Source organism: Nicotiana sylvestris, chromosome 3 (genome assembly GCF_000393655.2).
Source record: "Nicotiana sylvestris chromosome 3, ASM39365v2, whole genome shotgun sequence".
Taxonomy (NCBI): domain Eukaryota; kingdom Viridiplantae; phylum Streptophyta; class Magnoliopsida; order Solanales; family Solanaceae; genus Nicotiana; species Nicotiana sylvestris.
Window position 1 is genome coordinate 150,341,685 of NC_091059.1, and position 72,089 is coordinate 150,413,773.

The 72,089-nt window shown below is 38.7% G+C and overlaps 1 protein-coding gene across 1 annotated transcript; it reads left to right on the top strand.

Moving 5' to 3' along the window:
- Positions 1-35,026: 35,026 nt before the first annotated feature.
- On the top strand, positions 35,027-36,319 carry LOC104211436 (uncharacterized). The gene is made up of 5 exons (XM_009760483.1): positions 35,027-35,078; positions 35,215-35,501; positions 35,589-35,591; positions 35,730-35,942; positions 36,032-36,319. Exons 1-5 carry the CDS (start codon positions 35,027-35,029, stop codon positions 36,317-36,319), a joined length of 843 nt encoding a protein of 280 aa, XP_009758785.1.
- The last annotated feature ends 35,770 nt before the right edge of the window (positions 36,320-72,089 follow it).

The following is a 72,089-nucleotide window of genomic DNA, read 5'->3' on the forward strand; positions in this document are numbered from 1 at the left end:
GTCCAACTTATTTTGCAAAAATAACCCAAAAATGTGAAGTGTTGTTGTTTTGTCATAAATAAATTTAGGTGGCGCCATTCTTAGCCAAAATGCCCCAAAAAGGGTGTCAGAAGTCTGTCTTTACAAGAATAGCCACCTAGGGTCCCTTTTCGAATTTTGGTTGATTAACAAACACCGCCTAAAAATTTTTCTTTCTTGAGGTGCTGAAGGGCTGTATTCGCAAGAATGTTTTCTTCTAAATTTTGTGAAAATGAGTGTTTTTCTCTTGATTCAAAGTAAATCACAATCTTTTAATCAATCACCTTAAATAAATGTGTCGGATGAGCACAATTGAAAATGAACCTTTCACAGTCCGTGAGGAAATCCCGTTAGAGCTACATATGTGGTGGCATGATTTGGGAGAAGTCAGTAGAAAAATTGTGATAAAAGCTTTGGGTGGTCTTGTTGGGCTTCTGAAGATTAATCCAAGGAAGGATATAATTGAGGCCTTGATACCCTTCTGGAATCCAGCACATAATGTGTTCTATTATGCTGATTTTGAGCTAACTCCTACGCTTGAGGAAATAGCGGGCTATGTTGACTTCAGTGAGAATCTCAGAAATCAATACCCGGTGGCACCTAGAACAGTGACTCCTCATAAGTTTCTGGACCTGTTAAGCATCAGTCGGGAAGTTCAAGACAAAAATTTGGCCAAAGGATTATGTACATTCTATTTCTTGTACCAACTTTATGGGAATTCCTGCGGTTTTGAGACGCCAGATACCGGTCTTGCTCACTTGGGGAACAAAGATAGGTGGGAAACTCGACGAGGATTGGCTTTTATAGTGGCATTCCTGGGTGTTTTGATTTGTCCCAGAAAAGATGGAAACATAGAGTTGGGGCTTGTGGGGATAGCCGACTTCATGAATAAAAGGGCAAATGGCACCATTGTACCGATGATCTTGGCAGAAATTTACCGAGCTCTAACCGTCTGCCGAGAAGGGGGAAAGTTTTTTAAAGGATGCAATATGCTTTTACAACTCTGGATGGAGGAACACCTTTGCCACCGTCCGGGGTACATGAACTGTGGCATGACTGGTCTTGAATGCATTGAAAAACATGAACAACGGGTGGAAGGCTATGAGTTTCCGAATGGTACGGAAGCATGGTATGCACACTTGGGCTCTCTGACTGCAAACAAGATTGAATGGACATTCGGGTGGCTCCCGGTCAGTGAAGTCATTTATATGTCGACCGAGGTGTGTTTTCTTCTATTGATGGGCCTTCGGAGCATTCAGCCTTATGCCCTGCACAGAACAAGCGGAAAGGGTTGACCCTCCGATGAAAGAGAGCGAAATGATGGATTATTTTCTGCAGGCCCTAGAGCCCACTTACTACGGCCATCTGGTATCAGCCATATGCAAGTCCTTCAACGAGGTAGTGAAGATGGGTGACATGGTGGAAGAAAGGCTTAAATCAAACAAAATCATGAGTTACTCGGCTATTAAGGCAACTACCCAAGCCATTCAGAACGGTACTGGGGGAGTAATTGGAAAGAAGAAGAAAGAAGATGTGGTAACAATTGACTCAGGATCATGGTTTGGACCTAGGGGCCTGTCACACCATTATACTCAGCCTCGTCCCCACCACCAAACCTACACCCAAACCCCGTATAATCCACCCCAGCATTACTTCCCATCACCAGACCCTCATTTTTCCATCCACCACGCCCAAACCTACACTCAAGCTCCTGCCCATGCACAATAGCATGCGCTAGCCCCACAAAACACCTACCCAGCTCCACAAAATGCTTACCCACCTCGTCGAGCCTACCAAAATCCTGCCGTCCCAGGTTTCCGGCCCAATCAAGCATTTAAATACAAGAGGTTGCAGCGGAAGAAAACCTTCACCCCGTTGGGGGAGTCCTATACCAATTTATTTCATAGATTGAGGCAGTTGGATATGCTGAGGCCAATTGAGTCAAAATTGCCAAACCCTCCTCCAAAGAATCTTGATTACTCTGTAAGCTGTGAATACAGTTCTGGTACTCCGGGGCATGACACAGAGAAGTGCTGGCACTTGAAAAATGTCATCCAAGAGTTCATTGACATAAACCGGATTGAAGTTCAAACTCCAGAGGCACCCAACATCAACTAGAACCCATTGCCAGCCTATCAGGAAACAAACATGATCGAGGGTATCCCAAGAAGCCTTCGCAAACCGTCATGATGATTCGGTCCTGTGAGGTCAAACCAGTCAAAAAACCCATAATTAAGGATCAGTAAACAAGTTGAGTGGGGCAAACGGTGAACCATCTGCAGTAGTCAAGAAAGGGTCCACAAGTGATGTTGCAGCAAAACAAGAAAAGTCAAAAATGGTTGTGCCAGGAGTGGCAAATAAGCCTATCATAATTGTAGAGGGTGCCCGTACGGATCTTGTCATCATCAAGCATGTAACCCAGTTGTCGATAGTCAACAGCAAGGCTGTCCTGTGGAACTATGAACGGGTGATAGTGACCTACAAGGGAAAGGAAGTGAAAGAAGAAGTCAATGAGGCCCATGGATTAACTCGTTCGGGGAGATGCTTTGCCCCGGAAGAGTTAAGGAAAGCTAAAACATCCGGAGATAACCCAGTTCTAGTGAAAAAAGCAGTGACTGAAGAAGAGGTGGAGGGGTTTCTGAGAAAAATAAAGGTACAAGACTATTCCATCGTGGAGCAGTTGAGAAATACGCCTGCTCAAATTTCATTGTTGTCATTGTTAATCCACTCATATGAGCATCGCCAGGCCTTGATGAAAATTCTGAACGAGGCTCATGTTCCCGACAAAATTTCAGTAAACCATCTGGAAAAGATCGCCAACAAAATATTTGAGGTGAACAGGGTCACTTTCTCTGATGATGAATTGCCGGTGGAAGTTACTGAACACAACAAAGCTCTCTATCTTACGGTAAAATGTGAAGATTCTGTGGTTACCAGGGTATTAGTTGACAATGGTTGTAGTGCAAACATCTGCCCTCTCTCTACTCTGAACAAGTTGAAAGTGGGTGATGAGAGGATTCACAAGAACAACATCTGCGTTCAGGGTTTTGATGGTGGAGGGAAAGATTCAGTTGGTGATATAGTGCTTGAATTGACAATAGGACCGGTGGAATTCACCATGGAGTTCCAGGTGCTGGACGTGGTCGTATCCTACAATTTACTGTTAGGTCGCCCTTGGATTCATGCCGCTAAAGTAGTCCTGTCCACTCTACACCAGATGGTCAAGTTTGAATGGGATAGGTAGGAGATCGTCGTGCATGCCGAAGATAATTTGTGTGCTCACAATGATGCCTCTGTCCCGTTTATTGAGGTTGAAGATGACAAAGGGCCCTGGGTCTATCAGTTTTTTGAAACAGTGCTGGTCGAGATATTTCCAGAAGGAAATGTGTTCCAACTCCAAAGATAACCTCCGCATCAGTCATGGTGGCCTTTGAAATGCTGAAAAATGGCTTCGTGCCCGGTAAAGGTCTGGGTGCATCTCTACAGGGTATCATACAACCAGTGTCCCTCCCTGAAAATTTGGGTACGTTCGGTCTTGGATTCAAGCCCACAGCCGCAAATGTGAAAAGGGCTAGAAAGTTGAAACAGAGGGCGTAGGCACTTCCAAAGCCTATCCCACGTCTCTCCAGGTCATTTGTCAAGCCCGGTGCCAGCAAAATGCCCAGTGACAACAGTTCCCGGTTCTGTGGTTGACATTGATGAAGAGTTAATTGAAAGGTTCGAGAGGTTGTTCGACGATGTGAACATGGTGGAAGTTGGAGAAGGTTCTAGCAAAGGAGATGTGCAGTTTGTTGGGCCGAATGCAAAGCATAACAATTAGGAGGCTACTCCTCTCCTTACCCGGAAGGAGTTTTGGTAGTTTGCTTTGATTTTCTTTCAGTTTATCTGGATTATTCCAGGGTTGTAATTCGGATTTTGTTTTCCGTCCGTTTGGATGTACAAACCCTGTTATCTTTTATTTTCAATGAAATGAAATTTCCCTTTTCCATCATTCCTGATAGTTTTATTTGTTTTTCTTTTCTTCCCTGTACAGTTCTTTTTATGCTGGTTTCAATGACATGACATGCATGAGGAATCTCGGCCCAGTCTTAAAAGTAAATCTAATTATGACATAATAATTCAAGAAATAGAGTGTGATGATGAATCAGAATATGATGAGGATAAGGCCTTTGAAGAGATTAGTAAGGAATTAAATCATTTTGAAGAGAAACCCAAGCCTAACCTGAATGGTATGGAAGCAATCAATTTAGGGGACCCAGATAATGTTAGAGAAACTAAGATAAGTATCCATCTTGAACCGCAAATCAGGGAAGAGATAATTAAAGCATTGTTTGAATACAAAGATATTTTTGCATGGTCATATGACGATATGCCGGGTCTAAGCACTGACTTTGTGGTTCACAAATTGCCCACTGACCCGGTATTTCTTCCCGTTAAGCAGAAGTTGAGAAAGTTCAAAACCGACATGAGTGTGAAGATTAAAGAAGAGGTCACAAAGCAGTTTGATGCAAAGGTCATTCGAGTCACGCAATATCCCACTTGGTTAGCCAATGTTGTACCTGTGCCAAAAATGGATGGTAAGACCAGAGTGTGTGTTGATTACCATAATCTCAACAAGGCAAGTCCAAATAACAACTTTACACTGCCAAATATCCACATTTTGATTAATAATTGTGCCAAACATGACATTGGGTATTTTGTAGATTGTTATGCGGGTTATCATCAAATCTTAATGGATGAGGAAGATGCGGAAAAGACGGCATTCATCATGCCATGGGGAACATATTGCTACCGGGTCATGCCTTTTGGTTTGAAAAATACTGGGGCAACTTACATGAGGGTAATGACGACCATATTCCACGACATGATACACAAGGAGATCGAGGTTTACGCGAATGATGTGATCATAAAGTCCAGGAAGCAGTCTAACCATGTCAAAGATTTGAAGAAATTTTTCCATAAGTTTCGCAGGTACAATCTTAGGCTTAACCCCCCCAAGTGCGCATTTGGTGTTCCATCCGAAAAACTGTTGGGATTCATAGTCAGTCGTCGAGGCATTGAGTTGAACCCGTCAAAGATCAAAGCTATCCAAGAATTGCCACCTCCAAGGAACAAGACTGAGGTGATGAGTTTGTTAGGGAGGCTGAACTACATCAACAGGTTTATTGCTCAACTCACGACAACTTGTAAGCCTATCTTCAAGTTGCTGAAGAAGGATGATGCGGTCAAGTGTATTGATGAGTGTCAAGAAGCATTTGATAAGATAAAGGGGTACTTGTCAAACCCACATGTGCTGGTCCCACCGGAACCAGGGAGACCTTTGATTCTTTACTTGACAATCCTAGATAATTCATTTGGTTGCGTGTTGGGTCAACATGACATCACTGGTAGGAAGGAGCAAGCCATCTACTATCTCAGCAAGAAGTTCACATATTATGAGGTTAAGTACACTCACCTTGAAAGGACATGTTGCGCCCTAACTTGGGTAGCACAAAAGCTGAAACATTATTTGTCATCTTACACTACTTACCTCATTTCTCACTTGGATCCGTTAAAATATATCTTTCAGAAGCCTATGCCCACAGGGAGACTTACGAAGTGACAGATTTTGCTCACGGAGTTTGACATTATCTATGTGACTCAGACTACAATGAAAACCCAAGCATTGGCTGATCATTTGGCCGAGAACCCAGTCGATGAAGAGTATGAACCATTGAGAACTTACTTTCCTGATGAAGAGGTGATGCACATTGACGGGTTGGAATAGGTTGAAAAGCCAGGCTGGAAACTTTTCTTTGATGGAGCTGCTAACATGAAAGGCGTTGGGATAGGAGCTGTACTTATTTCTGAAACAGGGCATCACTACCCAATTACGGCTCAGTTTCGTTTCTACTGTACCAACAACATGGCTGAGTACGAGGCATGCATTTTGGGTTTGAGGTTAGCTGTAGAAATGGGTGTCCAGAAAGTTTTGATCTTGGGAGACTCGGACCTTCTGGTGCACCAGATTCAAGGAGAATGGGAAACACGAGATTTAAAGCTCATACCGTACCGACAATGTTTGCATGATCTTTGTCAACGGTTTCAATCAGTAGAGTTCAGGCATATTCCAAGGATCCATAATGAGGTTGTCGATGCTTTGGCTACCTTGGCGTCAATATTGCACCATCCAGACAAAGCTTATGTCGACCCCCTGCATATTCAAGTCCGCGATCAGCATGCTTACTGTAACATGGTGGAAGAAGAACTTAATGGTGAGCCGTGGTTCCACCACATCAGGGAGTACATCATAATGGGGGTATATCCAGTAGCCTTGTGATTTTTGACCCTCCCCAAGATTTTTCATATTTTAGCGCGTAAATATTTAATTTAGGCATAATATAGATATTTTAAGTAATCTTGACTCTTTTACTTTATTTTATTACAATAAAACAAAATTACAAAAAAATAGGTTCATTAATGTTTTGTAGTCATTTTTAATCCTAAAAAAATATATATATACAACAATAGTATCGTATTTTTATTTTAATATGATATTTGAAAATACCAAAAATAGATTTGTTTTAATGGTTAGTTTTATTTTAATAATTATATGAATAGTAGTAATAATTAATAAATGGGCTCGTATTTTTAATCTCGTTCGCAGTGAAAGAATAGAACTTGGGCTCGAGCAACCCATTTTTAGGCCTAATTTTGGACCTAGCCCACAATTGCCAAGCTCATAATTCCTAGGCTCATACCCCTTAACCTAAAAACCCTACCAAAAAACCTACAATATAAAAAAAGAAAAGCCTAAGAGAAAAGAACGGGAAAAAAGAAGGTTGAACGAGCAGCTGAAAACAGCTGCGCAAGAAACTACCCCCACCCCCAGGATCGTCTTCTCCAAACGACCCTAGCCCCGCAAAACAGACCCCCCCCCCCCTCTGAAACTTCATCTTCCCGATCGCACCCCATCTCCAAACACCCTTGCTCTCTTCATCAACCCCATATACCAATAGCCCCAAACCTGGAACAGCCCATGCACGCCGGAAAAGCGCCAATGACCCCTGAACGTTAACCATCAAGCGACCCCATATCTGCCTGAAACTCGCCGGGAAAAACGAGCTCCACCAGCTCGTCGGAGTAACGAGTTCCGAATGCGACAAGAAGAACCAAGCGACCTCACACCAGCAGCTTCCAACAAGCCCACCCTAGCGAAACGACCCAACACCCAGCTCCCCACCACCCACCTCGTTGACCTTGACCCGCCGGACCTTCTGCCAACGACACCATATCCGACGAGCTTTACCTTCACACACACACAGTCACGCACATGAACGGAGTGAGGGAACGAGCATAAGGCAGCTGAGGTATGGAGTCGTTTGAGAGTTTGAGTCGTGTGGAAGTTGTTGTACGTTGGTTCCGGTCTATGGTTATCGTTGTCCATTTGTTCCCGTCGAGCTCGAGCTGCTGAAACTCGACATTGCTGTAAACGTCACTACTCTTTCTGGCGTTTCGCCGGAGTTTCACCATCTCCGACCAGTTTGTTCTTACTATAAAACGTAGCAGCTTCAACTTCTTTAACTGATGCTGGTCTCTTAAGTCGAGCTCAGGTCGTCAAGGTTGTCGAAGTTTCCGGCGAGAATAGACCTATGATCCCGTTGCTCGTTTTCCTCCTTCGACACCACTGTTTCGACAATAACCACCATTGAAGTGGTGATTCCGTCTTCACTCGCTCCACCGGCGACTACACATACACAGTCGAGAAACACAAATCTTTTTCCACAAGAAATAAAAATAAAAAGGAAACTAAAATTACAGATCTGTTCACTTTTTTGACTCCGTTTGTTTGGGTTTCAAAGACGAATTTGGGTTAAGATTTGGGTTTGAATCTGAGTTTGGTTGAGTTTTCGGTGCTAATTTGGGTTCCGTCCGCGGTTCGTCACATTTTTGAGTGTTAAACATTGAAACACCAATTTTTCGGCTATATTGAGGTGCAATTCTATTATTCTCTATCTGCTTTATTCAAGTTTAATGTTAAATGTTTGTTTGGTGATATGGTCTCGTTGTTTGTGTAGTTGTTTTTTCGTAGTTTTGAATTTGCTCGCATGTTTGTTCGAATTGGTTATAGCTGAACATGATGTTGTCACAGTATAGAAACTGGGTGCTATTCATCAATTGAACTATGTCAATTAGATTAAAAGGGCTTGGAGTAATAATAATGAAATAAGCATGTTAAAAATCGGAGTATGCGTTCGTGCAACTTTGGCCAAACTTTTCTTAATAAAGTGTTATTAATTGTGGACACGTTCACGTGACATGATTTTGACACGCCATATAAATGGATACACGTACGCGTGACTCGTTTCAAGATAATTTTCTTATTTAAAAAACGGTAAAAAGTAGATGCACATATGTTCTAAAACGAGTAATTAGACAATTTAATAAGCCAAGTATGATCAAAGCAACCGTGCTAGAACCACAGAACTTGGAAATGCCTAACACCTTCTTCCGGGTTAACAGAATTCCTTACCCGGATTTCTGTGTTCGCAGATCGTGAATAGAGTCAACTTTCCTCGATTCGGGATTCAATCGGTGACTTAGGACACCATAAATTATCCCAAGTGGCGACTCTGAATCTTTAAACAAATCCCGTTTCAACTGTCCTTTAATTGAAAAAACTCCCTTATATTTATACCCTTTACGGGGTGTAGGTAAAAAGGAGGTGTGACAGCTCTGGTGACTCTTCTGGGGATCAAACCTAGAATCTCTGGTTCAGGGTTCAAGAATTCGAGCTTGTTAACATGATTTTTATTTGGCTTTATTTATTGTTGATATTACTGTATTATGTGAACCTTTTGTGCTAAATGCTATCTGTTTACTGCTTTGATATTGTTCGAGTTGTATATAACTGTCTTCTTACGCCACCCCTCTGAGTCTTCTGAAAATGGTGCACACATTTGCATGGCCCGCTTTTTCTGTAGAAATTATACCAAATAGAACGAGGCTGGGCAAGCGATAAGGCCGGATAGACTTCAGTGCTCCCGGTACGTCGCCCCCTCTTCGGCCCCAGTTGTCCGCTCGGGTACCCCAAGTCTAGAACAAAACCCCAGGATTCAAACCTAGAAAAACACAGCCTCATGTCGGATCCCTAGTAGGAAGTTTGCTTGCATCACGTGCATTTGACTTTGCGGACTCAACACAGGGGTTGAGTCCGTCTAGGACAGGTGCAACCAAAATAAAAGACCATCCTGATGCATCTTATATACTACATGTTGCATTTATTCAAGGGTAAAAGGGTCATTTGGCGGACCAATGATAGCTGAGGGTAAATGAAGAAATGAAAAAAAACAATAAAAAAGAAAAAAGAAAGAAAAAAAAAGAAAAAGTGGGTAAAGTGTGAAGATAAAGCGAGTGGGTCTTAATTATGCTTTCTGTTACGTTTTATTAAGAAAAAAAAGAGCTTGAAAAATTCAAAAGATTTTTGTACTTTTTCATCATTTTTCAAAAATCAAAAATCAAAAGGGGAAAAAGAAAAAGAAAAAAAAAGAGTTTACATATTTCATCATTTTTCAAAAAAAAAAGAGAAATAAAAGAAGAAGAAAAACATATTTTTTCTAAATTAGTTGTTATTTTTATTTCTCACCCGTATCCAATCTGCCCGAACTACGCAAACCTGATTCTCATCTCTCGGGGAGGGATACGTAGGCAACCCACATAGGGTCCGGTCTTCCTAGTAAATCTTAAGTTCTTGGCTTTGCGGGGTCTTAGCCAAATTTTACACTTCTAGCCACCTTTTGGCCAAATAAGTCATTTTGCAAAAATAGTCTCAATTATGAGTGTTATTATCTCACATAGTGCTGGTTAAAGTTTTCTCATACAAGTGTGAATTTATTTACCGAAGTTTGAGCATGGCAGACACCCCGTGACCATCCGGTCAGGATCGCTCAGTCAGGAGTTGCTTAAGGAGATTTGTTTTATTTTTATGTTTTGAGTCTGTTCCTCATTTTATGTCGTCTTTTACTTTCTACTTTTGTACAGTAATGTCAAGTCTCTTTTATTATTGTTATTTTCTATTTTATATTTGAAAAAATGTGCTGTAACTCAAAAATCCAAAAAAAGAGATGTTGCATTTTATATTTCGTTATAAATTTTCTTTAGAATGCTAATTCTAGAAATGAGAAAATTTTGAGGTTGTTTTTCCTTTAGGCAATTGATATCTAGGACTTAAAATGAATTATTTTTAAGTTTCCTTTAGTATATTAGGACCAAAATTCCAAAAAAAAAAGAGAATTTTCTTTTAATACTTCTTTAAAAGCTTTCTTTAGGGTGTTAATTCCAAAATCCAAAAAAAATTTCTTTTGAAGTGACTCTTTGGGAAATTAGTGAAAAATAAAAAAAAAATCTTTTATTTTCATTAGAACTTTAGGATATTGTATATAGAAAAAATACTGTATCTTTTGTTTATCATTAGAATTTTTTTTAGGTAATCAAAATTGAAATCCAAAAGCATTTTGTTTTATCTTGCTCGTTTCGAAATATCGCGTCAGGATATCAAATGAAAAATTCAAAATATGTTTCTATGGTTTATTGTTTAGATTTCCTCCTTAAAAAAAACAAATCAAAAAAATATTTGTTTTCTCTTCAAGGGTTTTCCTTAATAATTTCCCATGGAATGTTTGTTTAAAAAAAAAGCAAAAAAAAAAAAGCAAAATATATGCTCGTTAAACTTGAGTTTAGAATAGGTTATAGAACATTAAGTCTAGAAAATTTAAAAACAAAAAAAGAGATTTGTTTCTTTCCCTTTTCTCGGCAGAGCTATTAAGGTAGAAACAGAGAATGTCAGTTTGTTTCCTTTATTCCTGATCTTCCCGAACTACGCAAAGATCTGATTCATGTGGCGTCATGATACGTAGGCAACCTACATAGGGTTTGATCGAATTATTTTTTTATTTTTTTAAAAAAAAAGAGAGAGAGAGAGAGAGAGAGAGAGAAAGATGGTGAAATTATGGGAGGTGAGAATTGAGAAGGAAGAAAAGAGCGACAACCAGAAAGAAAAAGGGAAAGAAAATGAGCGAGCTAAGAAGTGCGAGGAAAGAAAAGAAAAGAGAAGATTCAAATGGACAAATTGGGATGATGCCAAGTGACCTTATGACCCTCGAAGTCATTTTAGAACCATTAATTGTTGCTAAGTGCATTACACGCAATGTGATATTTTTGTTGTTAAATGCCCTAACGCTAATGAGATGACCCCATTTTGTTCCTTTTGATATCTTCATAGCAGAAAGGTGGTTGGTTTGTGGTTCTCGAAGTAGTAACTCCTCTCCACAACATAAAGTCAAAAGGCAATGGTAGACAACAACAAAATTGAGTTGATTAATACAGGTGCCCAAAAACAATTAGTTGAACAGGACAATAGGTTGGTTGAAGAGGTGAGGATGTTAAGACAACACATGGCGGACATGTATCAGGCCTGGATGACTAGGAAGGCACCGCTCCCGCCACTACCTAGCTTCCTAAATGCTACCCTTACCCAAACACTGGTCACAGTGCCAGATGATCCCCCATACTATCCAGATTCACCCGCTTACCATGGCTTTCCCAACCACCTTAGTAGCTCTGTCACTCATTTTCCAATTACCTTCACCAAAAATTGCCCTCCTGTCTTATCCACCATCCCCAACAATGAACACCCACTCAAAGCTCACGATGCCCAATATTACCCGTCAGAGGTTGCCCACAAAGTTCCCAACTCATATAAACAGAGACCTCGGGATAAGTTGCATGTTGAAAATGAAAGGTTCACAGGAAAAGAAAGGAAAGATGGGATACCCAGAAGGCTGAAAGGCATAGAACAATCCTTGAAAAACAAACAAGAAAGGGAAGACCAAGGTAGCATGACTTAAAAAGAACTGTCTGTGTCCCCTGACGTTCGCCTGCCCACGGGGTTCAAAGTGCCAAAATTTAACTTGTATGATGGGTGTGGAGACCCGGTAGCCCATTTGAGGGATTATTGCAGTGAAATAAGAAGTGTTGGTAAGAAAGATGATTTGTTGATGGCGTACTTCAGTGAGTGCCTGACTGGGGCAGCTTTGGAATGGCATAATTGTCAAGATGTAATTGGCCTACATTGGGTGACATGGATCAAGATTTTGTTCGATACTTTCAATACAGATCAGGTGTTACCCCAGACCGCTCCTCCCTATCTAAAATGGAAATGAAGTCGGAGGAAAGTTTTAGGGAGTTTGGGCTCAGATGGAGGGAGCAAGCTTCTCGAGTCAATACCCCGATTGGTGAAGAAGAAATGGTCGAGCTTATCCTACAAGCCTAGGGGCCTACCTACTTCAGTCATTTGATCCCGGCCTTGGGAAAGCCTGTCAAAGATGTGTTAAAAATAGGGGAGCTAGTGGAAGAGGGAATCAATTCAGGCAAAATCATGAGTTGTTCGAAAGACATTCAGAACACCCCAGTAAGCTTGGGTGGAAAAAAGAGAAAAAGAAAAGATGATCCGATGGCCTTTCCCGATCAACACTTCCAGCCTCGACATCGTCCCCATGGATATCCTGATGCACTAGATGATCCTCCCCAATGCCACTTCTCTCCATGGAACTCCCAAAATCGTACATCACTCTCTCAGTACCCAACTCCACAAAATGCCTATCCACCCCCACGAGCCTATCAAAAATCCCCTGGATCGGGTTTCCGGCCCAATCAAGCATTTAAGAATGAGAGGTTGCTGAAAAAAGAAAATGTTGTCACCCCATTGGGAGTGTCATACGCTAGTTTGTTCCAAAAGTTGAAGCAATTGGACATGTTGAAGCCGATTCATATAAAAATGCCAAACCCTCTGTCAAAGAAGTTTGATTTTTCTCAAAGGTGCGCATATTGCTTAGATGCCCCGGGCATGGCATAGAGAAGTGTTGGAATCTAAAGAAAGGAATTCAGAAGCTTATTGATGCAGGTGACATTGTCGTGCAAAATTCAGATGCAGCAAACACTAGCCAAAGTCCATCGCCTGTTCGTAATGAGATGCATATGGTAAGTATGATTTGTTTTGAAAAGGACTATGGAAATTCTTCTGAGATCCTCGAAGGGCCATGCGCTATGAAGTTTTCAGTGCTATCAGAGGTTGATCTTAAGAACGAGCCAGCAAAGGGAACCCAAAAGCAATTGGTTAAGAACAATGTGATGGAAGTTTGTGAAGGTCCTAATAATTTTGATGCAAAATTCAGTGGCTAAGATGCCGAGCTTGGCAATTAGAAAGACGCTCCTTTCTTGGTTAGCCAGGGAGGAGTTTTGGTGGTTTATTTTGTTGTCAATTCTATTGTCAGGGTTATTTCAGGGTTGTAATCCGGATATTGTATGGTGACTCAAACCCTTCTATCCTTTTATTTTGCCTAGTTTGTTTAGTCACAGTAGCCCGTCTAGTGTTGTCTAGGTTTGTTCTAGGTTTGTAACCCCAGTTTAGTTTGCTTGTTTTGTTGTTAAAACCCTTTCACCATCTATCTAATGCCATTTTCTGTTTTCCGTGATTTCTAGTCATTTTCGTTTAGCTCTCTTTTCTTTTTATAGTTCTTTTCCTGTTGACTCTAGTGACGTGACATGCACCCGTAATTCTCAGCCTGGTTTTAAAAGTCAGTTTAATCACGAAGCAATGAAACAATGTTGAAGATGTAGGTACATTTGAGAGAAATAAGTAAAGGCATTTTGAGATCACTTCAAGCCCGAATTGTGTGAAACTAGGGCAGATAGAACATAAAAAAACCCTATTGAAATGCATCCTGCCGCATCAATTTGAAGATAAAAGCAAGTTTGCCCCGAATTTGTAGGGGGTCGTTCGTGGTAGTGAGAGTGAGAGCGTTGTCCAATGGTGCTTGGTATGTAACAAATATAGAAGGCGAATGTGTGGATATGGTCATCAAGTCTGGTGCAATCAAAAGATGTTACGAATGTTTTCCTTGGTTTGTTTAATTGTGTTGTTTGTACTTGGCATGTTTTGAAGATTGGAATGACGAAGGCATTTTGTTCTGCTATCTAAAAACTTTATCCTTTGTTACCCCTTTGAGACTCATTTATTTTTTTTCATACCCCTCTTTTGAAATCAGTAGCAAAGTTTAGAAACACAAGCGTGACAGATGAGTAAAGAAAAAAAAGAAAAGAAAAAGAATGAAAAGAGAGAGAAGAAAAGGAAAAAAGAAAAAAAGAGAAGAAAACAACAACAAAAAGAAAAAAAGGAAAGAAGAGAAAATAATTGATACGTAGGCATGATTCCTTTTTAAGGATACGTAGGCAGCCTCACGGTTCGGTACCATCAAAATAAAAATCCAAAAGTCCCCAAGCAAGAAACTGGGGCAGAAGTTATGGTTGTTGTAAGAAATCTGATTCCGAAAGTTGTAATTTTGAACCCATGTGAATTGTTTTAAGCCACTGATATCCTTTCTTTTTAACCCTATCCAAAAGCCCACGTTACGGTCCAAAGAAAGACCTTCCGATCAGTCTTCGAAAGATGTCAAATCAAGAAAGTGGAGGTGATTCATATCAAGGGCAACACTCTGATCCAAGCGGAAAAAATAATAAAAATGAGAGAGTCTTATTGGTGAAAACCCTCACGGGAATCGTAAGGCGACGGGAGATGAGAGAAGTTAAAAATGAGAGAGTCTTATTGATAAAACCCCTCACGGGCACCGCAAGGCGACGGTAAGTTGAGAGCAAGAACAAAATGAGAGAGGCTTGATAGTGAAAACCCTTCAGGCACTACAAGTCGAATAAGGATTGTGAATCAGATTGGATAATCTGAGCATTGAAGCCCAGTTTCATGGTTCAGAGGTATAACAAGAGCTGAACATCAGATTTGTTTGACAGAATAGGCCACAGGTGCATGTCATGGTCATTAGAGTTGGTATCCACATCTGATAGGTTTCTACTTTGTAGTTTTCTTGTTAGGAATCACCTCTTTCCCTTGTCCTTTACTCTATTCCTTGTGTCTTGTTTACTTCCTCTTCCTGAGTTTATTTGGTCAGAACAAGTGAGAAATGACTTCAAAATTTTCCACCAACTTTCCAATTGCACAAAACAAGATTTGGCTAGCACGACACAGTGTCATAAGTCAGGAAAGAGCAACAAGCGCACTGAGTTGGTAACGACCAACATGCTTTGGGGTCCATTAGAAATACAAAGACTTGGTATATTTCGATTCGTGAACAGTGCAACAGATAAAGGATGTTGGGTGAACGGGTCAAAGGTATTCCCTGTGATGAGACAAAGAAAGTGGTTAACCAGTGACAAGTGAGGTCTTTCAAGTAGAAATCAAAGTTGACGTGACAAGTGAGGGAACAGTAGACTTCAAGGCCAGGGCCAGTGATTTAAGTCAGGAAAAACAACATGTTCACTGAGTGGATGGAAATTAGTGTGCTTTGGAATTCATGAGAAACACAAAGGTGCAGTACACGTCAACACAAGAGCACGATGCAACAGATGAAGGGTGTTAGGTGGACAAATCAAAGGTATTGTCGGTAAAACGCAAAGGTTGGTAAATGTTAGTTCATGAGCAGTGCAACAAATAGAAGGAATTGGGTCTGAACGGAGAAGGGGCATATTCTGTGATAAGGATGGCAGAGAAAGTGGCTAGTCCATAAGCAAGCAAGGTCCTCGAGGGGAAATCAGTTATCATGAGAAGTGAAGGAGCAACCGCCCTCAAAGGCAAGGCCACAAACCAACCACCATATTTTTAAACTGATAAGATTTTTCTTTGATTTGAAACAGGGGCAGGAAATTTTGGGTGTTTCGGAGAAACCCTCCGTGGAGAAAGTTAGTCACCAAACAGGTTTGATTCTTGATTTTCAGGACCCTCCTGGAAAATGGGACCTAGTTTAAAGTTCAGAAATAGCATAATCTAGCATAAATGTATCCCAAGGGAATATAAGTTGGCTTAGAAGTTTGCATGTTCGAGATAGGATTCAATTAGGAGTTTCCAGGACCCTCCTAAATAATGGGACTTAGTTTTAAGATTTCGATTAGACAACAACATTTAGCGTAAACTCTACTGTAGGGTAGTATAATTCAGACATGAAAGTTGTCACCCTTAAGATAAAATTTGACCTTTGATTTTCAGGACCCTCCTGGATAATGGGGAGTAGTTTAAAGATTCTCTTAGATAGCAAGATTTGGCAGAAGTCACACCTTTAGAAGATATAACTTAGATTTAAAATTGTCGTTTAGTTAAGAGTTGTTAGGCCCCCCTGCATAATGGGACCTAGCTTTCAAATTCTTAGTAATATTTGGTAATATGATTCAGTTTAACACTCACATATGTGGCCAATTACCAAACTAGGGCAGAAAAATTTTCTTTGTTTTTGTCTATTTTGTTGAAATCAGGTACCCGCTTGGAGAGCAGGGAATACATTCAAGCGTAGCAGTCAGGAGCCCGCCTGGAGAACAAGGGAGTACAATTTAAATTTTAGCTTTCAAATTCTTTATTTTGTCTATGTTGAAGTCAGGAGCCCGCCTGGAGAGCAGGGAATACATTTCAAGTCAGCAGTCAGGAGCCCGCCTGGAGAGCAGGGAAGACTTTCAAGCGCAGCAGTCAGGAACCCGCCTGGAGAACAAGGGAGTACAATTTAAGTTTTAGCTTTCAAATTATTTGTTTTGTGTATGTTGAAGTCAGGAGCCCACCTGGAGAGCAGAGAATACGTTCAAGTTAGCAGTCAGGAGCCCGCTTGGAGAATAAGGGAGTACAATTTAAATTTTAGCTTTCAAATTCTTTGTTTTGTCTATCTTGAAGTCAGGAGCCCGCCTGGAGAGCAGGGAGCACGTTCAAGTTGAAGTCAGGAGCCTGCCTGGAAAGCAGGGAATACTTTCAAGTCAGCAATCAGGAACGCGCCTGGAGAACAAGAGAGTACAATTCAAGTTTTAGTTTTCAAGTTCTTATTGATATTTGGTAGTGTGATCCATTTTACACTTACATCTGTGCCCAGCCACCAAACCGTGACATAAAATTTTCTTTGTTTTATCTACATTTCAAGTTAGCAGTCAGGAGCCCGCTTGGAGAGCAGGGAATACATTCAAGTTTAGCAGTTAGGAGCCCGCCTGGAGAGCAGGGAATACATTTCAAGTTAGCAGTCAGGAGCCCGCCTGGAGAGCATAGAATACATTCAAGTTTAGCAGTTAGGAGCCCGCCTGGAGAGCAGAGAATACATTTCAGTTAGCAGTCAGGGGCCCCGCCTGGAGAATAGGGTCAGTTTTTACTTTGGTCAAGCTTAGTTTATAGTTTTCCTAGTCTATTCTTTAGTTTAATTTCATCATTGCATCAATAGTACAAGTGGTTTATAATTTTGCTAATAACTCACAAATCTTCCGAGTGCAAACTGGGGCAGAAAAATTTCTTTGTTTTGTCTATTTTGTTGTAATCAGGCGCCCACCTGGAGAACAAGAGGAAACAACTCAAGTTTCTAGGGAAAGCAGTTTCGAAAGAAGACAGTTCAAGTTTCAGGGGAAAATGGTTCAAGGTGCAAGGGAAAATAGTGTCAAGTAACAAGAGAAGACGGTTCGAGTTCAACAGTTAGGCGTCCACCTGAAGAAAAGGAAAAGCATCTCAGATTGCAATTCAAGTCAGCAACCAAAGAATCTCGCGGAAAGAATGCGAGTCAACAGTCCGAGGTGATCAACAGAAGTTAGTCACAATAAAGAAAAAAAGAAAGGCAAGAAGTGAATCCAAATGCAGAAGTTGATGAAAGATGTGGGTTGCTCAAGACATGGCTGAGGAAACAAGCATTGCATACCTGGTTTTGATCCGAAAAGTTGAAGAGGGATGAACTAGAACCTGCAACTAGCAAGCATCAAGGTTCAAATCTAAAGTCTGCATGAAGAACCATTCAAGACTCAAGATCAAGTTTCAGAAGACTTATAGATAGGAATCTTGTAACTTCGTAGTTGTTAGACTTAGCTAGTCTTTTTTTAATTTGATTCTTGATGTAATAATAGGGACCGCGGACCAGAACCTCGTCCAAACGGCACCCCGACCGGATCTCCACCTCGGCATACTTCATCATCTCACTCTTCTCTAAACTACACGTGGCCTGATTCCTTTATAGCCAAGGATATGTAGGCAGCCCAGATACCAGGGCTCGGTCACATTTCCCTTTTCTCTTAGTTTTAGTCTCTCCAAATAAGGGTTGGGTCAAAAACCTGTCTAATCAGTTTTTGTCTGAAAACTCTGTACATTTTCAGTCAAAAAGGGGCAGCTGTAGACATGTGATTTTTGACCCTCCCCAAGATTTTTCATATTTTAACGCGTAAATATTTAATTTTGGCATAATATAGATATTTTAAGTAATCTTGACTCTTTTACTTTATTTTATTACAAGAAAACAAAATTACAAAAAAATAGGTTCATTAATGTTTTTTAGTCATTTTTAAACCTAAAAAATATATATACAACAATAGTATCGTATTTTTATTTTAATATGATATTTGAAAATACCAAAAATATATTTGTATTAATGGTTAGTTTTATTTTAGTAATTATTTGAATAGTAGTAATAATTAATAAATGGGCCCATATTTTTAATCTCTTTCGCAGCAAAAGAATAGAACTTAGGCTCGAGCAACCCATTTTTAAGCCTAATTTTGGACCTAGCCCACAATTGTCAAACCCATAATTCCTAGGCCCATACCCCTTAACCTAAAAACCCTACCAAAAAACCTACAATATAAAAAAGGAAAAGCCTAAGAGAAAAGAACGGGAAAAAAGAAGGCTGAACGAGCAGCTGAAAATAGCTGCTCAAGAAACAACCCCCACCCCACCCCCACCCCCGGGATCGTCTTCTCCAAACGACCCTAGCCCCGCAAAACAGACCCCCCCCTGAAACTTCATCTTCCCGATCGCACCCCATATCCAAACACCCCTGCTCTCTTCATCAACCCCATATACCAACAGCCCCAAACCTAGAACAACCCATGCACGCCGGAAAAGCGCCAACGATCTCTGAATGTTAACCATCAAGCGACCCCATCTCTGCTTGAAACTCGCCGAGAAAAACGAGCTCCACCAGCTCGTCGGAGTAACGAGTTCTGAACACGACAAGTAGAACCAAACGACCTCACACCAGCAGCTTCCAACGAGCCCACCCTAGCGAAACGACCCAACACCCAACTCCCCACCACCCATCTTGTCGACCTTGACCCGCCAAACCTTCTGCCAGTAACACCATATTCGGCGAGCTTCACCTTCACACACACACAGTCACGCACATGAACGGAGTGAGGGAACGAGCGTAAGGCAACTGAGGTATGGAGTCGTTTGCGAGTTTGAGTCGTGTGGAAGTTGTCGTACATTGGTTCCGATCTATGTTATCGCTATCCATTTGTTCCCGTTGAGCTTGAGCTACTGAAACTCGACGTTGTTGTAAACGTCACTGCTCTTTCCGACGTTTCACCGGAGTTTCACCATCTTCGAGCAGTTTGTTCTTACTATAAAATGTAGCAGCTTCAGCTTCTTTAACTGCTGCTGGTCTCTTAAGTCGAGCTCAGGTCGTCAAGGTTGTCGAAGTTTCTGGCGAGAATAGACCTATGATCCCGTTGCTCGTTTTCCTCCTTCGACACCGCTGTTCCGACAATAACCACCGTTGAAGTGGTGATTCTGTCTTCACTCGCTCATCGCCGACTGCACATACACAGTCGAGAAACACAAATCTTTTTCCACAAGAAATAAAAATAAAAAGGAAACTAAAAATACATATTTGTTCACTTTTTTGACTCCGTTTGGGTTTCAAGGACGAATTTTGGTTATGATTTGGGTTTGAATCCGAGTTTGGTTGAGTTTTCGGTGTTAATTTGGGTTCCGTCCGTGGTTCATCACATTTTTGAGTGTTAAACATTGAAACACCAATTTTCCGGCTATATTGAAGTCCAATTCTATCATTCTCTATCCGCTTTATTCAAGTTTAATGTTAAATGTTTGTTTGGTGATATGGTCCCGTTGTTTGTGTAGTTGTTTTTTTTCGTAGTTTTGAATTTGCTCGCATGTTTGTTCGAATTGGTTATAGTTGAACATGATTTTGTCACAGTATAGAAATTGGGTGCTATTCATCAATTGAACTATGTCAATTAGATTAAAAGGGCTCGGGTGTACATTTCACGTGACTTTGCCATGATTTTGGATAATAATAATGAAATAAGCATGTTAAAAAGCGTGACATAATTTTGACACGTCAAACAAATGGACACGTTCGCGTGACTCGTTTCAAGATAATTTTCTTAATTAAAATGCGGTAAAAAGTAGATGCACATAGGTTCTAAAACGAGTAATTAGACAATTTAATAAGCCAAGTATGATCACAGCGACCGCGCTAGAACCACGGAACTCGGGAATGCCTAACATCTTCTCCCGGGTTAACAGAATTCCTTACCCGAATTTCTGTGTTGCAGGTCGTGAATAAAGTCAACTTTCCTTGATTCAGGATTCAATCGGTGACTTGGGACACCATAAATTATCCCAAGTGGCGACTCTAAATCTTTAAACAAATCCCGTTTCGACTGTCCTTTAATTGAAAAAACTCCCTTATATTTATACCCTTTACGGGGTATAGGTAAAAAGGAGGTGTGACACAGGCCACAGGGGATCAAAAGAGAACAATTCGACGGTTGGCAAGTGGATTTTTCTTCAGTAGAGGAGTTTTCTACAAAAGAACTCCAGATCTTGGATTGCTAAGATGCATAGATGCTAGACAGGCCATGGCTATCATGACCGAAGTATATTCCGGAGTCTGCAGACCGCATATGAGTGGGTATGTTCTGGCAAAGAAAATTCTTTAAGCGAGCCATCACCATGGAGCGAGATTGCATCAGTTTTGTGCGCAAGTGTCATCAATGTCAAGTGCACGGATATTTGATTCATTCTCTGCCATCTGAATTGCACATAATGTCTGCACCATGGCCCTTTGTTGCTTGGGGTATGGATGTCATCGGACTAATTGAGCCAGCAGCATCCAATGGGCACAGGTTCATTCTGGTGGCCATTGACTATTTCACTAAATGGGTTGAAGCTAAAACTTTCAAGTCTGTGACCAAGAAAGCAGTGGTCGATTTTGTTCATTTAAATATCATTTGTTGGTTCGGGATCCCAAAGATAATCATCACAGATAATGGTGCCAATCTTAACAGCCATCTGATGAGAGAGGTATGTCAACAGTTTAAGATTATGCATCGCAATTCCACCCCACACCGCCCCAAGGTGAATGGATCAGTCGAGGCAGCCAACAAGAACATAAAGAAGTTACTTCGAAAAATGGTGGAAGGTTCCAAGCAATGGCATGAAAAGTTGCCTTTTGCGTTGTTGGGTTATCGCACTATTGTTCGTACTTCAGTAGGTGCAACTCCTTATTTGTTGGTATACACAGAAGCAGTGATACCCGCGGAAGTTGAAATTTTATCCCTTCGAATTGTTGCGGAAGCCGAGATTGATTATGATGAGTGGGTCAAAACCCGTCAGAGCAACTGAGTTTGATTGATGAAAAAAGGTTGGCAGCAGTATGTCATGGACAGTTGTATCAAAAAAATGGCAAGAGCATACAACAAGAAGGTACGTCCCCGGAAATTTGAAGTGGGTCAGCAAGTATTAAAATGCATCCTTCCACATCTGGCTGAAGCAAAAGGCAAGTTTGCCCCAAATTGGCAGGGGTCGTTCATCGTAGCGAGAGTGTTGTCCAATGGTTCTTTGTATTTAACATATATAGAAGGCAAATGTATAGATATGACTATCAATTCTGATGCAGTCAAAAGATATTAAGTATGATTTCTTTGGTTTAAATTGTGTTTGTTTGTACTTGGCATGTTTTGAAGATTGGAATGACGAAGGCATTTTGTTCTGCTATCTAAACACTTTATTTGTTGTTACCCCTTTGAGCTTTATTTATTTATTTACTTTCATAACCCTCTTTTGGAATCAGTATGCAAAATTCAGAAACGCAAGCGCAAAAGATAAGTAAAGGAAAAGAGAGAAAAAGAGAAAGAAAAGAATGGAAAAGTGAAAATAAAAAAAAATAAAAAAAAAGAAAAAGAAAGAAAAACAAAAAAACAAAAAGGGAAAAAGAAAAAAAGAGAAAGAAAAAGAAAAGAAAAATCAAAACAACAAAGTAATTTCTATGACGTGAACTACGTTTGACCTGATTCCTTTTAAGGATATGAAGGCAGTCTCACGGTTCGGTCCCATCAAATAAAAAGTTCAAAAGCCCCCAAGCAAGAAACTGGGGCAGAAGTTGTGGTTGTTGTAAGAAATCTGATTCAAAAAATTGTAATTGCAAACCCATTTGAATTGTTTTGAGCCTTCTTGGTATCCTTTTTTCTAACCCCGTCCAAAGCCCACATTATGGTCCAAAGAAGACCTTCCAATCAGTCTTCTAGAGATGTCAAGTCAAGCAAGTAAAGGTGACTCATATCAGGGGCAGCACTCCGGTTTAAGCAAGAAAAATGTAAAATGAGAGAGTCTTATTGGTGAAAAACCCTCATGGGCACCGTAAGGCGACGAAAGCTGAGAGAAATAAAAAATGAGAGAGTCTTATTGGTAAAAACCCTCAAGGGAACCGTAAGGCGAAAGTAAGTTGAGATATGAACAAATGAGAGAGGTTTGTTGGTGAAAACCCATCAGGGCACTGCAAGCCGAACAAGGTCTGTGACTTGGCGAAAAGAATTGGGTTATGGAGATCCTGGGGAACAAAGTACGACAACTGAAAGTTGATTGGTTGAATAGATTGGGCTGATTAATCCGAAATGCATGTCATGATCATTGGTACCAGCTGCTCCACTCAGATAAGTTTCTTTACTTTTTCCCCTTCAAACAATTATCTAGTTTCAGATTTTTCTTCCTTATTCCTAACTCTCAATGTCATTGCATTTCATTTCTTTTGGGTTTATTTCTCTAAGATGTTTCCAATATCAGTTTTGTTTAAGCAAATAAGAAAGGATTTCAAAGCTCACTACCAACTTCCAAAATTGCACAAAGCACAGTGCGGCCAGAACATGCCAGAGATAGTATGATGTAAAATGGGACATAAAGTGACAGTGAAAGTTCCATCGGTGGAATGGTTTAGTAATATCGCGGGAGATGTAGAGGTTCAGATAGAAGGGTCAGAAATGTAAAACAACGGTTTGGGTATAGAGCATTCGGGTCATCTAGGGTCCTGCGGTTGAGGGTTAGTTAAAACGTCAAACAATTCTTGGTCAGTTCAAGGCAGCCAGTCAAAGTAAAGCACGACAAGGGAAGAGCCACCTTCAGAAAGAATGCCACAAACTAACCACCACATTTTAAACTGACAAGATTTTTCTTTGATTTGAAATAGGGGCAGAAAATTTCGTTTGTTTCAGAGAAACCCTCCATAAGGAAAAGCAAGCACCAGACAAGTTTGACCATAAATTCTCAAGACCCTCCTGGATAATGGAACTTAGTTAAAATTTAAGACATTCATAAGTAACAAGATCTAGCATAAGCTTTACCTTGAGGAAATATAAGTCAGTTTCAAAGTTTTCATTCTTAGGATAGGATTTAATTTAAAATTTTCAGGACCCTCCTGAATAATGGGACTTAGCTTTAAGACCTCCATTAGATAAAAAGATTTAGCGTAAGTTTTGTTGTAGGGAAGTATAATTTAGCCTTAAAGTTGTCACTCTTAAGATAAGACTTGATTTTGATTTTCAGGACTCTCCTGGATAATGGAATTTAGTTGTAAGACCTTCATAGATAACAAAATTTAGCGGAAGTCATACCTTATCTTTAAAAACTATCATTTAACTAGGAGTTTTCAGGACCTTCCTGGATAATGGGATCTAGCTTTCAAATTCTTAGTGATATTTGGTGACATGATTCAATTAACACTCACAGATGTGCCCAGCTACCAAACTAGGACAGAAAATTTTCTTTGTTTTGTCTATTTTGTTGAAATTAGGCACTCACTTGGAGAGCAAGGGAGAACAACACGAGTTTTAAGGATAGAAAGCAGTTTAGGGTCAAGCAATCAGGCACCCATTTGGGGAAACACGGAAGGATAGTTCAAAGGAAAAGCAGTCACAAAAGGAAGTAGTTCGAGTACAGCAATCAGGAGGCCACCTGGAGAACAAAGGGAAAACAAATCAAATTCCAAGGAAAGGCAGTCCAAGCATCGATAATCAGGAGACCACCTGAAGAACAAAGGGAGAAGCGATTCAAGTATGGGAAGTTAGGAGCCCACCTGAAGAACAAATGGAGAACAATTCAAATGTCAGCAATCAGGAGCCCGCCTGAAGAATAAAGGGAAGCAACAAGGTTCAGAGGAGACAACAATCAGGAGCCCACCTAAAGAACAAAGGGAAAGCAGCAAGGTTTAAAGGAGACAACAATCAGGAGCCCACCTGAAGAACAAAGGGAAAGCAGCAAGGTTCAAAGGAGTTCAGCAATCAGGAGCCCACCTGAAGAACAAAGGGAAAGCAGCAAGGTTCAAAGGAAGACAGCAATCAGGAGCCCACCTAAAGAACAAAGGGAAGCAGCGATGTTCAATGAAAGTTCAGCAATCATGAGCCCGCCTGGAGAACAAAGGGATAACAAGGCAAGTTTTGGAGGAAAAGAAGATAATTCAAATGTTGGAAATCAGGAGCCCACCTGGAGAACAAAGGGAAGGCAACAGTGGCCAAGGGTAGACGGTTCAAGTTCAACAATCAGGCGCCCACCTGGAGAAAAGGGAAAGTACCTCAGAATACAATCCCAGACAGCAACAAAGGAATCTCACCTGGAGAGTACAAGTCAACAGAGCAGCGGAAACTGCAAGATCAAATTTGAAGAAGTATAGATAGGATTCTTGTAATTCATAGATCATAGTTTAGTCTAGCATCTTTTATTTTGTCTTGGTGTAATAAGGAGTTCAGTAAGCAGTAGCAGCAACAACAACAGTGCAAACAGCTTCCTGGTAGTCCCAACTACCAAAACTTCCCAAACTACACTGACCCGATTCCTTTATAGCCAAGGATATGTAGGCAACCTCGGAAGTAGGGTGCGGTCAAATCTTTCGAAAATGCTTCCCACGGAGTATTCAAACGGGCAAAAATCGCTCGTATCCGCTCACTTTATCTTTACACGAAAACTCTTCGTGTTTCCAAACAAAGAGGGGCAGCTGTGAGCACGTGACTTTTGCCCTATGTGAATTACTCCCATAAATACAAGAAAAATAAAATTTTCCCATTATTTATAATTTCGTAGATTTTTGTCGCATTTTGTTAATTGTTTGCATTTGTCTGTACACGTTTAATGTTATTAATTCATGAAAATACAAAAATACGTCGCATTTTCATTTAGGATTTAATTTACATTTTTAGGTTAATTAGCAATTTAGTTGTCTTATAAAAATGATTAAAATCGCAAAATAACTCATTTTGCATCTTTAACTTTTTAATTTTAATTTTTATAGTTTTTCTTTTAATTTAGGATTTAATTAGTTATTGATAATACTATGTTGAGTGATTAGTTTAATTTGGTAAGTTATTTTAATTTAAGAGTAATTTTAGTTTAATTTAAAAGGAAAAGAAAAAAGAAGAAGAAGAAGAAGAAGAAAAAAAACAATTGAAAATTGAAAAGAAAAGAAATTAAAATAAAAGGGTTGTTGATTTTGGGCCACTATTATCGCAGCCCAAATGATTTCACCTTCCAAACCCGTTCCGCCCAGGTCCAGTTCCCCCTAACCCGATCCGTTGTAATTGGCCCACCCAAAACGGCGCCGTTTGGCTCGATCATATCCCAGCCGTTGATCTTACATGATCCAACGGCTGGGAACTCAACTCCATTTCATATAATACTGTCCAAACGCCCCCCCCCCATACCCCTGTCAACCCCCCCCTCAATCTTCTCCTTACCCCCTTGTCTCTCAAAACCCTAGACACCGCCGCCCTAATACTCCACCACCATTCGTCGGTGGCGCCACCCATAATCAGCCTCAAACTCACACCCCAAAACCCCCATGACCTCCTCTTTCCCAATTCCTAACTAACTTCCATCAAATCCCTCCACAATTATTCGAATCTTCAATCTTAAAACTGACCCAAACCCTGAAATCTCAAAACCCCCAAATTGTCAAATGTCAATGAAGATTTAGGGTCAAAATTGGTGTTATTCGTGTGTTCCCGGCAGGAACACGTGATTAATGCCAAGCTTGGTCAAAAAATGGAAAGATTTTGAAGATTTTCTCAAATTTCGTTGCCCAACCGTTTCTTATTAGGTATTTTTCCTTTCTTCTTTTGCTTCTTTTTTCTTCATTTCTCATTTTTCATTTCTCCTCTCATCTTCTTCTGTTTCTTTCTTTTTTGTCTTAGTTTTCTATTTCTTCAAGTCATTTTGGTATGCATGTTAGTTTTAGGTCTATTTTAATTAGCACAATTTTGTTTTGTGTTAGATATTGTTCATATGTTGTTTGTTTCTATTTTCTTTGGGCTCAAAACCTCATGAGTCTTTATGATTCTGTAAGTCAATAGCCGTGTGGATTTTATTGTTGATCAAATTCGGGCTCTGTTAATTAGAGGCCCAAAGAACAGGGGATTAGCCCGGGTTTTTTTTTGCAAGCCCAGTTCCGTTCTGTCGTGGGTCAACTTGACCCAGTTTGGTTTTGAGGGTAAATAATAAGGTCTGAAAGGTTAGTTTAGGGATTCAATCATGGTGAATCTTTAATAACTGACTGGAGAAACTTCTAGGAGGGTGGGTTTGGGGCTGTTTTTCAAAACAGATTTTTAAACCAAGGGCATAGGAGCAAAAATAAAAATTTAAAAAGGGCCAGTAGCGAATAACTTGGCTCATTTTTGCTGCCCTAATTGCTCCATATAAAAGGGTGTAACTTCACTATCAAGGGCGATTTTTTTAGAGAATTTTAGAGACTAAAAAATATTAAAAATTTAAGAAGCAGTCGGGTTCTCTTTTAATTTCCAAAAAATATCGAAAACTGCTTAAATTGTGCTTAGTTGAGTTTTCATGATTCCCTCTGTTAGTTAGAACTCCTGAAAATTTTAAAATCGTGCCTTGGGTTGAAGAATGGTTTGAATTTTGGTTTGAAGTTTGGTTTTGATCTACTGTTCCATCACTTTTCTATTGTTGCTTTGAGCTGATTCTGTTGCTGCTGTTAACTCCTTGTTTTTATTTGCAATCCAGGTATTCTTCAAACTATGCAAAACAAGTGAATGTGAACATGTGTTTCGAGCTGAAACCTGATTAAATACAAAGTTGTATTTGAGTTCTACTCCTTTTGTTTCTTCCATTTCTTTAATATTCTATAGTAAATTTAAAACTAAGCATGTTATTTTAGTTTTCTCATGCCATTAATATGTTGTAAAATAAATTAATTTAAGATTTTGGGTGTGATTTTGGATTCAAGTATTTGATATGTGAACATCCTGGTTTCAGTTTTGTGGTATTGAGGAAATAGTCTAGTTGAGATTAAATTTCGTAGGTGTATTTGTGAGTTGGCTTGGAATTGAATTGTTGTGGTATACTGATGAAAGTCTATCAGGCTGGTTTGGTTTGTTTGGTGAGAAATGGTAGTTTTGTGAAATTCTCAGACTTAGATTTTCAAATGGATTTTGAGCTTGATTTTGGACTTATAAATTCTCAAACTTAGATTAACTCTTTACCTTTTGTTTTCTTTGAAAAGTTCGAGTTGTATGGTTTTGTTTAAAGGCTCTATTTTAAATTAGAGTCTAGCATGAGTTATAACCCTTGAATTGTGATGTTAAAAGATGAAACCATCTTTGTACGAGTTGTTGTCACATTAGGAAGTGTAATTTCGTTATGGAATGTATGTTGGCATCAAAAGTGTGTTTCGTATCAGTCAAGAGTCATCAATATTTGCTTTTGTTCTCAAGTTTTAAGGCTACTGGGTTACTGGCGTTGGCTCAGTTGTGCTGAATTTTCCTTCTCGGCAGGCACATTCTCAATCTGGGCTTCATGCTAAGCCCAGTTGTGTTCTCATGCCTATTCATGCAATTGGCAATTGGCCATTATGCCCACGGCCGGCCTGGGCTCCTCCAATAATCCAACGTGGGTTCTATTTATTACTAGTTCCTTGGCTATTAAAGTTTAGCTTAAACATGGCTTTAAAAATAAACTAGAAATCCCCTTAGCCTTTTAATTACTTAGCTAGGCCCTTTAATTAACTAGGGGCGCGCCATATTAGCCCAATATACAATTTTTGGCCCTCAAAATTAATTTTAGAAACCCTTTTTGTTAGAACAATTTGAGGCATACCATGCCAAATAAAATCTCAAAACACATGGCCCTCACTTAATTAATATTAATCCTTTAGAAATCGAGGTGTGCCATTTAGTTGAATTTTTCATGGCCCTCGCAAACTTGAAAGTGCGTAGTTGTTTTAGGCGCGTAATTTAAATTAATTTCCTTAAACTCGGGTGTGCATTTTATGTGACTCAAATCTGAATCTCAACAATGTTAAATAAAATATGTCATGGACCGCGGGTGCATTTCATGTGGCGTGGTTCAAGCGTGTTTTAAATAACGTTGAATCTTCCTAAAAATAATTAAAAGCGATTTAATAAGTAAAAATATGCATAGGTTTCAAAGATATATTTTTTAAATCAAATAAATAGGCCAATAATAACAGTTGAGTGACCGTGCTGAAACCACGAAACCCGGAAATGCCTAACACCTTCTCCCGGGTTAACAAAATTCCTTACCCGAATTTCTGTGTTCGCGGACTGTAAGACAGAGTCAATCTTTCCTCGATTTGGGATTTGAATCGGTGACTTGAGACACCATAAATCATCCCAAGTGGCGACTCTGAATTTTAAATAAAATAATCTCGTTTCGATTGTCACTTAAATTGGGAAAAACTCTCTTATATACCCCTTCGGGGTGGTAAAAAAGAGGTGTGACAGTGGTGTTATTGGTAAACTTTATCTTCGAAAAAATTCAGAATCCGGGTACGTGGGCTTGAGGGCGATTTTGTCAACTTTTCGATCGGGATTAGAAATTACTATAAATCGGATTATAGTAAGTATTTGAGCATATATTAATGGGTTTGCACAATTATTGACTAGCTTTAGAGCGTTGGGCATCGGGTTAAGTCGTCGGAAGGGCTTGGGAGCCATTTTTAATACTCCGGAGCGAGGTAAGTCTCCTTTCTAACCTTGTAAGAGGGAATTTACTCCATAGGTGAAACAATTAAATATGTGCTCCTATTTGTGGGGCTGCGTACGCACGAGGCGACGAGAGTCCGTGCGTAGCTACTATTATGCTTAAGTTCGGGTAGTCTAGGACCCAAAAGCATGCTTTACTTGTACTATTTGAAATCTTGTTATCAATTTAAAATGCTTAAAACATATTGAACTTCGTAAATGATTCTAAAAGACTAGACTTCGTTTTCTTGACTTTTAAAGGAGAAATTATTTTTTCTTGGATAATTGCTCCTTGGTGAATTCTTGATTGACTGTTTGGATGTATTTATCTTTTGAGGAATGGGTTGAACGCCTCGGTAGATTAAATAGATGCATATATGATTCGCGTCATTCGACCCTCTGACAGTGTATATTTTATTATTACGTTGGATCGGGCCGTACGACCTCGACATAATTTGCGCATGCTTGTATTGCTTGCCTTGAGATTAATATATGTTGATATTTGTTTTCCCTGGCATGAGATAAATTGATAAATAATTAAAAATAAACTTGGAAATTTCTATTAACCAAAGACTTGTTTACTTGCTTCATGATTATTGAGTTTGTAGTCACCTTATAACATCCATGATTTTCCACATTAATGATATTTTATTATTAGACCACTAGTAAGTGTTGAAGTCGACCCCTCGTCAGTACTTCTTCGAGATTAGACGGGATTCTTACTGGATACACGTTGTTTTTGTACTCATACTACACTTGCTGTACATTTTTGTTGCACAGACACATGTATGTCTAGTGGCCTAGGTTGGCACAACGGCATGGTTGATACGAAGACTTATGTGAGCTGCACTTCTCGAGACGACCTGCAGCCAGCAGAGTCTCCTTCAGAGTATTGTATTGCATTTTCTCTACTATCCAATTTGTATTCCGGACAATTATTGTATTACATTGTTTCCTAGAAATTGTTCATGCACTTATGACACCGGGTTCTGGGATGACTATGGGATTATTCAATATTTAAGTTTGTTAAAGACATCATTATTTATTCAGTGAATTTCATTATTTATTGTTTAATGTATAAAAGAAATGATCTCAATAAATATTAAAATGGGAATCTAATTAACTTATTGGTATTGGCTTGTCTGACAGTGTTGTCCGGCGCCATCACGACCCTTAGTGAATTTTGGATCGTGATAAAATTATCTATTTTATGTCTAAGTCCAAGTCTTTGATATTAACATATATGCTATATACTATGTATTTACACACTTATAAGAGTGTGATCTAAATTAAACACGTAAAAGGACAATGACTTAAAAAGGTACCAAAAGTGACCTTTCACCACCGATCCCAGTCCCACATGCTTTCCAACTTATAACAAACTATCTTTCAACTGATGTTTCCAAAGCCACAATTAATCCTCGTTGTTTTCCAATATTGGCTCATAAGTTTCAGAAATATTTAGGTTACATATTTTTACTTGATGCAACATAAATGTATGTCTATTTAACGTGAAAGACATACTCACAATGACGGTCTGATAATTATTTTGTCTGTTTCGAATAAGTAATATATTTATATAAGTTTTTTCAATTTTACTTGGTTTAAATTCCTAAATATTAAGAATTTTCGTATAATTCAAATAATGAAAGTTTTAATAATAATTTTTTTAGTTAATTTTAAAATTTTAAATAGTAGGAAAGCAATTTAAATTATAATTTTGTCTAATATAAAATTTATTTTCAAAGGGTAAAAAAAGCAAACGATATTTCGCTAAAGGTTTCGTGCTTTCAATGTAGTATAGATTATGCCATTTCTATTCGTCTATATATATATATATATATATATATATAATGCTTGGCTTCCTCAAGGACTGCCAACCAAAATTCACATTAGTTATGTTTTTTTTTTGGCAACTAAATTGGATTAATAACCAGGTAAACAAGGGTATCCATAGCTAAGCTACAACCCAGCTTGCTGTTAAAAACAAAATAAGTATCCACAATTATGCTTTTTATGTGGCCAAACAAACACTATAATAATTATGCGAAGGTTATTGTCCTTGATCTTTCTTAACCAAACACTATTATTATCTCCAGAAGATCCTATTTGGGATTAATAGTGTTTCTAATTGTTGCCACTGCGGATGTGTTCGTTTGTGTTTGGTCTAGCGTTAACGATTTCCTCTCGTGTAGTTGTCTAATCCCCACAAAGCAAAGCCATTTTTGGCTCGTTATATTATTATGAATACATCAAAAACCATTAGAATGGTGTTAAAAATATGTGTACTGTAGTTAATGTAATATATGTTTGACCAAAAAATATAGATCATCGTTCAAATAATTAAATTTATGTAAATAAGGGTTAATCTTAGCTAACAATAATATACTTAGATGGAGTTTTTAAAGAAGCAATACATATCGTGTGGATCTGATCCGACAGTGGCACTAAATATCGACTGGTAGCAATAAATACCACGTCAATGCTCCTCCCATAAGGGTTTTGCAAAACTCTTTAGCAAAATAGAGGACACTTGTTCCTTGGCGAGGTCGTTGCCTTTCACGGCGGTGACATAGTGAGTTACGAGATCTCCAGGATTGGTCGTACCGTCGTATATCCCGAAGTAGAGCGGCATTTTAAAGTTCTTCGGTATGGCATGCGGGGCTACATCATCACTGTATGGCTGCTCGATGAACCGGCTGGCGTCCCTTTTCAGCAGCAGTTTAGGAGCGCTCGGTATCTTATAAACACGTTCTTGGTGTCCTTTCATCTAGTCTCGGAGCGCCTTGTTTTCATTCTCCATTTCTTCCATCCTCTTTAGGATGGTTGCGAGGACGTGCTCACCTACACTATCAATGACATTGTGAGTTATGCCTATCGTCGGAGGGAGGGGTTGGTTGCACTGCTCCTCTATTTGTTGTATCGTGCAAGTTCTTACGGTTTCTGCAATCGTGCCTGGAGCGGGTTTGTTGAGGACGCTTGTTAGCATGCCAGTTTGTCATGCCTCGAGGAGTTTTTTCACAACTGGGGGCTTCCCTTCCTCTATAGGAGTAGAGGCTCCTTTACCACGGGTTTTTGTTATGCTGCAGTGTGGGGGCGGTGACCCATCTTGTCCAAGGGCCGCACTGGGTGTCGTATCCTTACCTGTTGTTTCACAGTTTTCTTTGATGACATTCATGACGTTGGTTGGGAAGTCACTTATTATTCTCGTCCTTTCTTCTCGGTTACCTTCCATAGTATTTTGCGCACACAAAGAAAGGAGATCTTGGATTTTTTTACGTTAGTGACCTGCGTTAGTTGTAGATCTAGATGAAGCTAAAAATTTAACTAAGAAATCCCCACAAACGACGCCAGATTGGTTGACAAAAAAATATAGATTTTGGTTCAAATAATTAAATTTACGTAAACAAGAGTTAATTTTAGCTAATAATAATATCCTTAGATGGGGTTTTTAAAGAAGCAATAAATATCGTGTGGATCTAGTCGGACAATGGCAATATCATATAATAAATATTCTAGAAATCAAGGGCAATAATGTAGCATTTAATAGTAATGAACATCAATAAATGGCGTTCAAGTAAATAGGAGAAATGATTCACTCAATAAATGAAGGAATAAGTGGATCTTCCTCCTAATAATGAATGATAGATAGATCCTTGAATATTCGAGTTATTTTTTGATCTGACAAAAAAGTATCGATAAGAATCTCAGTAAAAAAGTGATGTTTGTATCTTAGCAAGTGAGAGCCGAATCTTCAAGTCAAAGTGTGTTCTTTACAAATGAATATCACATGTCCCATATCATGATCTCTTTTTCTATTTATATGGGATATATTACTAGGAATCCTAATAGTACAAGTGCAGATAATATCCAACTAGAATATTCTCTTTACTGTATTATCTTGAAAACTAGCTATTACAGCTCTGTCAATGGTACTCGACCCCGACCTTTTTTGACATCTTGACTACGACTCTCTTTGACTCTTCGACCGCAGACTTTGTTGTTTTTTGGGCCATTTCGATAAACGGCAACTTGAAAAGTCTTCCATTAATACTATCATGGCTTAACTATTCCAAAGATAGATTTTGACTCATATTGTTAGTCCCTCCTCTTATTGAGGTTGGCTTTAGGCGAGTTCAATGAGCGGATCTTGTTTTAAGTGGTCGACACAATTGAGCGAGCGGGTGATGGTCGCTATGGTTGTGGCCAACTGGTAGCGTGGCCCTACGTGGGCGACGTATTTCAAATGCTTCGATTTTCCCGGTGATTCGCTGGAACTGTGTTGTCCACGAGTTAGGGTGACGTCATGCGCCATTATTACACATATTTCCAATGCGTTATTTCGTTTTGCGTGTGACCTTTGATCGAACCCTGCCGCTTCGGTTCTGGTGCCCAATAGTGATGAACTGATTTTAGTTCTAGAGCCAAGACCCTTATAAATAGAGATGTTAGGGTGTGATTTTGAAGTTTCAAGTTTTCTGTTTCGAAACCCTATATTATTCTCTTGCTCTTTCCTTGCTCCAAACCTCTTGTTTCTATTCCTGTAATTTGCATGTGTTCTTATTTCTTCATCATTTGGTACTTCTCTTTCTTTCATCAAAACATGTCCAACATGCCTTCTGAGTCTAGTGAGGGGAGTAATGCGGTTCTTTTCCCTTACGAGGAGAATGTTCATGCCGATGTCGATGATGGAAGCTTCCTGTTGGTGGAGGAGATAGTTCCTCTCAATCCTAATACTAGGTTTGATTTCTCCAAATTACCTGATGTTGACCTTGAAGTCTTTCGACCAGTGATGACGGAGAAGGAATTGGGAAAGCTTAAAGCCAAGTTCGGCCTTCCCAACCACATCGAATTAATCTCGGCTAGGTAGGATGCGATGCAGGTCCATCGTCCTGGGTACTACGCCTTCTATGAATACCCCTTCCAAGTCGGCCACATTCTCCCTCCTCTTCCGCTGGTGGAAGAATTTTGTCGCTATTATGGCATTTTTCCAGTTCAGCTCGCACCGTACGTTTATAAACTCATAAGGATGCTTACAAAATTTGTCAAGCTGGCCGCGGTCGAACTCACAGTTTGGCATTTAATACACATGTTCGCCCCTAGATTATAGGGAGACGATGCTGAATCTCCGCCACCGAGGAGGCAAGTGCGTAGTGGTGAAGATGGATGACAAGGCCAACCACTAATTTTGGTTTAACTTCTTTTTCGTCAGAACTGAGGACATGGTGGCCAACGTCGATGATTTTCCTGAGGCTTGGAATTATACTTGTAGGTACCTAATTTCCTTGTATGTAAGTATTTGATTTTTTTATGTGCTTAGTTGTGGGCTTTAACCTCTCGTCCTTTTCTCATGTAGCCAGGACCTCGCCTCCTCTTTTGGTCGAGGACACTTCTGACTGGGTTGGTTGGCTCTTCCCTCACATTGTAGGGATCCGTGAGTGGTCTGGTTATTTAAGACATTTGGGCTTGCTATCCCTTGACTGGTAAGTTCCTTTTATTACCGGTGTCTTTATTCTTTTTTTGTTTGGTTTACTTTTACTGACCTTCCTTTTTCCCTATATTTTTCCTAACTTCGGCCAGGGGATCTTTGAGGAGGTTGAAAGCTCCCGTACCTACGTTCCCAAAGAGGAAAGCTGCTATGTCCTCGGCTTCCTCCCTTTTTTGACTGCAGCATCTCTATTCGTGCCCCAGTCCCTTCTCCGACGGTGGCTGCTTCTTAATCTGAACCTTCTTCTGCTGTGAAAACCTTAGTTCCTTAGTTGTTCTGTCTTATCAATGAGGACGAGGGGCCTTTTCATGGTGATGGGGATTTGATGCCTCGTAAGAGAAGGTCTGTAGATGCTGGCGTGGGGTCGCCCGAGCCGTTGACTTAGTGGAGGGAGATTTTTTGATGCGCGACATGATGACCATTATCATCAAAGATGATATCGAGTCGGGTTCGAGATCTCGAGGTTGGTGGAAACTGTGAGGATATGCCCCTTCCTTTTATGGTGATGGAGGCATAAGGGCCTGCCGCTGACGTTCTCAATACTTCGAGGCGAGAGGAGGCATCGACTTCCATACTAGCTGATAATACTTCTTTGTCAGCCAATGAGAGAGGCAAAGGTGTCGCTGATGAGGGCGATGAGTCAGGTTTGGACGTTGATGTGGATGACCTAAAGATGATGGAGGAAGGGTTTACCCAACTTGAGATAAGGTTGGAGGGGTCTACGAGGACCATTGTGATCCCTATGGATCGTGACTTGCTGAAGAATACAGAGGATGTGGTCTCTAGCCTCGGACCTCTTTGTTCTGATATAGAGGGTAAGACCCTTAAAGAGTTGGATGATGTCACTTTGTTGAGGAGCATTGTCGGTCTTGCTCTTAAAATGAGTGTTTGGTGTTTTGTCCTTCTCCTTTTTTGTCTTTGTTTTTCGGGCATTTTCATTTCTGACTTACTTCTTTTCTTTTTATGATTGTAGACGGTAATTTTTGAGATTGAGAGCGCCTAGAGGGAGGAGAGGCATAGAGAAATATTTGTGAGGTTGAAAAACAAGTACTTCGAGTATCGCGATAAGTACCAAGAGATTTGCAGGTGATTTTGTGAAGGCGGCGATATGCAGGCCCTTTTCGATGAGTTGAAGGAGAAGGACGATGAGATGGTGAAAGCCATCGAGAAATGTAGCATCCTTCAGGGGATGTCAAGGAGTAGGGAAGAGGATCTTGAGGTCAGCAGGGGCGTGGAGGCCCAATATAGTGACCTTCAAGCACAAATGGTCGAGTTGCGCGAGCAATTGCAAGAATGTAGGCTTCAGCTGGAGGCCCTTAATGGTGAAGTTGCCGAGAAGTAAAGTGAGCTTGAGAAGGTTTAATCTTCTCGTTTGGAGGCTCAGATGAAATCGGAGATGCTTGAGTTGGCGAATAGGACCCTCTGGCCGAGCGGGAGAATTATCAGTCCACGACAAAAGCTAAAGAAGATCGACTAGAGGAGAAGATCAGGGAGCTGGAGAAGGATAACTTCATCCTTCATGATCGGGTGGCTGTTTTGGAAGCTATGAATGCCCAACTGCTTGCACATCCATCTTCTTCTCATACTTCAGATTTTCCCAACGTTTCTCGGGAATTATATGAGGAATGGATTCACGTCGAGGCTCAATTGGATGTGTTTCGAGATTTCCATAAGGCGGGATTCGTTTCTGAGATCGCCCTATGATGGTCATGTTAAGGCTCGTGAAGCTTGAGTCATTTGCGGGTATGATCCCGCTACACCTGAGGCCAGTGAGGGGGAAGATGAGGGCATAGACCGGCTTGACGAGGACGCCTGGTATGATATCGCTTATCCTGAGGGCGAAGGCAGCGATGGTGAGGGAGACTGAGAAGGAAAGGGCATCAGTGGCCAAAGTGGTGAAGGCAGTGAAGATCATGATGGTAGCGATCAGTGGTTTTATTTTTGCCTTGTAACTTTTTGTATTTTTGTCGGTGTATTCATGGGCCTTTGTAAATTGTTTAAGTATGAAATATCAAAGTTGTTCTCTGCATCTTCTTCCCTTCCTATGGTTTACTTTCTATACTTGTATGTTTTTTTGCTTCTATTGTTTGCCTGTTTCACTCTTTCCTTAGTTGGTGTTGTCTTTTAGTTGGCCGTGGCGTTGGAGCCGATTATGCGTTGTTTTTCATTTTTCTATTTTTAGTGTTGAGATGCAGACAAGGGCCGATAAGTAATTGTTTGATCGTAATCGATCATGACCTTTCGTCAAATCGCGGCTGAGGACCAGTAGATGTTTGTTCGAACGAGGTTGAATGTGATGTTTCATCAAATTGCGACCGAGGGCCGGTAGGTATTTGTTCGAGCAGGGTCGAACATAACCTTTTATTAAAGCGTGGCTGAGAGTTGATATGTGTTTGTTCGAGTAGGGTCGAATGTAACCTTTCACTAGTATTACGGTTGAGGGCCGATGGGAGTTTGTTCAATCGGGGTCGAACGTAACCTTTTATTAGTATTACAGTGGAGGGATGATAGGTGTTTGTTCGAGCAAGGTCGAAAGTAACCTTTCATTAGTATTGCGGATGAGGGCCAATAGGTGTTTGTTCGAGTGGGTTCGAACGTAACTTTTCATTAATATTACGAAAAAAGGGCCGATAGGTGTTTGTTCGAGTGGGGTCGAACATAACCTTTCATTAGTATTGTGGTCGAGGGCCGATAGGTGTTTGTTCGAGCGGGGTCGAATGTAACCTTGACATAGAAGAGGTGTGCTGATAAGCCTAAATTTTGTTATTGCTTTGACATTGTTGCTTTGGTTACATACTTGGAGAAATTTACAGATTTTTGGGTATCGGCTGGCGTTCCGGTCCCAATCCTAATCCATCTAGTCCCTTCATTGTTTGACCTAGAGAGGATTGAGAGGTTGAGCAATGAAATAGTAATCAAGACCCTGCCTTCGCATACTTCGACTCGAAGCGTTCGCTCTGTCGCCTCGTTAAAAACCTCCTTGAGAAAACGCAACTGGGACAAAACTCAAGTGAGGGAAAAAGGAGTACGACTTGGGGGACAATTTTTCTCTCAGAATTTGAAGTATTTGAGGTGGCTGATATTCCAGTTGTTTAGTAGTAACTTTCCTTCCATTGTCTCTAGTTGGAATGAACCCTTATTTGCTTTTGCTATGATTTTGTACATACCGTCCCAGTTCGTTGCCGGCTTGCCTTCTCGGGGATCTTTGCTCGCTAGTGTTTTGGCTTTCAGTACATAGTCCCCGACTTTAAGCGCCCTAACCTTTGCTTTTTTGTTCTAATACCGTTCTGTTTGTTGTTTTTAGGGTACCATTCTTATGTAGGCCATATCTCTTCGTCGAGTTCCTACCTCCTGCTCTCGTTGTTACTCTTGCCGCTCTTATGGGAGTACCTTAGGTTGGGTTCTCCGACCTCGATTGGTATTATTGCCCCGGTCCCATAGACCAAAGAGTAGGGTGTCTCTCATGTGCTCATTTTCGAAGTTATTCGGTAGGCCCATAATACTTTTGGTAGTATTTTCGGCCACAGTCTTGGTGTCTTAAGCTTCTTCATCACGATATTTAGTATTGACTTATTGGAGGACTCTGCTTGCCCATTACCCGCGGGGTGATATGGGGTCGAAAGTATCCTCTTAATATGTCATTTCTCGAAGAATTCAATGGTTTTCTTTCCTATGAATTGGGGGTCCGTTGTCACAGCTGATTTCTTTTGAAACGCCAAACCGGCATATGATGTTTCTCCATATAAAGGTGATTACCTCTTATTCCCATATTTGGGTAAATGCTCATGCTTCCATCCACTTAGAGAAATAGTTAGTAAAAAACAAAAGGAATCTTACATTACCTCACCCTGTTGGGAAGGGGCCCACGATGTCCATTCCCCATTTGATAAATGGCCAAGGAGATGTGACCGAGTGGAGATATTCGCCTGCTTGGTGAATCATTGGGGCGTACTTTTGGCACTGTTCGCATCTCCTTACAAAGTCTGCGACATCCTTTTTCATGGTGGGCCAGTAATATCCTGACTGTATGAGGCATCTGACCAGTGCCCGGTTGCCGGAGTGGCCCCCCAATGGCCTTCGTGGACTTTTCAAGGATGCGCTAAGTTTGGTTCTGGCCCAAGCACTTCGCTAGATGGTCACCGTAAGTCCTCTAGTATAGGTCGTTGTGGAGGATACTATATCTAGCCGCTTGTATTCTTAGTTTCTTGGCCTCTTTTTTATCGCATGTAGTATGCCGTCCTGCAAGTATATGATAATACGATTGTGCCAGTCCCAAGTTAAGTTTATGGTTCTTACCTCGACTTGGTCTAGTGATGAGTTGAGGAGACGAACCACATTTTTATCTTCGAACGTGATGCTTTTGGTAGTTGCAACTAATTTGGCGAGGCCGTCTGTCTCGGTATTCTGTGCTCATAGGATTTGGTCGAGCTGACATTCATCAAACTCAATCAATATCTTGCAGATTTCAGTGTGGTATTTTTGCAATCTTTGTTCTTTGATTTGAAAGGTACCTATGACTTGGTTGACTACGAGTTGGGAATCACAGTGCAGTTTCAATTGTCTCGCTTCGTATTTGAATGCTAACCTTAAACCTGCAATTATGGCCTCGTACTTAGCCTCATTGTTAGTCATATACGGGCACCTTATGGACTATAAAATTGCTTTGCATGTCGGGACCTCAAGTACGAGTTCCAGTTCGGACTCTGATGTGTTGGATGCGCCATCGGTGTATAGGACCCATAAGTCTCATATTTGGAGGGAAGCTTGGGTAGCTTCCTCTTCGACCTCAGGCATTATTTTCGTACTAAAGTCGGCGACAAAGTCGGCGAGTACTTGCGATTTTATCGCAGTTCACGGCTGGTACATGATATCGTGCTTGCTGAGCTCAATGGACCATTTAGCCAGCCTTCTCGATAGCTCGGGTTTATGCAAAATGCTCCTCGGGGGAAAGTCGTAACAACCGAGATGGTGTAGCACTAGAAATAGGGTCTAAGCTTCCGTGAAGTTATGAGCAAGGCAAGAGCCAATTTTTTGAGATGTGGTTATCTTGTCTCGGCATCGGCGAATGTTTTACTAATGTAATATTGCATACCTTTGTTTTCTCGAATTAAGACTCCACTTACAGCTACTTCAACTACGGCCAGATAGATGAGGAGACGTTCCCCGACTCAGGTTTTGAAAGCATGGGCCGCGATGACAAGTATGCCTTTAGTTCTCACAGAACTTGCACGCACTTGAAAGTCCATTGGAGGCCATTGTCTTTCTTGAGTATGCCAAAAAAGTTATGGCACCTATCCGATGACTGCAAGATGAACTTCGATAGGGAGGTGATGCGACCAGTGAACCTTTGGACCTATTTTTTGGTGGTCAAGAGTTCTGGTATCCCCTCAATGGCTTTGATTTGGTCTGTGTTGACCTCGATCACTAGTTGTGATACTAGAAAACCCAAGAACTTTCCAGAGGCTACACCGAACGCATATTTCTCCAGGTTCAGCTTCATTCTGTATGGTCTTAGTATGTCGAAAGTTTCTGTCAAATGATTGATGTGATCTTCTCCCCTTTTGGACTTGATCAGCATGTCGTCTATATATACCTTCATTGTTTTGCTGAGCTACTCTTTGAACATCTTTGTTACCAACCTTTGATAAGTAACCCATGCGTTCTTTAGTCTAAAAGACATGACACTGTAGCACTAAGTTCCTTGGTGGGTGATAAACTTGCTTTTTCGTGATCTTCTTCTTTCATGAGGATCTGATTATAGACTAAGTAAGCATCCAAGAAACATAGTAGCTCATGCCCGACTCTTGCATCGATAAGTTGGTCGATATGAGGCAATGAGAACGAATCCTTCGGACATGCTTTGTTCAAATATGTGAAATCCACGCACATCCGCCATTTCCCATTCTTTTTTTTGATCATCACTACGTTGATAACCCTCTTAGGGTACTTCTCCCTGATGGAACCATTTTCTAACTTTTTTTCACCTCCTCGCGCACTGCATCATTAATTGTGGAGTTGAATTTATGCCTGACCTGTCTCACTTGGGGTGCAATGGGTTGACATTTAATTTGTGCATGGCGATTTCCTTTGGGATGCCTAGCGTATCTGCATGACTAAAAGCAAATAAATCTACGTTAGCTATTAAGAATTGACTGAATTTACCTGGTTCTTGAAGTTTGCAACCGATATAGGCCTTCTTGCTATGGTCGTTGAGATCTAATTGAACTGGGTTGAGGTCTTCTATGGTTGATCTTGTATCTTCGGCCATGTCAGGATCTTTGATGTCGTACCTCATTTCATCGTGATCCGACCTTGACCCTGTTGATTGCTATGCCTTTTTTCTTTGTCCTTTCTTTGTTGGGTGGTCGTGTTGCTAAGGCAATGCGGTAGCATTCCCGATATGTGCACTGTTCTCCTCGTATACTTAATATTCCCCATGGAGTTAGGAATTTAATTACTTGGTATAAGCTGGAGGGGACGGCTTTCATGGGGTGTCCACGGTCGTCCCATTATAGCGTTGTACATTGTGTCCTGGTCCATGATGTGGAACGTTGTCTCTAAATTTACGTCGCTGGCCAAAACGAGGAGTGTAACTTCCCCCGATATCATTTTAGTTGCATTATTAAAACCTGTTAGTGCGATGTAGTGCAACACTATCTTATCTTTGAGTTTTATTTGGGTAAATACTCAGGGATGGATAATGCATGTGTCGCTCTTGTCATCTATTACAATGCGTTTAACATCGGTATCTAAAATTCATAAAGTAATAATGAGGGTTTCATTATGAGGAAAAGTCAAACAGTTAGTATTTGACTTGTCGAAGTTGATATTTTCTTTGAGTTCGTCATGTCGTTCACGGGTGATAGATCGCTTGAGTTTGTGGGTAGTGGTGAAATTCATGCTATTGACAGAGGCATCAACGCTACTGCTGATGATCAAATTGATAGCACAAGCTGGTGAGGGTGGCTTTGGCGGTCTTTGGTGTTCGTGTCCTCTAGCAAAATTGGTTCTTCCCCAGTCGCTTAGCAGCTCTTTGAGGTGCCCTTATTGCAACACGTTTACGACTTCTTGCCTTATGGTGCTGCAATATTTAGTTATGTGCCCTTGTTCCTAGTGGAACTCATAGAGGGCGTCGGACTTTCTGGTGTTCGGGTCCGATCTCATCTTTGGTGGCCTCTTCACTTTCGGCCCTAGCTTTTCAAGAGCGTAGACTATCTTTGTAGGTGACACACAAAAAATGTGAGTAGATAATAAGTGAGGCACACCTCTTTCCTTTCGATGAGTTCCCGCCCTTGGTTTGGATGGGCCTTCTTCGTAGCAGGGGGAGGGCGCAATGGTCATCCTAATATATGGTTTATGTCGTTCCCTATTAAATCGCGGAATTGCATGATCTCTTCTAGCATTGTCTCTTCGGTCTTTTCTGGATTCGGCTTGTACCGAGGTTAGTCAGTGAGTTGGCCCGTTGAGGTTGTCCTCATATGCTCAGACCTCGGCACAATAAGCATTGTGGATTTCGTTTCAAGCGGTCGGGGATACTTCATTGTCACACCCCAAACCTGGGGAGGCGTGGCTGGCACCTGCTGCAGCACTGGCCCGAGCGAACCACTCTGCAACTCTTTGTTTTTTTTTAAAAACTATCATGGGCCAACATGGCCACAACTCATAACGTATAACTATAAGTGGGCAACACTGTATCACTGAACCATTTTTTCTTAAAATATGAATACATATGGGCCGTCAAGACCTCTGGCATACTGTACAAAATGAACCTCTATCTACAAAGTCTCTAAGATTATTTGACATCAAATGGGACAGGGTACCGGGTGACCCATAAGTATGTAGTAAAACCCTGATATGATGACTCATAGACCCGGCTGCACTCCGAATGAGGTGAAATCTTACCAATCCTTCGTTGAATGTCAATCTCGTCTAGTATGAGGGATAGTCAAACTGATTGGCTATACCTGCGGGCATGAAACGCAGTGTCCCCAACAAAAAGACGTCAGTACAAATAATGTACTGAGTATGTAAGGCAGAACTGAAACATAACCATAATTCAATATTAATTAAAGACATATAAGAATCAACCTGAATCTCTGAGGTGCCACCGTATATGCGTACTTATTATACTTACACACATATAATGTTTCTCTTTGAAACTATTATCCATATCATATGATGCATGACTGCCCAACTTGTCATGACCCAAACCGATGGGCCGCGATGGGCACCCGGTACCTTACTCAACCGAGTACCAACGTAACGTATCTTTCTTATTACATCATTATATACACATGACATACGGGCTTAGTAGGCCAACATGATCCTTTATAAACTCAAAACATAGGTCGACCAGGCCGTACAATCTTTTATATACACGACATATGTCTACAAGCCTCTGAGAGTACATAAATATCGTAAAGGTCGGGATAGAGTCCCGCCTTACCAAACAATACAAGTCTAAATCATACTAACCAAACGAGCATCTCTGAAGCAAATGGAGTGCACCAACATCTTCCGCTGAGCTGATAGCCTACTTGGAGAGCTCTCGACCTGTCTATCGGGACCTGCTCATCCTTAGGCAAAAGGGACGTCAGTACGAGTAATGTACCGAGTATGTAAAGCACATAAATAAGTACATAACAGACATGGAAGAAATATAGAGTACTTGACTCAACCTGTAAGTCTGAATAACTCTATAAATCATGAAATACTTTTAGCGTCATGCATATGCGTATGAATGTCATGTCGTGCATAGGTACATGTCTCATAACATCATCAGCCTCTGAGGGCATCCCATCATATCATATCGGCCACTGTGGGCAAAATCATCACATATACCACTTGATCAGGTGGTGGTGCGTATATAATGACATAACCTTTCTTATATCCCGTATACATATATATATATATATACGCGTATATAACGCCGTTTGAATCATATTTACATATATACGCGTGTATAACGCCGTTTGAATCATATTTTAGCCACTGTGGGCAACATCATCATCATATACCAGCTGATCAGGTGGTGGTACGTATATAACGCCGTAACCTTTTCCCATATCCCGTATATATATATATATATATATATATATATATACACACGCGTATATAACGTCATCTGGTCATGGGTCAATGCACATGAATGCAATGCATGAAAAGTATGTTAATAAAATCTTTCAGAATGTCATAAGACCATTATGACTTTAAGTAATATCATAAAGAAAACTCTTTTCAACTTTCGTATTTTTCTAAGACTCGTGAATAGATGATAAAATATTATGACACATGAAAATTCGAGAATATAGATATATCTAATACTTCTATAAATAGAGTCATTCATGGAATTTGTGCATTTGCACGTTTTGTTCGTATCGTATGGATCATGCCAAAAGAAAGAAGGGATAACATTAACATACCTTAGCCGATTCTCTTGACGATCCCTCCAAAAGTATGCATAAAAGTAAAATATATTCTGTATTTCATTGAGCAGCATTTTGCATTTCAGGAAACCGTTTAGAGCTCGCTAGCTGCTTCACATGAAATTATTAAGACAGCGACAAGATCCTTCCCATTAGTGCTACTGCATTTCTACTATCTAATTAATGGTAATGCACTCTACATTATTTCCCAACAATTTCATTTAGCTACTGATGTAGTTTCATTTAATAACCTCTAGAAACTTACTTGTGTTGCCTTAAGATAGAGCACACTTTAGCTTCATAAACAGTAGAACTAGATAATTATGAATCAGTAAGGTTATTTCATCTGGACAATTTCAAATATGAAAAGTGATTTTTAAATCAAGTTGGTGTGGTTGGAAAAGCTTCAGAATATTGGCATAGACTATCATTTAATGAAACACAATATGTATGTTGCAATAATGGTCTAGAGGAAATTTGGAGATTCTAGGTATGAATCCTAGCTACCACACTTACAGGCAGGGAACACGTTATAAGAAGGATAAGAAATGTTCACATACTTCCTTGCTCTATGACTTAAAGAGTCATCACTTCCCAAGGCAAAGGCTGCCACGTTATCTTTTTGTGGGGAAATTTAAACTTTATCCAATAATCAATTAAGTAATATTTCGTTATTCGGTAATTAATCAATTATCCGTATAATTAAAAAAATTATCCCAATTTAATTAAATACTACTCTCCTTTAACATACCCTGTACACCTTACGATCATATAGTACCTTGTATGACACTAGTCCATAAACACCGGGTATTTTAGCTCGGGCCGTAGTTTTATCCCACCATGCCAAACTTTGACAAAATTCGTTTTTTTCGACATTACTTACCCTCTTACCTTCACGAATTTACTCATCACTTATAATCACTTATAATCCTTATAATCACCAAATAATCTTTTTCTTGGATTGATGTAAATTACCTTACGACAAATTCAACGTACATTACTGCAGGGTGACATCATCGTAACATAATACTGCGGGACATAATATTGACGTAACATTGCAGGGTATAATACAACTGATCAGTGGTAACTGCCCGACCGGCCGCCGCACGGTGCTAAATACATGACTGCCCAACCGGTGGTAAATAATGATACATAACTGCCCAACCGGTGGTAACTGCCCGACCGGCCGTAGCACGGTGGTAAATGTATAACTGCCCAACCGGCCGTGACTCGGTGATAAATGTATAACTGCCCAACCGGCCGTAGCTCGATGGTAAATGCATACACATGAAGAGGCATGTATTACTATATCATAAACATTAATATCTCTATCATATACCTCAATAGGGACTTAGAGACATTACATATAATATACGAGAGATGGTCTATGTGCCAATATATGTTAATGCACGGAAATATTCTTTGTGGATCTTATCAGAATAAGAAAATATTCAATCACAAGTCCCCTAACTGCCTCAAAAAAATCTGTGGCATTCTTGATATAAATGACAAAGACATCTAAAACAATCAAATTTAATACGTGCAGTGTTACAAATTTGAATCAAGTGAGATCTACAACATTGTTATCTAATTGAGTCTTATCCTTTTTCTCATCGTAGATGTCTAATAAGAATATATCAATTTCATTCACCAAGCCCCAACAAAAAAAAAATCATATAACTAAAATAATATTTATAGTTAATAACAAAATTAAGTCTCCCCTAATGGTCACTAAATTGAAATCAACAAAATAGAGGGAATAATTTCTTGTGCCCACTCACAATTTGATTAGAAGAAAATAACTTTACAAAGATCTCTATATTGCTTTTTACTCATCTCCATTTAAAACTAACATATAGCTAAAGTAATATTTGCAATGAAGTAGTCACAATTAGCAAAAGGAAACTTATGCGAACATATTCTAATACCAAGCGCTTAAGATCCTTCTATCTTCAAAAGAAAGATAAGCATCAAGGCAAGCATAATATATGGATGATTCAACAATCATGAAAATATCACAAACAATGGAATGAATATCGCTTTATTGGAATGAATATCACTTTACTGCAATGAATAACATAGATATCCTTAATTGGTAAGAGTAGAATCACTTATGGAATGGCATTACGTATACGTATTGTTACTTGGATCATGCCAAAAGAAAGAAGGAATAGTCTTAATATATCTGAACCGATTCTCTTTTGTCGAAACACGTAACGGCAGATCGAAGTAGGGAGAGCTCCGTATGATATTCTTGAGAACGTATGATATTCTTGAGAAAGATTGTACTGAGCTTTTTTTTTTTAATGACCTCAATTACTATCTTAATGTCAAAATTGACAAAATGGAGATTTTTCTCCACGAGTGGGATGCTTTTTGATTGTTTGTATACGATTTGTTCACCGGTAACAAAAGTAAAATTTGATTCTCTTTGTCGTGGAGATTACTGATGGAAGCTTACGTCCCTTTTGAAATGTTTGGAATAGGGAGAAGATTATAAGATTACCTTTTGATTATTTTAAGGTCAAATAAAGCAAAAATGTAAATTTTTTTAAGTAGGTAATTACATGTAATAGTCACTTGTGTATATCACTTTAGCTTGCCATCTTTCAATTTGACTTATGAGTCATTTAGGTTGAAGGGTGGGCTGCCACATAGCCAAATTTTAATCCTCATCCAATAATTCCCTAATTAGTCGGAAAATATTCCATTACCCAATAATTAACCAATTGCTCACATAATTAAAAATTATCTCAACTTATTTAAAATACTATTTATTTTTACAACACCTTATATACCTTATAACTATCATGGTCAAATGGTACCAAACAAAATAAATACATATACTATTATTTCATTAAAGCATTCATGTAAAAATATATATATATTCAACTTTTAATTTTTCTAATCTCATATATAAAGAGTACAAATTTCGTACGCTTAATTCTTAAAATGATAAAAAGGATAACCTTCTTTTCTTGTGAGAAAATAATTTATATTTTTACAATAAAGAAATTCTTTTTGTACTATAAATTCTCAAAACGGCAAAAGGGTAACTTTTCTTATGATAAAATACTATCTACTCTTATAATAAATAAAACCTCATTTGTAAACTCTCACGTGTCATGGATTCAATTTAAAACTTATCACAACAATATAAAATCGTACCTATCAACTTTTACCGAAAATGGTTTACTTCAAATAAAATACATATCAAGCCTATATATATATTAGTTCCGAAATTCTTCAAACTTTCAGGGTCTTACATTCCTATCTTCATGTATAACCTTAATCCTTTCCAGCTCATATGTTATTACTTCGACGAATCCTATTGTTAAAGTACGGGATGTAACATCCATCAACCAACTCAACAGTTTTCTAGTTGCTCTAGAACCGTCTCTACTCGTCCCGTTCTAAAAAGCTGCAACCGTCATCTCTTCGGATACGTTTGACAGAGTCATCCTTACTCGGTTGAACCGGGCGAGAAAATCCCTCAGTACCTCTCACAGGGATTGCTTAATAGCAAGTATGTCGTTCACTCTCGCCTCGTCATTTTTTGCTCTAGCATAGGCCATTACGAACTTATCGGCCATTTCTTCGAAAGTTTCTATGGAGTGGGCTAGTAGCTATGAATACCACGTCAATGCTCCTCCCGTGAGGGTTTTGCCAAACTTTTTCAGCAAAATGGTTGGCTAGGTCGTTGCCTTTCACTGCCGTGACATAGTGAGTCATGTGATCTTCAAGATCGGTCGTGTCGTCATATATCCTGAGGTAGGGCGGCATTTTGAAGGTCCTTGGTATGGCATGCGGGGCTACATCATCACTGTATGGCTGCTCGACAAACTAGTCGGTGTCCCTTTTCGGCATCATTTTAGGAGCGCTTGGTATCTTATCAACCCATTTTTGTTGTTCTTTTATTTGGTCTCGGAGCGCCTTGTTTTCATTCTCTATTTCTTATACCCTCTTTAGAATGGTTGCAAGGACGTGATTACCTACACTATCAATGATATTGTGAGTTAAACTTGTCGTCGAAGGGAGAGGTTAGTTGCACTACTCGTTTGTTTGTTGTATCGTGCAAGTACTTGCGGTTTCTGCAGTCGTGCCTGGAGCGTGTTATTTGAGGATGCTTGTTAGCGTGTTAGTTAGCCACGCCTCGAGGAGTTTTTTCACAGCTGGGGGCTTCCTCTACAGACGTAGAGGCTCCTTTACCACGGGGTTTTGCTGTGCTGCAGTGTGGAGGCAGTGACCCATCTCGCCTAGGGGACGCACTGGGCGTCGTGTCCTCTTGACGTTTCTCATCTTTCGTTAATGACATTCATGAGGTTGGTTGGGAAGTCACTTGTTATTCTCGTCATTTCTTCTCGGTTACCTGCCATGTAGGATTTTGCACACACAAAGAAAGGAGATCTTGGGTTTTTTAACATTAGTGACCTGCGTTAGTTGTAGATCTAGAGGAAACTAAAAATTTAACTAAGAATCCCACAAACAAAGTCAAATTATTTGACTAAAAAATATAGATCTTGGTTCAAATAATTAAATTTATGTAAACAAGGGTTAATCTTAACTAACAATAATATCCTTAGGTTGGGATTTTTAAAGAAGCAATAAATATCTTGTGGATCTGGTCGGACAATGACAATATCATATAATAAATGTTCTAGAAATGGGGGGCAATAATGTAGCATTCAATGATAATGAATAACAATAAATGACATTTAAGTAAATAGGAGGAATGATTCACCCAATAAAGGATGGAATAAGGGAATCTTCCTCATAATAGTGAATGATAGACAAATTCTTAAATATTCGAGTTATTCTGTGATCTGACGGAAAAGTATCGATAAGAATCTCAGTTAAAAGGTGATGTTTGTATCTTAGCAAGTGAGCTGAAACTTCAAGTCAAAGTGTGTTCTTTTACAAATAATATCGCATGTCACATATCATTGTCTCTTTTTCTTTTTATATGGGACATGTTACTAGGAAATAGGGCTGTGCATAATTTGGTAAATACCGAATTACCATATCGAAATCGAAATTTTTGGTCTTTGGTATTTGGCATTTTGGTATTTGATGTGGTATTTGGTTTACATTTTAAAAAAAATTGGTATTAGGTATGATATTTGGTATATTCTTTTTTAAAATACTGAAGTACCGATACCGTATCGAAATATATATTGGATTAGTTTTAAATATCCTTACATCTTTGCAGCCCTCAATTACCAGAGAGCTTCAGGAGAATGTTTCTAGTTCCATGTTATTTTGTTAAAGCATGTGCGCCACCTATTTTTGTTCATGTGGTTAATGGATGTTACCCGAATAGTTTTTGTAAACAACACTTGTGAAAGACTTATTTTGGTCACGTTTTAAGAAGCTTATTGGTGTTCGGTATATTACGGAGATGCAAGTTAGAGCTTTAGAACAGACATACGTATATGTTGATGAAGTTTGTAAATATTATTTTAATCTTATGCTCTTGTTTATAGAAGTCCCAATATGTTGTGCGGTGCTTTAGCATTTATAAGATTGATTTTACTGCCCCAAAAATATAACGTTCCGAAGCTGCTTTAGAACCGAAGAAACCGAAGTTACTATACCGAATAAACCGAAATCGAAAGGCGAAAAATCGAACCATACCGAATCTAATTAGGTACGGTATTGGTATAACATTTTAAAATATCGAATACCGAAAATACCGAACCGAAATGTTTAAATATCGTACCGTACCGACCGACGAACACCCCTACTAGAAAACCCTAATAATACAAGTGCAGAGAATATCTATTAGAATATTGTATTTAATATCCTATCTTGAAATTTAGTCGTTACAGCAGTGTCAACGGACCTCGATCCTTGTTGACATATTGACTACGACTCTGGTTGACTCCTTGACCACAAATTTCGCTGCTTCTTGGACCATTTCGACAAACGACGACTTGAGAAATCTTCTCATAGTACTATCATGACTTAACTTTTTTAAGACAAATTTTAACCCATATTATATATAGGCTTGTGAAAAAGCAAAAGGAAAGCCATTCCCTTGTGAATTTGAGATAGATGGAAAATTTTAATTTGTGTCTCATACAACTGACACTAGTTGTATGAGACAACTTTTTTGTCTCACAGTTTTGTGGACTCAGATTTCTATGGATCCAGAAGTGTAAGATTGGAGTTCACAAATTTGTGAGACAAAAAGAAAGTTGTATGAGACACAAAATAAAACTTCTCCGGATAGATTATTAGGTAGGTAATGTATTCAAAATATTAGTACCAACAAATTAATGATAGAATATTTAATCATTGTAGGGTTTAGGTTGATCCTTCGTAAAGAATATTGTCGCATGCAATCGTGCTTTCCTGCACACCTAACTACAGACAAAATAATAGATATGAGAAAAATAGCTCTTGCGAGTTTATTGCCTTATTCTGATTCGCTGCATCGTTTTATTCGATTTGGTGAATAATTAATAACCCAATTAATTTAAAAGCTTCGCATAAACCCCACTTAACCTAACACAGCCTTTCTAGACCACCAACTTTGGTTATCTTTTGAAACGTCTTTGTCTTTCCTCTAATTACGTTCTCCTGGCGCATACTGCACATCAAATTCTTTTTGCTATTCTTTTCTCTAGGAATATGATAGGTGTTAAAAAGTCTATTTTATGATTTTATCATCATCTTCAGTGAGCATTCTTATAATTAACAACGTTTTCATCTGTAAATGTTACTTCCTCAAAATAAATGATGCCAGGGAATGTAGTATTTGAAAAGTTTAATTGAACTCATAACCTTCACTGTAAGTAAAAATTTATATATAAAATTTTATTAAAATTGTAAAAATATAGTAGATATAAACTCATAAATCTAAAAATATAATAAGTTCAATACTAAAAATCTTAAAAACTGAGCCCATAAAATTTAAATCTTTAATCCATTTGTGATGATGCCATGGTCTTATGGTGGCGTATGCTTCAAGAAAAATTGAAAGCATTTAAAAAATTTACAATTTTTGAAGCAAACGTCAACTTCCATTCTCGTGATTAAGGTGATGAATGCTAAATACTAGGCATACTTTACCCACGAGAAATTGTGTCATTGAATATTGTGGGGTTTCACAATATTTGAAAATTTTGTAATAAGAAATTCCCAGTTAATTTATAAAGAAAGATACAAATACAATAGTCGTAGTAAGTATGTTAAACAAGAGTTAAAATAAGAAGGCCTCTAGGCATGTAACACGTGAGCCCCCACTTGACATTTTCTTAAGCACTAAACTAAACAGTTGGTCCAGTGGACACGAGAGTTAAACAATGAATTGTAGCTCCCGCTCGGCCATAAAATTTGGGAGGTTAATTATTTTCAAATATTTGTTTGCTTATAGATTTTAATTATTTTTCGGTAGATTTTAAAAATAAAATTTTCAAATATCAAAAAAAAACTCTAGAGTAATTTTTGAAGTTTTTTACTCACAAAGTTTCAAATTCTTTTCAATTAAAATATATGTCGAAATACAATTTCAACTTTCAAAAATTATTTTTTATTTAATCTTCAAAAACTCATTTTTTCAAGTTTCAATCAAATTTATGTCCAAACGTGAGCGTAGTGTTAACTGTTAATGTTATATACTCTCTCCGTTCACTTTTACTTGGCACGTTTTGACTTTTCACGTCCCTTAAGAAATGATAAATGAAGTGTATAATTTACCATAATACCCATATTAATTGATGCATATTTTATTGGATTTGAAAAAATGATTTGAAATGAGTAATAAATATTGTGGGTATAACAGGAAAAAAAATTGTTTTCTCTTGATATGCGTAAAGTGACAAGTAAAAATAACAACAACAACAACAACAACGATCCAGTATAATCCCACAAGTGAGGTCTGGGGAGGGTAATATGTACGCAGACCTTACCCCTACCCCAAAGGGTAGAGAGGCTGTTTCCAGAGACCCTCGGCTAAAAAAAAAAGCAACAGGAGCCGATATATTAGTACCATAAAAATGCATAATAAAATAACAACAATATAAGAGATATGAAATACATAATACGAAATACGAAATAGATTGCTGGTATAGTAAAATTATTTTTGGTATATATGCCAATTAAAAGTGAACGGATGGACATTTCATTTAACTCATAATATTGTACAATGATTGTCTAGGCTATTTTGAAATTTTAATATTGTTTAACTTGTAATAATAGGTTAGCAATTATTTTTATCAGATTAGTAATTATACTTATCATATTAATTAATTGATTCAAATTATTTTGTAAGGACCTGTTTGGTCATAGATTTTGTCAAAATAAACTTGGGTTTTATTTGGCAAACACATGTTTGGCCATAGATTTTGCCTATATTTTGGCAAAATTCCAATCCCAAATCCCAAACCAAAATATTTACAAATACTAATAATATACGCTAGTGTTTGGCCATAAATTCCCAAATTTATTTGAAAAATCTGATTTGGGTGAAGTTTGGTTTGAAGATGAAAATGTGTTTGGATATATGTTTTCAAAACATATTTCCCAAATTTATTTTGGAAAAATATGGTAAAAATTGTGTGGGGTAACCACTTTTAAAGTGATATTTACTTTATATCCAGCATTTTCAATGCTTAGCAATAGTAGTCACTAATCTATTAAAATTAATATGAAAAGACTGTGTTACCCTTTCTTCTACGTCTCTCCTCTAATGAAGATAGTTTAGGTTCTCTGCTCGGTCAGAAGACTAGCAAAGATTTTAATACTTTCTGTTTCCACCTTGCTTTCAGTAGAAGCTGTGGATCTAACAGCAGAGGTGCTCATTTCTTGGCACGTCCTCTTCATTTCGTTGTTCTTTTCTTCTTTTTAATTTGTGTTGTTTCTGGTTTGTGAGCTTCAGTGGTGAAATGAGTCGAATATATCAAGCCAATTCACATGGCCAGACAACGAGAAACCTTGTGCTAATGCTCGAGAACTTCAAGTACCACATATTGACTTAGGAGGAGTACTTTCGGGTGATCCTTTTACAACAAAACAAGCAGCTACCCTTGTTAATGAAGCATGTCAAAAACATGGTTTTTTCTAGTTATTAACCATGGAATTGCCAATAATCTCATTTCTTGGCACATCCTCTTCATTTCGTTGTTCTTTTCTTCTTTTTAATTTGTGTTGGTTCTGGTTTGTGAGCTACAGTTACAAGTTCAAAAGTTAAGGACACTTGGTCTTGAACTTCGAGTTCCAAGTTCAAAAGTTAAAGACACTTGGTCCTGAACTTAGAGTTACAAGTTCAAAAGTTAAGAACACTTGGTCTTGAACTTAGACTAACAAACTCAAAAGTTAAGGACAATAGGTCCTGAACTTAGGCTAAGAAGCACAAAAGTTAAGGACAATAGGTCATGAACTTAGACTAACAAACTCAAAAGTTAAGGAGATTTGGTCCTGAACTTACAGTTACAAGTTCAAAAGTTAAGGACATGCAGTCTTGAAGTTAAGTTCAAAAGTTAAGGACATGTAGTCCTGAAGTCCTGAAGTTAAGTTCAAAAGTTAAGGACATGAGTAGAAGGGTATTTTTGTCGGGGCAGTTAAAGTTTATTAAACAATGGCTAAAGACATTTTAAACAGTGACTTAAAAGTAAATACATCTGTTATTAGTGGCTAACCGTGCACTTCCCCCAAAAATATGCATATTATTAGGCCATAATCAGCTATTGAGCTGGTTTTGGGATTTGGGATTTTGCCAAAATATAGGAAAAATCTATGTTCAAACATGTGTTTGACAAATAAAGCCCTAATTTATTTTGGCAAAATCTATGACCAAATGGGTCCTAGCATGAAATTTTGTAAATTTAAGTGATTAGGTAAATATTTCTTTTACTAGCATGAACAAAAAGCAACGTCTTCGTAAATTTTGAGAAACTTTATTCCGTGAGCAGAAGCAGGACGAAACTGATTAACACGTGGAAGACCTGCGTAAGTGGGTGGGTACGTACGTAGAAAATTTGTTCGCTCATAAATGGAGTCGTACTGCTTTCAAATTATCACTGCTTAAATTGGGAAGAATTCTGATGCCCTTCTCAACATGACAGAAGAAAATAACGTAAAAAGGTATCTGTCTGTGACTGCAGGGCTGGGAAGTGGGTTGGATAAAGACTAGCTTTCTCATTGATTCCGTATTGGCCAATACCAAACATGTCCTTACACGTGTCCATGCCAAACAGTATTATTTCTACCGAAAAACCAACTTTGTGATGTGATCTTACGCACATAATTCACGTTGCAATTTGTAATGTCATGATATAATTTAATTTAAAGCCTAAATGATGTTATACAAAATTTATGCATACAAGATATTTTTTCTCTTAATTATATTTGACTTATATAGAAGCTAATTATTAGCTAGAACTTCTGGTTCTGGTGTAATACAAATAAGTATTTACCACGCTTGTATTGGAAAAAATTGAGTTTACATATTAAAGTGGTGTAAAGATGACGTATCATGACACATAGACTGGTCAAAGAGTTAAAACTGGCAAAAAGACACGAGTTACAACAGATACGAGCAGAGGCAAAGAAAGAGGCACAAGCGGTCATATAAAAGACTCAGCGCTCGTACTTATTTAAGTCCAAGAATTAAGGGGAATGAATCTGACACTACATGGGAGTATAGATACAATATTTATTGAGTCTTAAATACTAAAAACGTTAGAGAATCTGTATTAAATGCAATGATTATGTAACGTAGCATTTAATATCTTTAATTGTCCATAATGACCTTATTATGACAAAGGCAAAACGCATATCCCCAAAATAGCTATAAAAGGGGGAGAGTGGGTCAATTGTAACACACACGAAAAACTATCTGAATATACTAGTTTACTTGTTTTCTTCTGATTATATCATTGCTAGTAAAATTACTTTCTTCTATACTTTCTTTGATTATCAGTAACCCGAGTTCTTCTAAATTATCGTTTTGACCGAAATCCCACTTTTTGGTTAAACAAATTGGTTCCATTACCGGGAATCTGATAATCTAACCTCTTTTAGCTTAACTTTCCTTATTGCATCAACCATGTCGAACAACAATGACAACATTCAAGGAAACCAACAACTTCAGGGAAATCCACATGGTAATCAAACCCCGCCCCCTTCTCCACGAGGCTCTCCTCGGCGGTCTCGTGAAGGCTCTCTTGATGGATCTCATACAAATGGAAACTCTCAATTTGAAAATGTTGAAGCTATCGATGAAGCTTTGCATAAATTAATTGTTGTACAGGTCAATAAAGCTCTTGAGGCTTTTGCTAGCCAGTTACCTGCAAATAACAACACTTTGGAGAACCCTCGTTCCAAGCTTGTTAATTCTGGTACCGGTGGAACCCCCAGCGAATCACAGGAGGGAGAACCAAGTAACTTAGTCAATTTTGATTTACAAAATTTAGTACTAACATTGCAGAAACAGCTCAAGGAGCAAAATGACCGCATAGAGCAAATACCCGGGGTGCCGCCCGTAATCAAAGAGATAGATACGGATAAATATTCGCAACAACCCTGGAAGCCAAGTTCTGCTCCCCTCCTAATTCCAAAGAAATTCAAAATGCCTGATATTCCTAAATATGATGGAACAACAGACCCACGAGACCACGTGACTGCATTCACAACAGGCGTCAAAGGCAACGACTTGACCAAGCAGGAGATTGAATCAGTATTAGTCAAAAAATTCGGTGAAACACTCACCAAGGGTGCATTAACATGGTATTCTCTTTTGCCCGAAAATTCTATAAATTCTTTTGCTGAGCTTGCAGATTCTTTCATCAAAGCACACTCGGGAGCTCAAAAAGTCGAAAAAAGGAAGATATTTTCAAGATCAAGCAAGGGGACTCAGAATTGCTTAGGGAGTTCGTGGACATATTCCAATGTGAAAGAATGACATTACCACGTGTACCTGATAATTGGGCAGCTTTAGCTTTCACAAGTAACTTGAATGAAAAGAGCTCAGAAGCTATGAGGCGACTCAAGGAAAGTCTTCGTGAATTCCCAGCTACAACATGGAATGACGTTTACAACAGGTATAGCACGAAGCTAAGGATAGAAGAAGATATTGTTCCACGATTCCAAAAAGAAGAAAAAGTAAGTTCGAGACGGGCGAAAACCGAAAAAAGGTTCGGTAAAAATAGGTATGAGCCATACATGGGACCTGCGGGAAAAGATTCACGGTCAACACAAGATAATCAAAGGTATGATCACATATCAAGAAATAGAGAGTCACGCTCTTCATCAAGATTTAGGAATGATCGAAACACCCATAAGTCACGAGATGATGATAGAAATTTGAAGGCGAGATTTGGCGGTTACAATTTCAATGTGAGCACTTCCGAGCTCGTAGCTGTTTTGAGAAGCATGGGTGACAAGGTACGGTGGCCAAAAGAGATGAGATCGAATCCAAACAGGTGCAACCCTGATCATTGGTGTGAGTTTCATAATGATCACGGGCATAAAACAGCAGACTGTAGATTTTTACAAAGTGAAGTTGATCATTTATTAAAACAAGGGTATCTCACCGAGTTATTCAGTGAGAAAGGTAAGCAAGCTTACATGAAGAATAGGCAGGAACCCCTTAAACCACCTTCTCCCAAAAGGACCGTCAACATTATAAGCGGAGGTGAAGACATCAATGGCGTAACGTACATTGCAGCTAATAAAATTTCCAAAGTCACAATTACCTAAGGGAAACGGGTGCGACATGTATTAGAGGAAGACAATATTACATTTGATGATGATGATGCGGATAGCGTATTATCTCCTCATAACGATGCCCTGGTAATATCTTTGATTGTACATGATACTAATGTGAAACGAGTTTTGATTGATCCAGGCAGTTCCGTGAACATTATTTTGCTAAGAGTATTATGAGAGATGCAAGCTGAGGATAAATTAATACTGAAGGCGCATACTTTATCTAGAATTGACAATTCTAGTGTTGTGACGAAAGGAGAGGTAACACTCACCACATTCGCAGAAGGAGTTGTCAAATATACAAAGTTTCAAGTAGTAGAGATGGAGATGGCTTACAATATGATCCTTGGGAGACCATGGATCCATGAAATGGATGTCGTTCCTTCAACCTTACACCAAGTTATTAAATTTCCATCACCATGGGGAACATGTCAAATCCGTGGAGATCAACATACATCCAGAAGCATCAACTCTGTAGCAAATTCAAGTACGAAAAAAGAAGAAAAATAGCAATCACAGAAGACAGTTGAGGGCACCACTGCACAAACCTCAACTGAACAAGGGCAGACAGATGTGGATTCAAGGCCTGATACTATTCAAGAACCAGAAGAAAACGAAAATATCAAAACAACAATTGAAGAACTGGAGTCTGTGATATTATTTGCACAATGGCCTGATAAGAAAGTCTATGTAGGGGCCAATCTAAGCCAAAGCATGAGAGGTAAGTTAATTGAATTTTTGAAAACCAACGTGGACTGTTTTGCTTAGTCCCACTCTGACATGACAGGAATACCCCCAGAGGTAATGACTCACAAATTGAATGAAGACCCAACGTACCTTCTTATCAAATAGAAGAAAAGAAAGCAAGGAACTTTCAAGTAGGGGTGGGCAAAAAATCCGAAAAACCGAATTCCGAACCGAACCAAATTAATTTGGTATTTCGGTTTCGGTTTTTTTGGTTTTTCGGTCTAATTCGGTAATGAATTTTCGGTATTTTGGTTCGGTTTTCGGTTTTATAATTTTACAAATTTTGTAAACCGAAATAATCTAAATGACTAAGCCCAATTACCTATTTTATAGGCCCATGCGGCCAGGCCATGCCCCATCCCAGCGTCCCACTCCCACCCAGGCCCAGCTCCCCCAACTACCAACCCAAGCCCAATCCCAATCAATACCCAAGTACCTAACCGGCCAACCCAAGACCCAAGTCTTGAATCAAATTAGGCATTTCATTAGGACTTGCTTACTGCTTCAGAGTCTTCGCTCTTCAGTGCTTAGCCATTTCATCGAGAAGGAGACGAGAATCGACTGCGAGTCTAGGATATCACTTATCAGTCTGCGATTCTAGACGAGAATTGACTACTTAGGATATCAGTCTACGTTTCTACGAGTTACGACCAGTCGACATTCGAGCTCGAGTCTCATCTCATCTTCACCGGTTAACTTCACTACTTTTGTAAGTTTTATAAGTCTCATCTCATTCTCATGATCTCATCCCAGTACTCGACTACTCTCTGAGGTTTTGTTTGAGTTTTTACATTTTTAAGTTTTGAACTTTTTGAGTTCAGAGTTCAGACGCATAAATTTTTTAATTTCTGATTTTCTGCATCAAACTAATTTAGGGTTATAGGAGACGATTTCCAGCTCGATTCGATTCCTCACTCCTCAATTTCAGAGGTTTGTTGTTTCGCTTTCTTTTGGTTGTACTGCTGATTGAATGAACTGCTGTTCCGAGCTTTTCCCTTTAGTAGGAAAATATCATCTGTATTCTGTAATCTGTATCACGTTCATGGCTTCATGATGTTTAATTCATTTGCTTGTATAATAATAGTTGTGAGTACACGACTATGTGTTAGGCTTACCATATGATTACTTTGTTTATGTCTGATTTTTAGATCTTTACCATATGAGCAGAGCAACTAACAATAGCAGAATGCTCTCTTTGGTTGAACATTCTATTCTTTTAGTCGCCCCGGTTGAAATTTGCCTAACAACAGACACTTGGACTCTATTCTTTTGGTTGAAATCATATTTCAGGACATGATTTATATGCTGTAAACCTGTCTTTTTTTTATTATCGTTATGTGCTTATAAAATTGAATGTGGAAAAACACACCTCAATATGGACTTCAATGGCTTAGGATTGGATGCATTGTTGCTGATTGATGTTCTTACACATTGGCTTCAAGAAAAACAAATGCTACAAATTTCATTTGACAAGTCTTAGTGTTGTTGTTGTTGTTGTTTCAGGCCATTGAATGATGATGAGCAAAGTATTAATGTTCCAAAGGCCATAACATGTAATGAAAGTAAAAGAGAAGTTTCTGTTTTACAAAATGTAGCTAACAAGCAAGTAGATAAAATATTCACTTTTGACAAGGTATAATTCTTTGTTTTATAGTAGCATTTTGTTCATTAAATGGATGGATGGCATGTTAAGAATGTTAGCATTAGGAGTTGTCTTAAAGATATGCTATTTACCAGGTTTTTGGCCCAAAAGCACAACATAGATTAACCCTGGAATGGTTTATATGCATCTTCTGGAATGGTGGTAACAAGTCTTGTATGGATTAACCCTGATAAAGCGAATCCAACTTACAACAACTATATATGTTTGAGTTCAGGCTCGTGCAAGAGAAGCGGCAGAAATCAATAAGAGTTTGCTTACTCTTGGTCGTGTTATAACAGCTTTGGTTGAACACTCTATTCACATAGCTTAGGTTCAAGTGCAATCATGCCCCGTGCTACTGCTCAACGCCCCGTGAGGCCGTGCTACTGCTCAAGACTGTTTGTTGAGGGATGCCCTCTCTGTTTTTTGTTGCACTATGTTTAACTGTTTAAGTGTTAAGACTGTGCAGACTTGCAGTTGGCCAGTTGCAGTGTTGCACTATGTTTAAGTGTTAATACTTAAGGGTTAAGACTGTTTTTGTTGGACTGTGTTTAACTTGTTTAACTGTGTTTAAGTTGTTGGACTTGTTGGACTGTGTTAAGTGTTTAACTGTGTTTAAGACTTTAAGTTGTTTAATATAGTTGTGTAATCAGTAATGTGCATTGTGCAGTTGGCCAGCTTTTTCCAACTACAGTATACGCCAGATTCATTGCAAATTTGCAAGTTTGTATGACATACAATATTGACATTGAGTTCAGTATACTGGCGTGCAAGGTTGCCTTTGCAAGTTGCAACTGCAGATGTTATTCTTGTTTCAGGCTTTCAGCCATGTGCACATTGTGGTTGTGCAGTTGTGCACTGTTAGTGTTAATATGTTATAGTGTTATATATCAAAAAACATATTCTTTTAGAGTGAAAATTTCAATTGTCCATGTGCACTGTTAGCACTTAGCATTGATTGTTAAACCGAAACCGTACCAAACCAAAATAAGAAATACCGAACCGTACCAAAATAGTTTGGTACGGTATTTGGTATACACAATCGATAAACCGAATACCGAAATACCGAACCGAAATTCTTAAATACCAAACCGAAATACCGAACGCCCACCCCTACTTTCAAGAATTAGGTGATTCAAGAAGAGGTTCAAAAATTGCTAAAGATTGGATCCATCCGCGAGGTAAAGTATCCTAATTGATTAGCCAATACTGTTGTAGTTCCAAAGAAGAATGGTAAGTGGCGAGTTTGTGTGGATTACACAGACCTTAATAAAGCTTGTCCTAAAGATTCTTTTCCGCTACCACATATAGATCAGCTAATTGATGCTACTGCAGGGCATGAACTACAAAGTTTTTTAGATGCATATTCAGGGTACAATCAGATCAAAATGGATCTGGTAGATGAAGAAAAAACTTCATTCATAACAGACAGGGGGACTTACTATTATAAAGTAATATCTTTTGGTCTAAAAAATGTTGGTGCAACATATCAAAGGCTGGTTACTAAAATATTTCAAGAACATCTGGGAAAAACCATGGAGGTTTATATAGACGATATGCTCGTTAAAACTCAGCATTCGAGAGATCATATATCACACTTGTCTAATACATTTCAGATTTTACGCAAATTTAATATGAAATTAAATCTAGAGAAATGTGTTTCGGTGTCGCGTCAGGTAAGTTTTGGAGTTTTCTTATTTCTAACTGTGGTAATGAAGTGAAGCTCGCATAGATTAAGACCATTGAGGAAATTCCTGATATGCTTTCAAGCAAAAAAGAAGTGCAGAGGTTGACATGAAGAATTGCAGCCTTGGGAAGATTCATTTCTAAATCATTAGAAAAGTGCCTTAAATTCTTTTCAGCTCTTAAAAAGAAAGATCACTTTGAATGGAACGGGGAATGTCAGCAGGCACTCAAAAATTTGAAGTTATATTTATCAAATCCATCGTTGCTCGCAAAACCTAAGGTTGGGGAAAGACTGCTCATCTACCTTGCTATTTCAGAAGTAGCGGTAAGTGTTGTTTTAGTCCGTGAGGACCAAGGTAAACAATCTCTGATCTATTATGTTAGCAAATCTTTGTTAGATGCAGAGACACGGTACCCTCAGTTGGAAAAGCTTGCACTTGCATTAATCATGCCATCTAGAAAATTAAGGCCTTATTTTCAATGTCATCCTATTGCTGTAGTAACTGCTTATCCATTACGCAATATATTACATAAGCATGAATTGTCAGGTAGGTTAGCTAAGTGGGCTATAGAATTAAGTGAATATGATATCACCTACCAACCTAGAACTGCTATAAAATCTCAAGTGTTAGCTGATTTTGTCGCTAATTTTAGCCAAGGGATGCAATTAGAAATAGAAAAGGAGTTGCAGGTGTTCAACGGAGCTAACCCGGGAAGTTGGAACTTATTTACTGATGGTTCATCTAACGTAAAGAGTGTTGGTTTAGGGATAGTTTTGGTACCACCTACGGGTGAAACCATTCGACAAGCCATAAAATGTCATTCTATAATTAACAATGAGGCAGAGTATGAAGCTGTGATTGCAGGTTTAGAACTGGCACGAGAACTTGGCATAAATCAGATTATAATCAAAAGCGATTCACAGCTCGTAGTTAATCAAATGCTGGGAACTTATACGGCCAGGGAAGCAAGGATGCAGCAATACTTAGCGAAGGTACGGGATTTGATAAAGCAATTCAAACTTGGAAAATAACACTAATACCAAGGGATGAAAATGTTGAAGCCGGCGCCTTAGCTAATCTTGCATCTGCGGCAGATGTGGCAAGCAATGAATATGCTTCAGTTATTCATTTATTTCATTCAGTTCTCGACCCCTATAAGAATGAGGTAAAGTTTAATAACTTAACTTGGGATTGGAGGAACGAGATTGTTGCTTTTTTGCAGTATGGTACCGTCCCTGAAGATAAGAAAAAAGTTCATGTGCTTCGAAAAAGGCTGCTTGGTATTGCTTAAAGCAAGGCAATCTTTACCGAAAAATGTTCGGTGGTCCCTTAGCAAGATGCCTCGGACCTTCTCAGACAGAATACGTAATGAGAGAAATACACGAGGGGCATTGTGGGAATCACACAGGAGGAAGATCATTGGTAAGAACCTTAATTAGGGCAGGTTATTATTGGCCCAAAATTGAAGAAGAAGCGAAAAGTTTCGTGGCTAAATGTGATAAATGCCAAAGGTACGGTAATAATATGCATAGGCCTGCGGAGTTACTACATCCGGTCATTGCACCATGGCCATTTATGAAGTGGGGGATAGATATCATGGGTCCATTACCACAAGCAAAAGGTCAGGTAAAATTTTTGCTCGTACTCACTAATTATTTTACTAAATGGGTGGAGGCGGGAGCATTCAAACAGGTGCGAGAAAAGGAAGTTAGAGATTTCATTTGGCGGAATATCATATGCCGATTTGGTGTGCCAAAGAAAATCATGTGTGATAATGGCCCTCAGTTTATAGGCGCTCAAATCATAGAGTTCTTTCAAAGTTGGCAAATCAAAAGGATTACATCCACATCTTATCATCTGGTGGGTAATGGGCAAGCTGAGTCAACAAACAAAGTCATTATCAACAATTTATAGAAACGTTTAGAGGAATCCAAAGGTAATTGGCCAGAAGTGTTACCTGATGTTTTATGGGCATACCGCACAACATCGAAGACAAGTACAAGAGAAACACCATTTTCATTAGTTTATGGAGCTGAAGCTTTAATTCCAGTTGAGATAGGAGAGCCGAGTACAAGGTTCACACATACGTCAAAAGAATCTAATGACGAGAAAATGCGTGTAAATCTTGGTTTACTTGAAGGAAGAAGAGAAGATGCGCTAATAAGAATGGCAGCACAGAAGCAGGTCATAAAACGATACTATAACCGAAAAGCACACCTCAGATTCTTCAAAATTGGGGTCTTCGTGCTCAAAAGGGTTTTTCAATCTACAAAGGCAGCTAATGCGGGAAAATTAAGTCCAACATGGGAAAGACCCTATAGAATTCATGATATTGCAGGAAAAGAAGCATACGAGCTGGAAACAATGGATGGCAAGATACTACCTTCACATTGGAATGTTGTTCATCTGAAGAGATACTATTTCTAAGGAATATCCGCGGTCAGGTATCCATATTTCTTTAATTTAATTTTTGAATTGTTAAAATTTTACTAACGATTTTAAATGATAGGCAAAAAGCTAACCCGTACTAAATGATGAGTCACGACCTGCAAGGCACGTGGAATAAATTAAACTTCCTGGCCTAGGGTTACAATAATTCTCATAGAAATTCAAACGGGTTAAGCAGTCTTCATCTATAATCGTACCTCCGAGTCCCGTTTATTTTTCCTTTATAGGGAAAGGACCAAATGAGAGGAACAATCAAGTGCTCGAGGCTTCATACTTCAACGCTCAAATACTTGGGGGACTACATAATATATACGAGCATGTGTATAAGGAAAGGCAAAGAAGATCAAGCCCTGAAAAGTTCACTCATTGAATAAGTCAAGTGCAGAGCTAAAGCCAAAGAAAAACCTTACCATAGTTAGAGTAAAGGCTATGTACTGAAACGAGTTATAGATAAAAACCTCGTGTTTATTTTTCTTTTTTAAATATGTTACAAGAAAAACAGTTACGAAAAAGTTATAAATGTAATTCAAATACGTGTAAAGTGTTATTCAAAACTAGACAAAGTTCAAATAAAAACTTATCAAAGTTATTTCAAAGAAACATGTGTATTCTTATTTCTTTTATCGTATGATAACACCATTATGAAGTTGAGACGTCTTCTTCATTAAGTGTTGATTATAAAAGGGCTCTCTTTTGTAAAATTCATGATTAATGTAAATATTCATGAAGTTAATAGAAGCATATTTTAAAGAATAAAAATGCAAATTATTCTATAAGTCTTTAGAAATAAAAGCAAGAATAAACTAAACGGAAGTTCAAGAAAACTTCTTAATATTAAAAAGCTTAAGACTAAGTACAAACTTAGTCATAAACTGCGAATTGTTTATACAAATTGCCCCATGAAAGGCTCGGGGACTTGAATTTCCAAAACAAACCCTCAAATAAGACAAAGAATTTTACCACAATTTTCCCAAAAAAACAAAACAACACAAAGAAATTCAAATGACTTAAACTTATCACTAAGAAGATGTGGGAACTGAAGTAGGTGCATCAACAACAGCGGGCTCAACTGGGCTTGAAGGAGTTGGGATACCCGTATCAACTTCAACATTCACGGAAGCCTCGGCCACGGGAAAAGGAAAATCTTGAGTTTGCTGAGCCTTCTCAATAGTTTCATTGATTTTAACTAACTCAGATTCTAAGTTAAAAGTCTCTTGTCTAGCCTCAACTAGGGTATCACGGCGAGAATTCAAAAATGCCCAACTCACTTCAATGGCAGACTTATCCTCAAGGATTTCGTAATCTCTTTCCTAGTCAGCAATTTCATTCTTTACCTTTTCATTTTTAGCCAAGGCAGACGTGTAAGAAGCTTGAAGAGAGGTATGAGAACTTTCTAAGGCACAAACCTTATTAGAAGAAGCTCGGAGGTCTTCTTGTGCCTGAGTCAAATTCTGCACGAGCTCACCAGCATAAGCTTCTTTCTCACCCAAGAGAGCCTTTAACTCTCTAATCTCTTCGCTAACTTTTGACAACTGCTCTGAGAAAGAAGTTTCAAGACGAGCTTTTTCTTTATCTGCTTGACTTGAGGAAGCCTTTTCAACTGCCAACTCCGTAGTCAAGGCCCGAACCTGCTGCTCCAAGGTACTCTTACTTTCTTCTAAATATTCCACATCAATCTGAAGGCTTTCATACTGTTCCTTCCAATTATATGCCTCTAATTAAGAATCACGCACTAACTGCTCTAAGAGGGAGACCCTTTTAATCATCTTTGTGCCGATAAGATTGGCCTAAAAAGGGAGAAATAAAGGGAAATAAGAACCCCAAAAATAGAAAAATTACAAAGTAAAAGTTTTAAAAAAAAGAGAGAGAAGGGGAATGCCCTTAAAGAAGCGTGCACAATGTCATTCATCAAGGTCAAGGAACTATGACTCTCTAGTTTGGCTTTCTTAATTGGTCCAATTAAGGGCTTTAGCCATACATCTGCTTGACCCGATTTCCTTAAAAGATTGCCCTCAGTGGGGACTTCAATGATTACTTGCCTTATAGCACCACTCATGCTTGTGGAGCCAACTTCAACACGGGGGGTGATTGGAGGAGGAATTATTGAAGGAGGAACAGTAGAAGTAGTAAAGACAGTCTGGGGAGGAACGGAAACAACCGAGATCGGCAAAGAAGGAGTCACAGACATGGGTGTAGAAAAAGAAGCCAGGGGTGCTTCATCAAGAACTGGGCCTAAGCCTTCACCACCAAACCCGCTGATGAAAAGCTACTCAACAAAATCATGAGTAGCAACGTGAGCAATGTCATCATCAGAAATTACAACCAGGGCCTCAACAAACTCGGTAAGGAGAATACAACGGCGAGGGGATGCTTCTTCTTCATCATCAGAAATGATGCGTCTTCGAGCCCATGGCCTTGTTACCAAAGAGCCCTCATCTTCCTCTTCTTCAGAGCCTTGGTCATCAACGACTTTTCTTTTCGATGAAGAACCCAAGATTATTTCTTGGGCCCTTTCCAAAGAGATACGAGAAGCCGCGACCGCCTCAGCAGTGACTCCTCGAATAGCAAATCCTTATAGAAAGAAGGATTGAAATAGGTTCAGGAGGAAATATTATGTAAAGTAAAATATAAAAAAACTCTTACCATGAGTTTTTACTTTCCAACCAAAATGTTGAGAAAAGGTCTTCAAAGATCTACTATCAATTGGTGCAATCTTCAACAGCTTGTCTACCCAATCACAGAAATTGAAAACATCTTCCACAACTCCCATGGTTGCTGAAAAGAAAGGCAAAATTAGAAAAATCAACAAAGTTGAAGAAAAAGGTACGAGAAAGTTAGAAGACTCACGTGCAAAATTCCACTTCTTAGGGAAGGGAACGTTCTTATAACCCACTAAGCCAACAGTGGGGGCAGCGACAACCCGGACATACCAGCCACGGTCTTTGTCATCTTCAGGGCTAACTAGAACTCTTTTGCTCCTGGCTATTAGTGTAAAAACACCATTGCGAAAGAGTTTAGGGGAGTAAAGGTGAATCAGATGCGGGAAAGTAAAAGGCACACTAGTTGTGTTGGCCAAATACCTCAAACAGGCGACAACCCTCCATATTATTGGGCCAATTTGACCTAAGCAAACATCAAAGAAATGACATAACTCGAGAATAACATGATCAATAGCAGGTTTGAATCCTAAAGTGAAAGGGTACGTATAGACAAATGAAAATCCGGTTAAGTAGGAGGTAATTCTTTGATTCGGATTGGGAATAATGATAGGAAAGTCATGATCCCAATGGCAGTCTCTACGAACTAAAGAAATCAAACCTTCAGAGATTTGAGTGGGATAGATATCGGCGCGATCTAAAGAAGATACTTGATTTCTAAGAGATTCTATGTCGTTATAGAAAGATAGTTCCACGGGAACTATCTCTTCTACTAGAGGTTCAGAAGATTCCTTACCTCTAGAAGAAGATCTGTGTGAAATGGAACCTCTAGTTCTAAAAGAAGGGTCAGAACTAGGCGAAGGAAGGGAAGAACCACACAAGGATGAAGATCCTAAATTACGAAGCCTACCTCCTCTTCTGCTCCTACTGGGGACATCAGGGATGTTATCAACTATGGGGACTCTTCTAGGGTTAGGGTTTGATGAAGACATGATGATACGATGAAGAAGCAAATAGAGATTTGAGAAAATTGGATGTTCAAAAAACTTTATGTGGTAAAGACAAAGAAGGAAGTTATATTTATACTGATAAGCAAGCGCCAAAGGAAAATGTACAATGATGGAAGGACCATAATAATGATAACTGACGCTTCGTGAATATGAAGCCGTGAAAAAGTCTTAAAAGTGCTGCAAAACTGTAAAACTAATGAAAAAATGACACGTGTGAAGAGTATTAAATGGAAGTGACAATTAAAGCATCGATTCTGTCATAGCATTAATGGTGACAAAAATCCTCATTTTTAATGAAATCCACTTCCCAAATATTCAATCGATGATTAAATGGCAAGTGGGGGGACTATCTGTATTGGGAAAAATTGAGTTTACATATTAAAGTGGTGTAAAGATGACGTGTCATGACACATAGACTGGTCAAAGAGTTACAACTGGCAAAGAGGCACGAGTTACAACAGATACGAGCAGAGGCAAAGGAAGAGGCACGAGCAGTTATGTAAAAGACTCAGCGCTCGTACTTATTTAAGTCCAAGAATTAAGGGGAATAAATCTGACGCTACATGGGAGTATAGATACAATATTTGTTGAGCCTTAAATACTAAAAACGTTGGAGAATCTGTATTAAATGCAATGATTATGTAACGTAGCATTTAATATCTTTAATTGTCCATAATGACCTTATTATGACAAAGGCAAAACGCATATCCCCAAAATAGCTATAAAAGGGGGAGAGTGGGTCAATTGTAACACACACGAAAAACTATCTGAATATACTAGTTTACTTGTTTTCTTCTGATTATATCATTGCTAGTAAAATTACTTTCTTCTATACTTTCTTTGATTATCAGTAACCCGAGTTCTTCTAAATTATCCCTTTGACCGAAATCCCACTTTTTGGTTAAACAACGCTATTATGCATGTAATAAATGTCGAGAGGTTACTATTTAATTGATATATGTAGAGGCGGATGCAGTGTGAGAGTTCCGAGTTCAATTGAACCCATAACTTTCAACGCGGAGTAGAAATTTATCGGTAAAAATTCACTAAAATTGCAAAAATAATAGATTTGAACCCATAGCTTTAAATATATAATGGGTTCAATGTTAAAAATCTTAAAAATTGAACCCATAGAATTTAAATCCTGGATTTGCCTCTGGATATATGAACCAAATTATAAATATCTTGTCATTATTGTTCTATTGAATTTTAATTTCGTTCCTTCGGGGACATTCATTAAAAAAACTCATTGATTTTTGTAAACTAGATAGAGGAAAACTACTATTAATTGGAAATGTATAAAAATGTCTGATCGTGCCTAACTCTAGTCCTAAAAAGGATAAGTGGTCGCGGAAAATATAACATGGCTTATGAGTTCAGGTCGAATGTCACATAGAACTAAGGCTTAGCTATAGCTATTTAATATCACAAAGAAAACAAGTTCAAATAATTTTCAAGTTATAAAGATTAAGATTTTTGTTTTAAACTACTTAACTAAAAAAAATACTAAAGTAATAAGATTATCAACTAAAGAGAAATATGTGAATTGAAGAGGGAAAAAAAGCCTAGGATTATGATTTTCTCAATTATCAGGATGAATGCTTAACATATTCAATATAATCACGCCGATTTTATTCTTCATTGATTGTGAGTTCTCCTGTTACCACAATTATCTCTCGATCAAAAGCAGTAATTTTCTAGAATTATTCTTTCGAACTAACCCTAGTTAGCAATTCAAGCGATTCACAAAGACCGTGCCAAAGTTTTGTTATCTCTAATCCCACTTTTAAATCCAAGTAATTAATCTCTTAACTTACTCAAAAGTGATGTTGTTCAATAACAACCTTATCAAATATTCTTTTTCAAGCAACACATGATAAATAGGCACAGTTAACCGATGGTCAGTCAATTAACAACAAGCAAAATATAGTTGAACAAATAGATCATAAAAATGGCTCAATTATAAATAAGCATGGTCAATAATTCACCCAATAATTGATTCCATCAAAACCCTAGAAGAAAGACTTAGCTACTCATACTAATACTAAAAAAAAAAATATAAACTATTGTCAGACAAATATCCATAAAAATAAAGATAGAAAAGTAGAGAAAAACTCTTCAATTCGTCTTGTGGAATGGACTTGAGGATCTTTCGGGCTCAATTTTACTCCAACAATGGTGTTCCTTGCCTTCTCAGGCCAAGAATACGGCTGAAATAAGTGTTAGAAGCTTTTATATCACGTCCTTAAGCAAAATGACTAAGTTGCCCCTCAAGATAAAACGCAGGCAAATTTGCCCTTGTGCTATAGCTGTGCTTCACATAGGGTCTAGTTGAGTTTTTTAGATTTTCCTGTGCTTTTTGAAGTTACATCACTGCCTGGGTCTGATTTTCCTTTTCTTCAGAAATTGCCAATAACTTCATTAATGCTCAAATCTTCATTCTTGGCCTCCTAAATAACAAACTTCAACAATTAAGCTCAATTGGTCTTCTTTCAACTTTCAAAACACCTAAAAACACATCAAAGTAGGGGTAAAATATATTCAATTACATGTAAATCTCGCATATTATCATCACCCCATACTTAGACTCCTGCTCGTACTCGAGCAATTTTCAAAATTAAGTACAATAGTAAGAAACACATTTCATTAAAAAAAACTCAAATATCACACTAATGACAATAGTTTATACCAACACTTAGAACCCAACATATGCACTCTTCATACATTTTCTCCAGTTTTAAACTCATGCCAAAATCATTTAAACTATTTATATGACTCTTTCTAACATCCTCACCTCAAAACTTGACTCCAATGCGTTCCCACTATGACTCGCTCCTTGTGCCAGCTCAAAATTCAAGGTCTATATCAATCCTTTGTATATCCCCTCACCAACAAACCACAGAGAAAGTAGTCTACACACTCAAATATAAATTCAAGTATAGTCTAAGGACTCAAATATTGAAAGAATTCGCTCACTCTCACAAAGAAACTCTTATGTCACCCAAGTTCATACCATAGGCTTGCCCGTAGTGTAAGACTTGACTAATCTAAGCTTGTAAAGTTTAGGATCAAGTAGGACTTTATAGGTTGTAATGTAGGCTAAGGGACGGGGTAGGATATATTTGAGAAAGTAGTGACTAACTCTCCTAAGCACATTAATACACTACACTTCACTTCTAAGTACCTTCTTTCTCATGACCACTTTAATGTCTTGCCACGAAACCATACACATTTAATCCCTTCTTCATTAAGCACATCAATATATAGATACTCACTAGCCCAGACAAAGATATGAGAGGTATTATTCATTTTTTTACTCTCCTTAAGATGGTATTTTCGACTAGTATCTTTTTTTGTTTTGTTTATACACAAGTGCACATTTTCGGACTTTCTATGGTTCCACTCAAAAGCTACTCACTCTCTTTCTTTATTCTTCTAGCTACTTAAGTGGTATCGGAGGTAAATGTTCAACAAGATTTGATTAAGCACAAAGGGATTTGGCTTGTAATGTGCTTGCCAAAGAAAATGTCTACATGCTCAAAATGGTTGACTATGGATAATATTAACACTAGTAGGCAAATAGGCTAAATAGTCAATCAAAGAAAACCTATATCACTTCCCAAACGTACAAGACTTAATCATTTCGCTTCGACTCATACACGGGGCAAGTTCTAGACTAGCAGAGATATCACAGAGTACACCAAAATCTCACCTCACACAATGCACATGACTCACTCAGGACGGCTCGAACCCGATCCTCAGGTTAAAGCAACTAGCACAGTCATGTTAAAATTAAAACACACGAGAATTAATCACAAGAGTCGAAATATGAGCCTTGGTGTCAAAACAAAGTCACATATATTTTCAAGGCATATAATTACAAAGATCATGAAGAAAGTACTCAGTTCAAATGCTCCAGTTCTAAGTCCCGATATAAAATATGTCAAAAAGCATAGATACTCAAGTTCTCTCCATTCCATTATCAGTTCAAAAAGAAAAAAAATGAAAATCTTTTTTTTGTGTGTGTTTTTCTTTGGACTTTAAACCCTCAAGAAAATTATCTAAGAAATCCATCATCGGGAAAAGTTTAAAACTTCTTGAAAATTCTACCTACAAAAAAAACTACAAACCGGTTCAACAGTCATCCCTTGAAAAAGAACCGTGTCTATAAGGAAACCAAGAGAAATTATTTCTACCTATTTATTTTTTCAACTCATATAAAATAATACAACTAAACTAGCATAAGAATCCACCTATACAGTCACTTCACCCCACACTTAAAATTATGCATTATTCATGATACATACCCATAAATATAAGAGGGTAAAAGAAACTCCTAGGTAGGCCATATGCCGACGCATTAGCAACTCATGGGTTACTCAGACTTCTCCCAGACTTGGTTCTTTGTGCGGGCACCTCACACTTAGTTCCAACCATCTGATTTGCTTTTGCTTCCTTCCACTAGCTTTATTTTTTATGCTCCTACAAAATAAAATTAAAAACTACAGTACAAAAATAACACAATTTTAAAAAAGGTAAACAAAAAAAATAGTAAAATTGAGTTGCCTCCCAACAAGCGCTTAATTTAACGTCGCAGCACGACGTGAATCACTTTTTGCCTCCATCTCGAGCTTAGGAATTGAATCCCAAGTTTTGATACAAGTTTTCTACTATGCTCTAGGGGTGGTGGAACAAATCTAAATGGCTCAAGAAAATAATATAGTATTCTGCACTTCTTGGCATCTAGATGAAGTGTGTACTCCTGACTGTCTGACAAGAAGAATTCCAAAATGTAGACACCTTGTTCCTCACTCCTTGACCCCTCAATTGGCTCGGATGACTCTATTTTCTTATCCTCATCCAAACACAATGCGAAAAAATGCTTGGAGCGAGGACCAATGCACTCAAATACATGAACTTCAGGACTGTCAACATCCTCAACATCATTGACACTAGAGTCAACTAGATAATTATCCTCAATGTCCTTCGTGGACTCTAGTATCACTTCTACAACATCGATATCCTCAAATTCTAATTGGATAGATTGTTGGGGTTCTGCTCTAACCTCCTCCATTTGCACCTCAATTTCAGCATCTACTTTACGCTCTTTTTGGCTACTATCCATAATATTAGCTTGTTGAGCATT

What these genes read in the sequence shown, in the direction of transcription:
- LOC104211436 (XM_009760483.1), top strand. Translation starts at nt 35,027, where the DNA reads ATGATGACCATTATCATCAAAGATGATATCGAGTCGGGTTCGAGATCT. An exon ending in GTCGGGTTCGAGATCTCGAG is followed by an intron (nt 35,079 to 35,214) that starts GTTGGTGGAAAC and finishes CTTCTTTGTCAG; the next exon opens with CCAATGAGAGAGGCAAAGGT. An exon ending in TGGAGGCCCTTAATGGTGAA is followed by an intron (nt 35,943 to 36,031) that starts GTTGCCGAGAAG and finishes GTTGGCGAATAG; the next exon opens with GACCCTCTGGCCGAGCGGGA.